Source organism: Podarcis pityusensis, assembly GCF_964106645.2.
Source record: "Podarcis pityusensis genome assembly, chromosome: 11".
Lineage (NCBI taxonomy): Eukaryota > Metazoa > Chordata > Lepidosauria > Squamata > Lacertidae > Podarcis > Podarcis pityusensis.
Genome location: NC_138036.1, coordinates 62,405,033 through 62,465,980, shown reverse-complemented (window position 1 = coordinate 62,465,980; position 60,948 = coordinate 62,405,033). Strand labels below are relative to the sequence as shown.

General features: G+C 43.1%; 1 protein-coding gene and 3 long non-coding RNA genes across 14 annotated transcripts in view; 2 read left to right on the top strand and 2 right to left on the bottom strand.

Annotated features, from left to right (window-relative positions):
• Positions 1–1,103: 1,103 nt before the first annotated feature.
• On the bottom strand, positions 1,104–43,672 carry LOC308458412. The gene is made up of 3 exons (XR_013977377.1): positions 43,537–43,672; positions 30,666–30,890; positions 1,104–2,797 (listed from the first exon to the last, which is right to left on the bottom strand). It is a non-coding gene; the product is annotated as an uncharacterized lncRNA (long non-coding RNA).
• On the top strand, positions 22,034–23,524 carry LOC308458581. The gene is made up of 2 exons (XR_013977580.1): positions 22,034–22,196; positions 22,879–23,524. It is a non-coding gene; the product is annotated as an uncharacterized lncRNA (long non-coding RNA).
• A 144-nt stretch (positions 43,673–43,816) lies between the features above and the next one.
• On the top strand, positions 43,817–44,539 carry LOC308458496. The gene is made up of 2 exons (XR_013977484.1): positions 43,817–43,955; positions 44,258–44,539. It is a non-coding gene; the product is annotated as an uncharacterized lncRNA (long non-coding RNA).
• An 11,589-nt stretch (positions 44,540–56,128) lies between these two features.
• TRPM3 (transient receptor potential cation channel subfamily M member 3) overlaps positions 56,129–60,948 on the bottom strand; it is a gene marked incomplete at its 5' end in the record, with an annotated part of 403,362 nt that continues 398,542 nt past the window's right edge. For all 11 annotated transcript variants that reach the window (XM_080972224.1, XM_080972216.1, XM_080972225.1 and 8 more), the window contains one exon: positions 56,129–60,948. This exon is cut by the window's right edge and continues 4,222 nt beyond it.

Here is a 60,948-nt window from a genome sequence, read left to right as displayed (position 1 = left end):
GGAATCCATTTATAAAACTGTCAACAGCAACAAGGGATATATGATGGAATCAGAATTGGCTTAAAAAGTCATCTAGTCCAAGTTCTTCTCAGTGCAGAATTGGCAATGCAGGAGCAGAATCAGTGACATGTGGCCTTTTAGCCTCTTCTTAAACATCTCCAGTGGGATAAGAACCTACCACCTCCTGAGGCAGTCTGTTCTCATGTCAAACAGCCGGGGCTATTAGAGGTTTCTCTTATGCTTAACTGAAATCTGCTTCCTTTTAACTTTCACGCATTGGTTCTATTCCTGCCTGCTGGAGCAAGAGGGAACATGTCTGCTCCATCTACTCCATAAAGGTCCTTCAGATATTTGAAAACCACCACCATGTCGCCTCTTAATATTCTCTTTTCCAGGCTAAACACATACAGCTCTTTCAATCATTCTTTAAAGGACTTGGTTTCCAAAATCCCTCACCAACCTGATCATCCTCTTTGTTCACACTCCATTTCTTAATGTCCTTCTTAATGTGGTGTCCAGAACTAGACAGTGTACTTTAGACATGGTCTGAACTGTGCAGATCCTATTACAACCCTGTGATTTGGGCACTATGTTTCTGTTACTGTAGCATCACATCACACTGCTGGCTCTTGTTCAGCCTGTGATCTTCTAAGACACTTACATTATTTTCGCTAGTACTGCTGCCAAGCCAGGTCTCCCCCATCTTTTCTTTTCTTTTCTTTTTTGTATCATTGATTCTTTGTACCTAAATGCAAACCTTTGCATTTATCGCTGTTAAATTTTGTCTTGTTGTATTGACAATTCCTAGACAGAGATCCTTAGTTCTATTATGGAACTAAAGTTCCCAGAGTTCCAGACAATCATGTCAAAACATTTTAAAATGAGTAATTTGATTATGTAATGCATTCAGTTGTTCATTATAATAACCATTGTCAAGTCCTAGTAACATTTCCAAACTGGCTAGTGAAGCAGGTAGATTTTCTAGCCCAATGAGCGGATTCACTCCGCTGACTGCTCCCAATTAAATATAGTGGACCTACCTCACAGTACACCAATTACATTTCTACAATTTACCTTAGTGATTCAGAGTCTTAGGCAGAAGCTGAACAAACAAACAAGAAGAGTTTTATTTACAGAGAGAAGTTTGTGAAACAAAGTTGGGCCAGGCAATTCGTTCTTTCAAGTAAAAGGTAACTTATCACTTAAACTAAAAACAAGGATGTCGCAGGCTTAAACACAGTAGTATGTGCACATCTTTTCTTAAACTTCAGTTGCTAAAAATCAGTTGTTACACTTCAGGTAGATGCTCAGGTTTCCAGAATAGGTGGTAAAATGCTTAACTCAGTTTCTTGTTCCTTTACTTAGTTATGAGAGGTGTTAGTTAAATACTTTTGATACTGCACAGCTTCCTTCACAGATTAGCAATTTGGTTCCCGAGTGAGGGCCACTTTTCCTCGGTTCCCCTCTCTCTTAACAATCTCACTCTTGAGGTATCCCAGTTAGTATAACAGACCCAGAGGGTCCCCACAGCCCTTGTTATTGGTTTGAGGGTCGTCTTTTCCCAGGAGATCTCTGGCCTCCTGACTGGAAGGAGACCCAAGAATAAGAGTGTCTTCCCACAGTTTCTTCCTCTCCTGCCTCAGACTCAACCCTCCAGTTTAAATCCTTTTTTACTTTCCCAAGACCCTCAACTGGGTCTTCCTATATAAGCTGAGAGGCTCTTTTCTCTGGCTTTAGATGTTCTCCTCAGAATGGATGTTCCACTCAAAACAGAACCAGTTCTCCCTCAGACAAACCTCTCCTGATCCCTATCTCTCAACCTGAGCCCTATGTCTCATCTCAAATCAAGCCCTATCTAAGTCTGTCCCTCAGAAATGGCTTCTTTTACTTTCCCTCCGAAAGTGCTGGCTCCGCCTCCCTCTGACTGGCTGTCTTGGGAGCAAATCAGAGAGAGGCTCCAGCCCTCTGGTGGAATTCTGAGGGACTGCATCTCCAGACACTGGTCTGGCTTTGCTGTCACAGGTGCTTATTAGCTAATCAGTTAACTAATGGACGGGTGCTCCCATTGTGGCAAAGTCTCTTGTGTAGACACTGAGCACAACCAACAGCTTTTGCTTGAGATGAAGTTCAAGTCATGAAAGGACTTTGAGATGGCTACTTGCGTCCCTGACCAGAATGAAGAAAACAAACCGTAAGCTGCCTCTAGTGGAGGGACAAAAAAGAGGACTATAGTGACCTTAGGGTAAAGGAGTGACAAACAGATCAGCATTCAGGTCAGAGTGCCATTCTTGAATAAAGGCAGGGACACTGTGAGAGTAAATGGGAGGGAAGGGAAATGAACATTCCTTATTCTTATAGAATATAAGCAAGTTCCAGATAAATGTGAACCAAGAGAGAGTTAACAGCTTCCCCCTTCATTCATTTAGATGTACAGAGCAACCTATACCTGAGGTTAGTACAGATGCATTTCCTGTTTTATGTATCTTCCCAGCAACCTTTACAGATGGGGTAGTGGAGCCTGAAATACAATGGACTTGCCCCGTGAATTCACAGGCCCATCTCACAGTGCCTCTCTGACAGTTTGACTTCTTCTTAGTCTTTCAGCAAATATGTTGGGGTTCAGTGAGATAAGAAGGCAATGTGATGTAACGCAAACATTCATTTTCTTCCTGCTTCCTTTACCTTGCACAAAGGATAGAAGAAACTCCTGGACTTTTCAATTCTTGCATCTGTGGTGCTAGGAGCAAAACCTCCTGACTTTTCCATCCCTGTACGCTCTTCTATAGGCTTCAAGAATCTGTAGTTTCAGGAAACAAAGCAAGCAAGCAAGCAAACAATAAATACTAGTTACAAAGAAACTCTGTCCAGATCTCATTGGCCACACAAAATGAAGAGGAAGAAGAAGGAAAGAAGAAAGATATAAGGGAAGACAATCAAAGATAAAAGATATAAGGGAATGTAATCGGGTATATATAAAATAAAAAGGTTTACAGGATTTCTTCAGTGCTGAAAGAAATCCATTCAACCAGTTCTCAGTGGCAAGTATGCTTTGCATCAGAAGGAGTAGGAGGAGGAAGTAAAAGTAAAGGAAAATGTAAATAAAAGTTAGTTACAGACTCCTAAATTGAATAGGAAAAGGATTCATTATTCAATAACAAAAGAGTAACAAAGAAGTAAAGATATATTTCTAAACAGAGAGCATAAGTTGAGCCAATTATTTTAAAAAACAGAAGGGCTGAAATGAGACATGGATAAACTAACATGTCAAGAATTAGAAAAATCCAAATGACATAAAATTAAAGAATGAACTAAAGAATATATGGGTGAGATCCAGTGTTGCACCAGTGTATGAAGCAGGTCCTCTCCTTCTTCTTCCCCTCTGGCCCCCATCAGCTCTTTAGTGTCCCCCCCAACTCTCCAGAGCATATGACCTGGAAGGGGGACTGAAGAGGGAAGGAGAGAAGGGGAAGTCCTGTTGTGCAAGCAGAATGCCATAATTGAATATCATCCAATGGAGAATTGGTTAATGTAAAATTATCTAGGATGAGTGTTGCTTGCCCTATTGCTCAAGACTGTTAAGCCCACTTTCAAGATAAGTTCCAAAGGAGAGTGACTGTGAGAGTATTGTCTTATTTAGGAGATTAAGACATAATATATCCAACAGTTTGGAACTGAAACTAATGTATAAATATTAAATATTGTGTATCAAAGTATTACAGTGCAAATCTATGCATGGCTACTCAGAAGTAACTCCCATTGGATTCAGTGGGACTAACTTCTAGGTAAATGGCATTGGATTGCAGCCTTTATGACACCTTATGATAGCTATGTAGGATGTACTAAACTGAATCCTGAGAACTTATCAGAAGTGATATGATCCTTATCTATTCAGACTGAAAAGTTTGAAAAATTAAATGAACTGTTCTCCTGGTTGATTTTGCTTTCATTACTTATTCAACAAGGGCTGAATCATAAAATAAAAGCAGAATATCTAAAATGTGTTTTTATTTTCTGACAACAGGCTTTTGAAATATTGGATAAAACTGATGTTGAACTGAAATTTCCTTTCATAGTGGATGGTGAAATTTTAATAATCTGATATATTTATGTTCTGAAATTTCACACAGTTTTAACACTGATATTTCAGCAATGCTAAAGAATATGTAAAAACCACATTATCACAAGGGGCTTCTATGGTGTTCTGAGTGTGTGCAAGATCTTTCAGTCTGAACCTTCAGTGACAGTTCAAGATGCTTATTGGTGAAGAGGCATCAAGTTCTTGGTGGGCAGATACGACTACTCCGGCTAGATTTAGCCAGCGACAAGGAAAAGTGTTAAAAAAATTCTAAGTATCAAGAGCTTTGCTACTTTCGGGCCTAGGTTTTTTTTCTTGCTTGACCTTTAAATCATTTAGCTATAACTGCATGTATACTTTGCACTGTATTTATTATTAATCAGAAAAAAGACAGCTTTCTGTTTCAAATGCTTTCTAGGATCCATTGGCTTTAGTGTGATGGAAGGTAGTCTAGGTTTCAGAGCATTCAAAATAGGTCAGAGGAATCTGAGTTCAGAATGCATCCAATTGTGTTTAAATAGCAATGTAGTAAGTGCCTTAGTAATACAGACAGCTCATAGTTTCAGCTAAGAAAATCACATTAAAAATATATATTACAGAACATGTTCCAGCTAACAAAGTTACACCCTGTAGGAAAGAGCACAATTTTAAAATAAAAGCTGTCATAATAAACTTGGACCTTGCTCTGGTAGTTTCTACTCTGACTAAAGGATATTTCCATATTTCACTTCATCAACTCAACATGGGGAGTTTCTAGGCTGATTGTGTGGCCTTTGGAAAGAGCTGGTCTCCATCAGGCTATGTACACATGACATCTTATTCTAGAATCAATGGAGACCGAGTGCTTGTTTTTTTGTTTGTGGTCCTCATGGAGTCTAGAACTATTGCATATTTTTGTGCTTTGTTGTTTAGTTGATTAGTCATGTCCAACTCCTCGTGACCCTGTGGACCAGAGCACGCCAGGCACTCCTGTCTTCCAATGCCTCCCGGAGTTTCATCAAATTCATGTTGGTTGCTTCTATAACACTGTCCAACCATCTCGTCTTCTGTCATTCCCTTCTCCTTGTGCCCTCAATCTTACCCAACATCAGAGGTTTTCTTTCCAGAGAGTCTTCTCTTCTCATGAGGTAGCCAAAGTATTTGAGCCTCAGCTTCACGATCTTTCCTTCCAGTGAGCACTCAGGGCTGATTTGCTTCAGAATGGAGAGGTTTGATCTTTTTGCAGTCCATGGGACTCTCAAGAGTCTCCTCCAGCACCATAATTCAAAAGCATCAATTTTCCGGCGGTCAGCCTTCTTTGTGGTCCAGCTCTCACTTCCATACATCACTACTGGGGAAATCATAGCTTTCAGTATATGGATTTTTTCGACAAGGCTTTTTGATATGCTATCTAGCTTTATCATCGCTTTTCTCCCAAGATGCAGGCGTTTTTTAAATTTTGTGACTGCTGTCACCATCTGCCGTGATCACGGAGCCAAAGAAGGTAAAATCTGTCACTACTTCCATTTCTTCCCCTTCTATTTGCCAGGAGGTGATGGGCCCAGTGGCCTGATCTTCGTTTTTTTGATGTTGAGCTTCAGACCATATTTTGCGCTCTCCTCTTTCACCCTCATTAAGAGGTTCTTTAATTCCTCACTTTCTACCATCAAGGTTGTGTCATCTGCATATCTGAGGTTGTTGATATTTCTTCCGGCACTCTTAATTCTAGCTTGGGATTCATCCAGTCCAGCCTTTCGCATGATGAATTCTGCATATAAGTTGAATAAGCAGGGAGACAATATACAGCCTTGTCATACTCCTTTCCCAATTTTGAACCAATCAGTTGTTCCATACCCAGCTAACTGTTGCTTCTTGTCTCATATAGAGATTTATCAGGAGACAGATGAGGTGATCAAGCACTCCCATTTCTTTAAGAACTTGCCATAGTTTGCTGTGGTCCATGCAGTCAAAGGCTTCTGCATAGTCAATGAAGCAGAAGTACAGTGGTACCTCTGGTTGCAAATGGGATTCGTTCCGGAGCCCCGTTCGCAACATGAGCAGAACGCAACCTGCATCTGTGCGTGCGCAGGTCACGATTTGCCGCTTCTGCGCATGCGCGTGACATCATTTTGTGCGTCTGCACATGCACGAGCAGCGAAACCCGGAAGTAACCCTTTCCGGTACCTCTGGGTCGCCGCGGGACATATCCCGAAAGAACGTAACATGAAGCGGACATAACAAGAGGTATGACTGTAAATGTTTTTCTGGAACATCCAGCGCATGTTTGCAATTTGGTCTCTGGTTCCTCTGCCCGTTTGAAATCCAGCTTGTACTTCTGGGAGTTCTCGGTCCACATACTGCTTTAGCCTGCCTTGTAGAAGTCTGAGCATAACCTTGCTAGCATGTGAAATGAACGCAATTGTGCGGTAGTTGGAGCACTCTTTGGCACTGCCCTTTTTTGGGATTGGGATGTAGACTGATCATCTCCAATCCTCTGGCCACTGCTGATTTTTTCCATATTTGCTGGCATATTGAGTGTAGCTACAATTTGTGTTACAAATGAGTTAATGTGGATGCAGCCTGAGAGAGCCTGAGGATTTAATATGGGCAGCTGAATTTTCTGAAGTGATCATTCACAGCTATCAGTACAGAGTTGGCCCAGACAGCTCCATTTCTTACACTACTGATATGTGAAAGGAGATATTGCAATGTAACAGACAAAACCCCAATACAATTTTAGGTTTAGAGCAACATTCTTTCCACACACAAGACCTGAGGTAAAAGTGCAGGGCTGGCTCAAGACATTTTGGCACCTGAGGCCATCCACAAAATGGCACCCCCCTCCCCACCTGAGCAGGGGTGAGAGTGAAGATCTACTATATGAACACTCCTGTGTTACCCTCCCACATACAAGTCCAAGGCCATCCTCTTCTCACATGGTAGGGCACCCAGCTGTCTGTCCACATATTAGTAAACATGTAATTGACAACCTAAAATAAATGTAAGTATAAAGTAAATAGAATAGTATTAGTACTAGGATGCTGAAAGAGAACTAAAACAAAAAGTGAAACAAGGTGCCCTGGTGCTTGGTAGGTAAAATAGTGAGGTTTATGTCTCAGATGCTATTTCACATTGAAGTATTAGCTCAATCTTACAGTATCCTCATGAATGAGCCTGTTATTCTCCTTTTAGAGTTGGGAATGTGAAGCCAAAGGCCAAGGCCAGTGACAAAGAGAGAGAGTTTGGCCATATTCAGCTATCAGTGTTGGCCCAACACTCAATGGCCCCCTGGGCAAGAACCATCCTTTGTGCACCCTCTTCTAATTTCAAATACCTTATTTTAATTATGCATACACCCCCCATTTAATGAGTTCTGTGATTTGCAGACATGATTTAAGGGAATAAATTTGCATGCTAGGATCATGCCATGTAAACTATTTATACTTGAAGTGATTAACCTTTAGCCCTACGGATTTTGTTGGACTCCAACTCCCATCCTGCCTGACCTTTGGCCATGCTAGCTGTGGCTGATGGAAGTTGGAGCCCTGCAGGTGGGATGGGTAGGGACAGATTCCCCAGGACTGGCCTGAGCCCTTTGTTTCTGCTTTTGGGTGGATAGTTGACTAAATAGCCTGTAGAGAGCAGACACGGTGCTCTCCAGAGGTTGATGCACTCCTGGTCCCATCAGCTTCAGCCAGCATGCCCAATAGTCAGGGATCATGCAAGTTATGGTCCAACAACATGTGGAGGGCAGCGCCTTGACTTTGTTTGATAGAGGATAGCAGGTGTCCCTGCAGACCCCTTGCTCAACATAGCAGGTGGTTCCTGGGGTCACCAGTATTATCCACTGAGTGGTGCTTATTCTAAAAAACCCTTTGACATATTCAACTTTGACGTGTTTACTAGCACAGGAGGACATACAGGAAACACATGAAGAATCGAGCAGCTTTCCCCTATCTGAAGGTCCTAGGAAGGGATATGAATAAAAAGTGGGTGAGGCCTTGGACATAATTATGGGAAGAACATTCCAAGGCGTTGGGTGGGTGGGCAAGAACCGAAGAATGTGAGATGAAGAGACAAAGAGGGAATTGATCCTGTTGTCTGTCTTGAGTGAGGCGAGGCATTATGAAGGGATGCAAGGCTCTTCAGAACTGCCCTAGTACAACTGCTTCTGCTAATGACACATTTTAGGAAATGTACTCTGTACAGGAAATCTGCAGAAAGCGGAGGCGGGGAGGGGCGGCGAAGCGGTGGGAGGGCTGAAACGGTGCTCTGCCTTACAGGAAGAACAATTCTCCACATCGAGGGATGTGAGCAAGTATTCGGCTGCTTGCACGTACAGTATAGGGAACTGGCTACGTGTACCACGTTTCTTACAACACGGAGTTGTTGAGGTCCTCGAACCGTCCCCGAGCCCCTCCACACAACTTTGTTTGCCGAAGTTCAGCAGCCTTCGCCTCTTTAACGCAGAGCGAATGGTGGTGGGGCCGCACCAAGCGACTGCACTGCAGGCTGCAGATGTACGTGCACCGAAGCCACGCGCTGCTCAGGCAAAAGTACAGACATCGCCCTTTTAAAGCCGTTCTGCAGGCAGCAGAAGGGAGGGGGAGGAGGAGGAGGAGAGTTCATCTGAGGACACAGTCCCAGTTCTCAGAAATCCCTTCGCTGCTGGAACATCGAGCTCCCTTTACTGCAGTTGAACAAACTGCCCTAGATTGGGGGCTGGTAAGCCCGCCCCCAGCTCGTGCAGGAAGCGCAGGGAGCCCGGACCCACGTGAGCCGCACTGAAATTAGCACCTCCACCTCGGAGACAGACAGGCAGGCAAGGGGGGGTGGAGGGGGGAGCAAGGGGGGGCTGCGTGACTTCTGGCCCCGGCCGTCATCAGCCTGCGTGTCAGTCGGAGGAAACGCCGGATCACCGCGTCCCTTTTTGCGCCCTGGGGCGCCGGGGAAGCTGCTGCAGACCTTCTTTTCGACCCCCCGCGGGGCTCCCTGTACTTTTTTATTTTTAAGGGCAAATGCAAGATCTGACAGCCTGGCACGTTTGCTCGGCACAAATGAAGTATTGCAATCAGGTGCCTCCCACACCCTCTCCGCCCCCCCCCCCAATATGACAGCTCCTAGGGAGAGCGGATGGCTTGCTTGCGAGGAAGAGGAGGCCGCTCCCCCCTCGCTTTCTCACGCGCGCAGCCACCTACTTGCGGGGGGGGGAGGGGGCTTCAGGATACGCCGCCCACGCGGGCTTAAGAGAGAGAGAGAAATAAATAAACCCGGGCTGGTACATATTTATAAATAGCACGATTAGACATAGCAGTACACGCTGGGGGGCACCACAGGGCCCTCCTCTTAAGAAAAGGCCGCCCCCCCCCGTAGCACGCATGTACGCAAATGACACATTCGCCGAGGTGGGGGCTGTTTTCGCTGCTGCTCCTGCCTGCAGCTTTTCCCTGTGAGTCAGAGGGATGCGCTTCCTGGGGCTGGTTTTTCGAACACTTTGTTCCATCCTCCTCCTCCCCGCCCCCCCCCCCCGCCCCGCATCAGAGACGCTGCCTCGCTTCAGTCACCAGATCCCCACGTTGGTCCCCCGCAGCCCCCTCTGGAGGTGACCTGACACGTGCCCCACGGGCACGACCCCCTTGCCGAGCCCCAGAAGCACCCAGAGAGAGCAGCGCGGGTCCCGCGGCCAAGCGGCGAGGAACGGGGCACACGCCCCCCCCCCCCCCCGCTTCTCTCGGCGCCTCGTCTTCCCTCCCTCCCTCCCTCCCTCCTCCGGCCCCGCCCCCTCGGCGCGACTCCGCCCCGCTTCACCTCGAATAACCCTCTGTTCCCTCCTTGGCCAGCCCCGCCCTTCGCCTCGCAGACTCCGCCGCGCGCGGCCCCCGCCCCTCCCTCTGCGCAGGCGCCCCCGCAGGGCCGCGCGAGGCGGAGGGAGGGAGGGAGCAGATGGGGCTCCTCCTCCTCGCCGCCCCCCCCCGGCCGGGCTCTGCCTCCCGCCTCCTTCCCGGGGGCTTGCGGGGATGGCGGAGGGAGGGAGGGAGGGAGATTCCTCCTGCCGGGCCGCGGAGGGACGGAGCAGCCCCAGAGCCCTTCTCGCGGCCAGGCGGGCCCGAGACGCGCTTCCAGGCGGCGCTGCGGAGCCGAGGAGGAGGAGGCGGCTTGGGGCTCGTTTACCTCCTCCAGGACGGGCGGGAGTTGAAATCTGGGCAGATGCGGAGGAATCGTGGGGGCCGGGAAGGGAAGGATGTGGGCGCCCCGTTTGCACGCTCCGTTCGGGCGGCCTGAGCACACATGCAGGCAGACGGGCGGGGGGCGGAGTGAGTGTTGTTTCTCAGCCAGACGTTTTTGGGGGCGGGGGGCGGGGAGAACGATCAAAAGGGATAGCACTTCTCCAAACAGAACAATATTGCAAAACCTTTCTTGAAAAACGTGATGTAAAAATCTTCCAACACCTCCTTAATTACAGTCCCTAAATGCTCTCCTCCTAAATGAGGAGATAATGCAACATTTTCAGAATTTGCTCCTTTCAGTGCCATCTGTGAGAACAGGCTAGCACATGCACATATCATATGGATTTGACAAATCTATAAAATAGCCACAAGGACATCCACAGAGTAACTTAGATGGAGTAATGGGGAAAAGTGGTCCTCTTACCTATTTGAAGCTTGAACTACAGGATGGAGATAATGGGAAGGCATGAGCTTCACACAGGACTGTTTGCAGCCCAGTTTCTTATACAGCCTGACTGGTTTCATAGGTCTCCAAATTTGCTTCTACCTCTTCAAAGTTTGACATGACAGTTCCTCAAACAATATGCCCAACTTCTGCTAAGTGTCAATAGTGCATTTCTGTGTTTTCTACAGGCCTCTCTTCTCTTTAGGAGATTATAGCTAGGGAGGTCATTGCTAAAAAGCTCTACAGCTGCACATTTCTACATCTCAAGAGTCTCATGTGTTAACAAGTGTGCAGGGCATATTTGCATTGACAGCAGAGCAGGGCTGCACTTTTAGCCTTGCCCCACCACCAGGTCTTCCAGCAATGACTGGATGGGATAGTGGTCTGCAGAGAAGTTCCAGCACATGGACACCTGCTCGTGTAGGAGCACCACACGACTCAGGTTGGGCAGGTGTCCTGATTGTGTGGAGCTCCCAGGCATGAGCAAGTGCTCCCTCACTGGAATGTCTCTGCAGACAACCATACGCAGCATTTGGTTGCACAAAGAAGACTCAGTGGCCAAGGTGGTGCTAAAAGCTCATTGGATGATCTTGGGTACGTCATTATTTCTTATTGTAATTTATTCAGGTGGTTGTGAGGAGGAAATGGAATAACCTTGTGTATGGCACCTTGACCAGTAGTGATGTATGGAAGTGAGAGCTGGACCATAAAGAAGGCTGATCGCCGAAGAATTGATGGTTTTGAATTATGGTGCTGGAGGAGACTCTTGAGAGTCCCATGGACTGCAAGAAGATCAACCCTCTCCATTCTGAAGGAAATCAGCCCTGAGTGCTCACTGGAAGGACATATCCTGAAGCTGAGGCTCCAAGACTTTGGCCACCTCATGAGAAGAGAAGACTCCCTGGAAAAGACCCTGATGTTGGGAAAGAGGGAGGGCGCAAGGAGAAGGGGACGGCAGAGGACGAGATGGTGGGACAGTGTTCTCAAAGCTACCAGCATGAGTTTGACCAAACTGCGGGAGGCAGTGGATGACAGAAGTGCCTGGCGTGCTCTGGTCCATGGGGTCACGAAGAGTCGGACATGACTAAACGACTAAACAACAACATGGCACCTTGAACTCCGCTGAGGGAAGAAGGAAAGGAATACAATGGTGAAAAGGAAGATAATCAGTAAGCAACAGTATCCTATCCTAACTCTGGAAACCATTATTCAGACATGATCACGAACACCATGCCATTGCATCTCTCATGCCACACCTCATATTTGCCTTAGAAGAGTTTGGATTTGATATCCCGCCTTTCACTCCCTTTAAGGAGTCTCAAAGCGGCTAACATTCTCCTTTCCCTCCCCCCCCCCCACAACAAACACTCTGTGAGGTGAGTGGGGCTGAGAGACTTCAAAGAAGTGTGACTGGCGCAAGGTCACCCAGCAGCTGCATGTGAAGGAGCGGAGACGCGAACCCGGTTCCCCAGATTACGAGACTACCGCTCTTAACCACTACACCACACTGGCTCTTACTTGGGATCTTGCAGAGTTTTGATGCTTTAATGCAGTTGCATGGTTGCTACTGTGGTGCAAGGTGGAAGCGAGTGCAAGACCACTTGCAGTGCAATTCTAGGCATGCCTGCTTGGTGGGGAACCTTTTAAAGCCTGAGGGGCACATTCCCTTCTGGAGTGCTGCATGTCAAAGGCAAAGTGGGAGGAGCAACTAAGGTGACTCTTACCTGTTTTTAGTAGGTGACATTCCATCTGCAAAAAATATGTATACACACACACTTCTTACCAGCCTCTAGTCAAGCAAGTAAGAGACATTCCACTGGGGCAAAAGCCCTCCAGGAAGCTGCCAAGCAGAGTCAGTGAAAGGTGCTGGGCGTGGGGAAGAGTCATGAGGGCTTGAGGATCACCTTTTGCCCTAGGGCTGAAGTTTACTACCCCAGATGTATAGGACTGCAGCCTGAGGCGGTATCCTATTCAGCTCACCCACTTTCACATTAGATAGGTTGGGGTTTTAAGAGCAGAGGACCATACGGCCCACTTCAGGTGAACCTAGCTTGACTGAGCAATGAGATGTGAAGGATCACTCTTCCCTTCACAGCTGTCAGTTGGTTTAAGATCCTGGTTTATGCAAACCATAGATTCCCAATTTTGACAAAAGGGGAAACTCTGTTTAATCAGAGACTTCCTGGTTTATTCCTAGTTCATGTAAAGGGCCTACCTGTAAAGTTCATGTAAAGGCTTGCGAAATCAAGAGATGAACTGTAACACCAACAGTTAACAGGGAGATCTACTCTTTACAAGGAGCTGCAAATGACACATCTGGATTTTATACGGTACTACTGGCTTATCAACTCTGTTGCGTCTTATCCTTTTAAAATATTTTTATTAATTAGCTCTTCTAACTGAGTGCTGGCACAAAATCCTGTTTTTGTGCAAATCACCTGTAAATGAAATGTGTGGTCTATTACTCAGTCAACAGTGAAATGGCAGAGCTTAATCTATTCTTGTCTGCTTATTTGGATTCTGGAACCTCATTGCAGTCTAGCAGTCTTAATTAGGTCAGCATTGCATGCCTTTTATTTGACTCCCCTCCCCCCCCCAACCTCTCCCCAAAACACTTCACAAATGCAGCTCCATTTCTACGTTGTATTGCGATGAGGATACTTTTACTGTTTATAAACTGTAGCAAATATCATAAATAATTGTCAGGAAGTGAACTCAATTTACTGTTCTCACCATCTGAGGAAGGTCACCTTAAGGTTTGCAGTCTCTTCCAGACAGTCTTGGAGAAAAGTGATCATTTAGATCCATTTTAATCCAGTTATGGAATGGAAACAGGATTGGTTGGTGCCCTAGTGGATGGTTTGGGCTGGGGAGAGGGAGAGGGCACCTTTTTAGCTCTCCTGGACCTCTCGGGAGCCTGCATATGGCACACAACTCCTTGTTCCAGCTCCGTGTTTTCCTTTGCTTGGCATATCCCATGGCAAAGATGATGAGTACCATCTGTGATCGGAATCTAAGACTTATCCTAACAACAACAACAATTTTATTATTTATACCCCGCGCATCTGGCACATTTATTCCCCAGCCACTTTGTGCGGCTCCCAGCAGAATAGTAAAAACAGGATAAAACAATAAATTAAAAAAACTTCCCTAAACAGGGCTGCCTTCAGATGTCTTCTAAAAGTCAGATAGTTGTTTATTTCCTTGACTTCTGATGGGAGTGTGTTCCACAGGGCAGGCGCCACTACCGAGAAGGTCCTCTGCCTGGTTTCCTGCAGCTTTGCTTCTCACAGGGAGGGAACCACCAGAAGGCCCTCGGCGCTGGACCTCGGTGTCCGGGCAGAACAATGGGGGTGGAGACGCTCCTCCAGGTATACAGAGCCGAGGCTGTTGAGGGCTTTAAAGGTCAGCACCAACTCTTTGAATTGTGCTCGGAAACACACCTGTTGCTCTGCACAGGTCCAGGCACAGGTCCATGCTTTGCAGTGCCATGTCCCATCTTTCCCTGTAAAAACTCTCTCTTTAAAGCTGAAGCGCAAGAAATGGCAATTCAGCTTTTCCACAGATTTGTGTTTGCTCCAATTATACCACTCCCACCCCCTTTCTGCATGCAGAAGCTGCTGAGAGTGGCTGTTAAATTTTACTCCACCAGGCCTGAGGGCAGCAGGCTAGCTCTGGAGGCACAGGCTAGGGCACACAGCTGCGGGTCCTCCTACAGAAGGAAAAAGCCAGAGACTTCCGGGTTGGCGCCTCTGGCAATGGCGGATTTCCTCCGATCGGGAGGAACCCGCTCCGTGAAAAACAGGGTCTGAACCGCCACGGCGAGGCAGAGACCCATTAAAAACCACAGGCAGGAGAAGCCTGTGGACGTGGGATTCGGCTGGCACCTTTGCGCCTCCCCTACTCGTGGGGAAACCCTGTTTTGGGGATCCGGAGCGACGTGGGGTGAGTGGCGCGGTGCTTTGAATCGACTGCTTCTTTCACGGAGTGAAGCTGCATTGCTGTTGCCGGAGAGCGCTGACTTTTTCCTGTGGACAATTGGATTTTAAACAACTACTCGGGAGTAAAACGGAAATTTGGATTTTTAAATACTTCAATTTGGCACTGAAACGGGAAGGTTATAAACAGGAAGTCTGCCTCCCGTTTTTGTAAATAGACTGAAGCAAAGACGTTACAAGTAAAGCCTTTGAAAGCTTTTGGCAAAGGATCAAATTTCCACCGGTTTAAAGTTACAAAACCCCCTTAGGAAGCAGGAGAAGAGGGGGAAATTTTGGATCTAGTGAGCCTGCAGGAGAGAGTGAAAAAATCAAATTACCACTGCTCTGAACCTGGGAACGGGCTGCCAGACGACATTTGGAGAGAGTGCTTTTGACAGAACGGATTTGACAGCTAGCTAAACAAGAGTAAGATACTGTTTCCATTGTCCCTTTCTGTGTTTAAAAAAAAAAGAGGAAAAGTAACTGAAATTTTATCTTTAATGCTTGAGTTGTGCCTGAAAGAACTGATACAAGTGGAGACTGTTTCCCGCTAGAGGGAGCTTTTGAAACTGTTACAGGACTGTAACTGGGGGATTTCCAGCTGCAGATAAGGATTCTGAGAACCAGAGAGCGACCTTGGACCATTTAAAAATGTTGACAGGAGAGGCCATTGTGACTGTTTTATGTAAGATAAGCTGTTCGCTGGGACAGCTTCACAAGAAGATGGATGATATGACTCTCAAAGTTGATAATTTGGAACAGAAAGTGACCAACTTGAGTCAAAAAACGAACACTAACACAGAAATAATTCAGGACTTGGTACAGGAACCCATTTTGGCAGGACAAATGGTGGAGGAGAAGGAGAATGCAGCTGTTGTTCAACATAAAATAATACAAGTGAGATCTGTGGATTTACAGAAGCAAATTGGAGATTATAAGTTGAGGCCTTCTATGATTGAATCCAGGAAAAGCCAGACTCCGAGGAATGGATCCCGGTTTGGATTAAAGAAGGAAAGTTGGAAAGAGCCCTCTATGCAGGGATTAACTGACTTTTGGGACATGGACTCGGGCCTGGAGGACATTGAAGTTTTGGGGGCCTTTGGAATTGGAGGAATTTTGAAATATACCCGGAAATACTTTATGGACTGTAGTTTTAACTATGGAAACTCAGCTGATTTGTTCAGAAGGAAGAAAAGGATTGACAGGTTGGAACTTCCCCGAGATTGGCTCTTTAGCATTAAAGAAAATGAAGAAGACCTGCAGAAGGGACTTGGAAAAGAGTTAAGAGCCTCGGACATAAGATCACTAGGTTGATGGACTTTATGGAATTGACGGAAAGGACTGGCAGAATCCGAAACCTGGGAGAAGAGATGGTGGAAGAAGATTGGGAAAGTTTAAAGTTTTTATATAGACTTATGGTAAAACTAATGAGTGATAGAAAAATGGTGGAATGATTTTTTATTTTTTATGGGCTTAACAGAAATGTTATAAGGAGTTAAGCACATATAAGTAATTTAGTTTTAATGGAAAATAAGGTTAAAATAATACGCTATTTACAATATCACAGAAAATGGAGAAAGATGGAAAGGATTTGCTGAAACAATTAATAGAAGCGGAACACAAAAAGGGAGGTGTGAGGAGGTCGAGGAAACAAGGGAACGAAAGATAGAGTATGGAAAAGAGAGGATGTATGTTTTTAAATTGTTTTTGTTTTGGGGAGTGGGGTTTGTTTAGTTTAGCTTAATGTGTCTAGTTTTGAGTTTAGGTTGTGTTTTGTATTGTTTATATATTGTATTGTATTGTGTGTTTTTTTCTCTCTGTTTTTTTTTGTTTTTTCTTCTGTTTTTTCTCTTTTGCTTTTTTTCCTCTCTTTTTGTAATCTATAAAAGTAATAAATATTATTTAAAAAAAAAACAGAAGGAAAGAGCCAGGGGGCTCAGCAGGAACAACCATATAGCTGCCCCTGCTCCCCACTGCCAGCATTTGTCAACTGAAGTAGTCACCAAATTCTGCCTCGGGGGGGGGGTGAGAAGAGTATAGGGCATCAACTATCTTATGCACCTTGCAGTTCCAGCTGCTTTGTTGTTGAATTATGTTTAATCCAATGACTGCTGCAGCACATTGTTGCTGGCTTTTAATTCCAAAATGCTACTTGTTGAAATTCAGGATATATGTGGAAAAGTCCATCCAGTCCCCTCAGCATAAATGCAAAGAACTATTGTCCTGTGAACTTTAGACCTTCTCGGATAATCCATCACCCTAGTAATCACTTGCTCCTATGCCAGTAGCTGGAAACAGAGCAGAGGCAGTGGCAAGTTTCAGAGCTTGGATATTTCAACAGTTGTATTTGTATCTGTGAGCTGATATTCCTGGCAATGACTTTGTTTCTTCACTTAGTACAAGCTGTGGTATGGAACCAGAAAAATGCCAACTGTTGATTTATCAAAAGAAGCAATATTTTAATATTAGCTCATTGAATCACCCCCTTTCAATAAAAAAATCATTTTGACAGATCAAGTAACTTAGCCCCATAACTGTGCATAGCCATGGGCTGCAAAGGTGATGTAGCTGCAGCAGCTATGGGTAGAAAGCATGTGGGATAAGTCTGTCCTGCAATGTTACTAGTAGATTGGATTTCCATGTCACTACTGTGTACAAGGGCAATTGACATGATCGCCCCCTCTGGTGCTGTGGAATCCATTTTGGTCCTTGGTATAATGAGGAGCTGTGATTGATGAAACAGATTGGGCAGGGGTTGGAGTGTAAGTGGTGTAAATCTCTCTCGGGAGCTGGCTGAGCACATGTTCCAGCTCATAAATGGGCCTACTATGTAGCAGTGAGGGAAGAAAAGAGATCCTCCTTCATTGCCCCTATGGCATCCTTGGGAAACTGTCTGGCAGAGTTGTTTCATGTGGTCTGGAGGTTGGTTGTTCCTGTCCAGCAAGGTGGACCTCTGGAGCACGTGGTGACCAACTGTAACTGGATGACAGTTGAGGTGCTGCAAGTGTGACAGGGCCAACTGAGATGTCCAATGCAATGTCGAGCTCCGTGTTGTGGGATCAGTTTCAGTCAATGCAGCCTGATGATGTGGACAGCATACCTGCTCACTCTGGCTTATTAAAGCTAGCTGGTGTGGGGTGATTGAATGGGTCAGAGGTGTGGTAAGCAGATACTTGCATGATGGAGTCTACTGTCTTTAAAGAGGTGGTGGTGCGTCCACTTCTAAAAAACCCACTCTAGCCCCAGTGTAATAACTATAGACTGGTCACCAACACCCCTTGCTTTGCAAAGTTGGTGGTGGCACTGAATTACGGTGGTTCCATCTGTATCTTCAGACTCGTGTCCAGAGAGTAGCACTGGGTGAGTGTTCCTTTTTTTGTTTTTTTAATGATATTTATTGAAAATTTAAAATTACAGAAAGAGAGAGGAAAAAGCAAGAAAAAAGAAAAGGAAAAAAGGTATACAAAAAAAGAGATTAAACAATATAGGTCAATAAAAACAAAGGTCAAAAAAACACACACAAAAAAACAAAAACAAAACACCCAATACATCAGAATAAAAAAAACAAAAATAAACAAAAAATTTAAAAGCAAATCCAATATTCCCAAATCTTTATCTTTCATTAACTCGTTTCATCGACTTCCTCACACCTCCCTTTTTTGTATTCTAGTTATTAATAATCTCAGCAAATCCTTTCCATCTTTCACAATATTCTGTCATTAAATTACCTTAATCTATGAACTCAGGCTTGCTAGAGAGGTTAAAAGCAACAAAAAAGGCTTTTATGGGTATGTTCGTAGCAAAAGGAAGAACAAAGAAACAGTGGGGTCACTCAGAGGAGAAGAAGGTGAAATGCAAACAGGGGACACAGAAAGGGCTGAACTCCTCAATGCCTTCTTTGCCTCAGTCTTCTCTGATAAAGAAAACAATGCCCGACCTGAAGAATTTGGAGCAAATGATTCAGCAGAGGAAACACAGCCCAGAATAACTAAGGAGATAGTACAAGAATACTTGGCTAGTTTAGATGTATTCAAGTCTCCAGGGCCAGATGAACTGCATCCAAGAGTATTAAAAGAACTGGCAGATGTGATCTCAGAACCACTGGCAGTCATCTTTGAGAATTCCTGGAGAACAGGCGAAGTCCCGGCAGACTGGAGGAGGGCAAATGTTGTCCCTATTTTCAAAAAGGGGAAAAGAGAGGACCCAAATAATTACCGCCCAGTCAGTCTGACATCAATACCAGGGAAGATTCTGGAGCAGATCATTAAGCAAACAGTCTGTGAGCACCTAGAAAGGAATGCTGTGATCACCAATAGTCAGCATGGATTTCTGAAAAATAAGTCATGTCAGACTAACCTGATCTCGTTTTTTGACAGAATTACAAGCCTGGTAGATGAAGGGAACGCAGTGGATGTAGCCTACCTTGATTTCAGCAAGGCATTTGACAAGGTGCCCCATGATATTCTTGTAAAGAAGCTGGTAAAATGCGGTCTTGACTATGCTACCACTCAGTGGATTTGTAACTGGCTGACTGACCGAACCCAAAGGGTGCTCATCAATGGTTCCTCTTCATCCTGGAGAAGAGTGACTAGTGGGGTGCCACAGGGTTCTGTCTTGGGCCCGGTCTTATTCAACATCTTTATCAACGACTTGGATGATGGACTCAAGGGCATCCTGATCAAATTTGCAGATGACACCAAACTGGGAGGGTTGGCTAACACCCCAGAGGACAGGATCACACTTCAAAACGACCTTGACAGATTAGAGAACTGGGCCAAAAGAAACAAGATGAATTTTAACAGGGAGAAATGTAAAGTATTGCACTTGGGCAAAAAAAATGAGAGGCACAAATACAAGATGGGGGACACCTGGCTTGAGAGCAGTACATGTGAAAAGGATCTAGGAGTCTTGGTTGACCACAAACTTGCATGAGCCAACAGTGTGACGCGGCAGCTAAAAAAGCCAATGCAATTCTGGGCTGCATCAATAGGAGTATAGCATCTAGATCAAGGGAAGTAATAGTGCCACTGTATTCTGCTCTGGTCAGACCTCACCTGGAGTACTGTGTCCAGTTCTGGGCACCACAGTTCAAGAAGACACTGACAAACTGGAACGTGTCCAGAGGAGGGCAACCAAAATGGTCAAAGGCCTGGAAACGATGCCTTATGGGGAACGGCTAAGGGAGCTGAGCATGTTTAGCCTGGAGAAGAGGAGGTTAAGGGGTGATATGATAGCCATGTTCAAATATATAAAAGGATGTCCCATAGAGGAGGGAGAAAGGTTGTTTTCTGCTGCTCCAGAGAAGCGGACACGGAGCAATGGATCCAAACTACAAGAAAGAAGATTCCACCTAAACATTAGGAAGAACTTCCTGACAGTAAGAGCTGTTCGACAGTGGAATTTGCTGCCAAGGAGTGTGGTGGAGTCTCCTTCTTTGGAGGTCTTTAAGCAGAGGCTTGACAACCATATGTCAGGAGTGCTCTGATGGTGTTTCCTGCTTGGCAGGGGGTTGGACTCGATGGCCCTTGTGGTCTCTTCCAACTCTATGATTCTATGATTCTATTTTAACCTTATCTTACCATAAAAAACCCTAAAGCTTAAAACTTAAATCTTATTTATACCTAATTCTTTTTCACAAAACATATTTATACATAATTCTTTTTAACATTTCTACTAAAGCCAAATAGTTTCATTCCAACATTTTTCTAGTACTCATTAATTTTACAATGATTTTCTAAATTAATTTTTTAAAACTTTCTTCCAATCTTCATCCGTCGTCTCTTCTTCCTGGTCTCGGGTTTTGTCAGTCCTTTCTGTTCCATCCATTTAGTCCATCAACCTGGTGACCTTTTATCCGAGGCTCTTAAGTCTTTTCCATGTCCCTTCTGCAGGTCTTCTTCATGTTTATACCTGCACTTTACTTTATCTTCTGCTGATCTTATTCTTAATTTCCTTCCTTTCTCTCGGGGAGACTCCAACTTGACAATATCTTTATCCCTTCTCAACAAGTCAGCCCATTCTCCATAGTCAGCACTGACATCCAAAAGATATTTGAAGGCATGTTTCAAAGTCCCTCCAAGGTTAAGGGCCCCCACAACTCCAAACTCCCCCTGACCCAAAACCAAATCCGAGAAGTCAAAACATCCCTGCATAGGGGGGTCTATCCAACTTCCCATCTCCAAACCAAACAGTACTCCATCTCTCCAAATCTGACTTTCTCCAGGTTCAGTCGTCAGAAACAACAACCTATGTTCCTGCAAGGCCGCAGCTCTCTCCACTTCCACCAGCAACAACCTCCTCCTCCATCTTCCTCACAACTTGCCCTGCCAAGGCACATTCCTGGACCAATTCCTGAGTGGTTTTTATATGAGTATTCACTGTTTGTCCAAATTTGCCAACTGCAACAGTCATCAAATCCATCTTCTCATCTACTGTTCCAGTAAAGCACTTGTCTTGGAAAAAGCAAGCACTAAAGCTTCTTCTGGGCACATTCTTGTTCAAGGTCAATGTCTGGTCTCACGAGCTTAATCTCTAGAACTGTAGAAATCCCCAGATCGACTCCAGCAACAGTTTCACAAGCTCCCTCTAGAGGAAACAATTTCTGTTTGTATCCGTCTTTTTTTTAAAAAAGCAGATCCTGCAACAAAATTTCTTCAGATATTTTGTTCCTTTTAAGTGCAAAAGGGAACATTGGAATCAAAATGTTTCTCTTTTTTAACTATCTGTCAAAAAAAAGAATGTTTTATCCACAGTCAATGAACTTCCCCAAAACGTCTGTCTCTGACACCCCGCTCCCAGGTTCAAGACGATGGAAATTTATCTTTCTTTACTCTCTCTTCTGCAGGTTTAAATAGTCTAAGATTTTCCCCCTCTTCTCCTGCTCCCAAGGGGGGTTTAGTAATTTTAACTGATGGAAATTTAGTCCTTTACAAACGACTTTCCAGACTCTAGCTTGCAATGTCTTTGCTTCAATCTATTTACAAAAGCGGAAGGTGGACTTCCTGTTTAGACCTTCCCGCTTCAGTGCCAAATTAAGAAGTTTCATAGTCCGATTTTCCGTTCTACTCACGGGCAGTTGTTTAAAATCCAATTGTTCACAGGAAAAAGTCAGCGCTCTCCAGCAACAGCAATGCGGCTTCACTCTGTGAAAAGAGCAGTCGATTCGAAGCACCGCGCCATTCACCCCACGTCGCTACAGATCCCCGAAACCAGGTTTCCCTGCGAGTAGGGGAGGCGCAGAAGGTGCCAGCCGAATCCCACGTCCACAGGCTTCTCCCGCCTCTGGTTTTTGGTGGGTCTCCGCCTCGCCGTGGCGGTCCAGACCCTAATTCTCACGAAGCGGATTCCTCCCGATCAGAGGAAATCCGCCATTGCCGAAGGCGCTAACCCGGAAGTCGATTGGCTGGGTGAGTGTTCCTCAGCCCCCTGGCACTTTTGCTATGGGGTTCCACATCATCCTGTTTTCTCCCCAGTGCTGTTAAATATGTAAAAAGGTATAGGACCCCTGGATGTTTAAGTCCAAGGCGACTATGGGGTTGCTGCGCTCAGCTCACTTTTCAAGCTGAGGAAGCTGGCATTTGTCCACAGACAGCTTTCCAGGACATGTGGCCAGTAGAACTAAACCGCTTTTGGCACAATGGAACACCATGATGGAAGCCAGAGTGCACGGAAAAACCATTTACCTTCCCACCACAGCGGTATCTGTTTATCTACTTGCACTGGCGTGCTTTCGCACTGCTAGGTTGGCAGGAGCTGGGACAGAGTAGCGGTAGCTCACCCTGTCGCATGGATTCGAACTGCCAACCTTCTGATTCGCAAGCCCAAGAGGCTCAGTGGTTTAGACCACAGCACCACCCATGTTCCTATAATGTGCATATGAAGCCAGTGGGAGTGCTCCTTTAGAGTTTTGGATCAAGATGTCATCGGTACACTGATTATACATAGCTCTTCCGCTCCATGAGTCAGAAGAGGCTGTGTGAAACACATATTAAAAAGTACACATATTAAAAAGTGAAATGAGAATACCGTATTTTTCGCTCTGTAGGGCGCACCGGACCATAGGGCGTACCTAGATTTTAGGGGGGGGGGAATAAAGAAAAGGCTTGTGGATAGCTGTCTGAAGCCCGGGGTGCACAGCGGGAGTTGGCGCTGCGCTCCCCGGGCTTCGGGCTGCAGGGTGCTATCCACAAGCCTTCGGAGCGTGGCGGGAGTGCCCGCCGCGCTCCGAAGGCTTGCGGATAGCTTCCTGAAGCCTGCATTCGCTCCATAGGACGCACACACATTTCCCCTTCATTTTTGGAGGGGAAAAAGTGCGTCCTATAGAGCGAAAAATACGGTAAACCTTTGAAATTAGTACTGTGTTCCTGTGTTCACAATTTGGATTTCAGAACAAGAAGCTAGTAGTACTTGGGCAATAAGGATTTAGGGGAACACCATGTATTCTAGCAAAACAATGGGTGCTACTTTAAAACGACTAAGAAATTTATTGTGGCATAACCTTCATGGTCTAGTCAACTTCTGTGGATTTTGGGTGCTATGAAAAGGTAGAAAATTGTGAGTTATTTTATTTATTGTTGTTGTGTTTTTCTGCCAGGGAGGGGGAGAGGTTCTTGTGGGATGTTCAGACCCAGGTGCCAAAATAACTTGGCTGGCCTTGGAACCTTTACACCATGACTTGATCGGTGGGTGGGTGGTTGCTGGATGCCATTTGGTGCTCTGCCTCAGGCAACGAAATGTCTTGGGCCAGCCCTGCATATGTGTAATGCTTTATGCAATGCCACAACAATACTTGGAATAAATCATCTTTTGCAAGCAGAATAAATTGTTTTAGTGTTGCTAGAATTTAGAACCTGGAAAATTTGTGTGTGTGGGGGGGTAGTATAAATCAAAGTGTCTCTGTGAAGTCAGTTCTCATGTATTGTAGACTTGCAGTTTTTGCCATGTGTGTTGGTTCTGAAAGCTGGCAGCCCCCTGACAAATTCCTTTAGCTTTACACCTACGAAGGAAACACAGAAACCAAGACTGAGGTTGAGTAAATATTGGGGCATGGTGGGGAGAGAGACTAACCAAGGTGGTTTACAAAAGAACATATTCATTATGGGGACGGTCCATTCAAAGGAAAGCAATTCTAAGTGCCACTGATCCGCGCACTCTCACTGAGTTTAGTCGGGCTTAATGCTTAACTTGGCTGGATCGTGCCGTGTTTCTCCTAGTGCACTGATGTTAGGGGAAAGCCCTTCGTTTCATAAGAGCATCTCTAGAACTCAGGCTGTAGATCATTTGGGTATGATAAAAGCAGCAAAGAAAACTGCTTTGAAATAATCCCTTTGAAGCAGAAATCAAAACATGGATACTTCCAGAAATTAATTATGAATATTTGGGTACTAATGTGGCAACAGTATTCATACAGAAGATAATCCATTCACATGAAGAAGGGTGAACAGAATACGGTTCTTTCCCTCCTCCCCCGTCTGAACATGATCAAAGCCTTCCTGTGGGTTTGCCAAGTCAGTGGAAGCAGATGACAGTCAATAATGGAAAGAGGAGGTGGCATTTTTAAATACAGTGGCTGCACATGAAAAGTGTGATGAACAGACAAAAGTGGTTTGCATTTATATCACATGAGCTGCAAAAACTTGATGCAACCCTGTGAATAACTTCAATAATATAAAGTTTCTAGAATGAACTCTAATGTATACAGTGGGGTCCTACCTATGTTCACTCATCCCCCATTAAAATGCGAGGAGGCTGCATTGTCACTCAGCCACCAGGTACGCTTCCCAAGGCAATCTCTAGTTTCCTAGACAAAGGGGCTGAAGGAAGCAAAGTGAAAGGCTCACTCTTTCAGGCTCCACTCCCTCTGATCACCTCCATCGTTCCTGTAATAACACTGGGGTGGTGGTGGAGTCCCCTATTTCCTAATGAGAGCAGCACCCAGTGTCAGAAGAGGAAACAAATGTCATGTATTTCTTTTGGTTTTGCTACCGCTTAACTTATTGTGATATTAACACTTTGAAATATGGAGTTGGATGCTGGAAGGGCCCAAAGGAGTGCAAAAGTGTCAGACTTTCCAAGTGTCGCTATTTTCCTTAGATGTCCCTGATTTATAGAAGCTCTCCCAGTTTCTGATTTGATCCCAGAATATCCTGCTTTTCCTTTGGATGTCCCTATTTTCATTGGAGAAATGTTGGAGGGTATGGAGTTATCCAACCCCCCCAAGCTGTCTGAAGGCAATCCTGTATAGGGAAGGATTTTTTTTAATGTTTAATGTTTTTATATATGTTGGAAGCTGCCCAGAGTGGCTAGGGTATACAGTAAAATGGTCATCATGGAATGGGACGTCCCTATTTTCATCGGAGAAATGTTGGTGGGTATGAAGTGTCATCCTCTGCTGTTGCTAGGTGCTTCTCTAATAAGGAAATGGGAGATCAACCCAGTAGTTTCTGCTTCATCTTAGGGGCCTCTGGGACCATTTCCCATTTTTCAACAAGAGCAATGTCCCACTGTCCTAGTCCCACTGCCTTTTCCAGACATTTGGGGGCTGTGCAGAGCTGGCTGGTTTCTGTGGGGGAGCAGAAACAGGCTAACTCCTTTCACTCTATTCAGCGATGGACATTGACAGATACCTAGAAATGCCAAACACTAATGCCAGGCCCAAGGTACACAGGCATGACATGAATCAAAAGAGTGATAATGACCATGCTCAGATCAAACTCTGACCTGGTAGGGTGAAATGACGGGCAGAGCCAAAGGACAGACATTTTAATGGCTCATTTACCTATGCCGGAGTCACCGGAGTGGTGCCTGCGTTCTGAGCTGTTCCCACCGGTGCCTCCTATAGCACCCATGAAAGGGCTCAGTAAATGCTCCCTCCAAAATCCATAGCACATGAATGACTGTTTGCTCTTCCTGATCAGCTCCTGCTAGCACTGACTCCGTCTGTCTGATATCAGACACATACCCTTAAACATACCCACCACCTTTTACTGGATGCCAGGATGGGCATTTTCATCCCTAGAATGTTTGTGCCATGTGAAGAAGCCTAGAGCTTTAATTCTTCACTGCACCAGGGCTCTGCAGTGGAAGAGCCAAGGGGAGTGAAGTGGAAAGGTGGACATCTAGCAGGCAGGTGGCTCTCAATTTGCATTGAAGCCAACCAATTGCACGAGAGATCTTAAAAAGCTTTTCCACAGCACTGACAGTAATGTAAGAATGTCTTCGTTGCCATTGCAATGGGGAAGTGTCATCTGTCAGAACTGTTCTGTGTGGTGAATACCCAGCAAATTCTGGCTGCTTTCTCCTTCTAGCGAAGTTGTCATCTGCCTACTTTAACAATTTTCCGTGTGTACTGATCTTGCAGACAGAATTGCTTGTATATTTTTCTTGACACTTGAGCTGCGATTTGATTAGAGAATTAACAGTAACTCCAACCCAGCACCAGGAGGATGCTGTCCTCCGACTTTCCTCTAATGGAGAGGAAAGGAGAAGCAGACTTGCTGCAGGGAATAGCTGACTCACTTAAAAAAACAAAAAAGCAAGGAAAGATGTATGATCTAGTGCTGCAGAGGGGAAATATGCAGCCTTCAAAAAATTAACAGAAATAATAATGAATGTTACAACAGCAAAATGTTCGCAAAATGGCAGGAGGAATGGGAAAAGCTTAGCTTAGTTTAAAATTACTTTAACAAAGCTTACAATGTGGTAGGAATCAGGAATGTCCAGAACTAAGGGATGTCCAGAACTATTGTGCATCCATATTTTAAGCCACATTCACTATCACAAATATACAAGTGTTGTAAAAGTGTAGTCTCTAAAAAATGGAAGAACCTCCCTGAGAAAAGGAACATGAATTCTGTGCAACGGGTGAGTCAGAACTGCACATTTAATGTGTAAAACACAGCCTTCTAGTCTGGGCTTAGTTTCAAGAAGTATCGCCCACAAATTTGGTGTGTGTGGATGGATTGGTAGTAGCGCAGGAATGAGTATGTTACAAGTTTGACTGCATTTTGCCAGGTCAAAGCCACTTGGTTCTTCCTCTGTTTAAGCACTGATATTTCCTCGATGGGATGTACTCAAGCATGGCGCTTGTCAACTATCTTGATATATTTTGCAAGTTCTTTTCTTAATCTCCTCTATTATTCATAAATTTCATTTCATTTATGAATTGCTTCCCATGTGGCATCCTGAAGCGATTTACAATATAAGCACATATATAAAAGTGTTGCATACATAAAAAAAAACAGTTAACACAATTGTATATATGCAAACAATTAAAATTATAAATAAAAAACAGTTTAAAACAACAATAACACATGTATAAAATCATGCAAATCCATGACAGATACCAACTGGGATTAAGATTTTAGAAGGCTTGTTGAAAGAGTAATTTCCTTAGCAGGTGCTAAAAAAATAATAGAGAAGGTGCTTGTCTGTTGTGCAAAGGGAAGGCGCTCCAAAGGAAAGAGCCCAATTCTGACATCATGCAGAACAGACCTTTCGGTAGGATGGTCTATGCAGGATGCCCTTTCCTGCAGAATGCCATGTTTGACTGTCTATAGGGGACGCGGCCCCTTAGGTATCCCGGTCCCAAGCTGTATAGGGCTTTGTATACCAAAACTAGCCCCTTGAACCTTGCCCAGTAGCTAATTGACAGCCAATACAAATCTTGGAGCAGTGGGGTCAGAGGATGCTGATATTCTGCTCCAGTGAGCAATGGAGCTCCCCACTTTACCCTAGTTGCAGCTTCCAAGTCAACCTCAAACGGCAGCCCCACACAAAGCACATTGCAGCAATCCAACCTAGAGCTCAAGTTGCCTGCGGGTGGAGCTTAACAGGATCCCAGCAGCCTTTGCTTCCCACCCCCTTTCCTTTTCTCTCTGCTTCCTAGAACAAGCTGCAGCAAGACTCTCATCTGCAGGAAAAGCCAAATGAACTGGATCTCTCCAAAAATAGATTTTCATAGCCTGATTTTGCTAACCCAAAGATTGCATGATCTTTTTTGCAAGGAAACCAAGTCCTTTCTTTTGAAGCATTTGGAATCATTTTATCTTTGTTTTACTGCCAACAGATGGAGACTTGTCTGCTGTAACTCCTGAAACTCTATGAGTAAAATCTTCACTTATTTGCAATACTAGGTGCTGGCGATTTATTCTAGCCTAAGTATTTTTGTGGAGAATGTTTGTTTAAAGGTGGATGAGGGCAGATGTAAATCTAACCAAGTTTTAATGTGCTTGGTAGCACTTGTCATTGTGCTTAATTCTGCTATAAGAGAGTAAAGAATCTCTCTTCCAAACCTCTCTCTCCAACAGCATCAGGGACAGGATGCTACCCCAGAGACCCCACAGCACAACTGCCAGGGGGCCAAGAGATAACCACCCAACACTATTATTTGAAACCAACTCTGGAGACAGGACTTTAGTCACTACAAAACAGTGTCCCCAATACCCGTCTTACACTGTTGGTTTGGGAGGCTACCCTAGTCCACTGGCGAAGCGCATCTTCCCAGTGTCTGAGGTGGGCTTGTCCAGTTGTGTTGGGGGCGGGGCGGGGCACAGAGGGCAATGTGAGGAGGGTCAGCAGGGTAGGCAAGCACCCTTCCAATCCGCCCAATCCAACTGATGGGAAGGGCACATGCCTATTGCATCCTCCTGATGCCCTGGCAGCCCCACGCTGGCAAAGCAGCGCGGGGCTGGCAGGGGTGGTGTGAGGAGCAAAACGTGCCCTGGGAAAAACTGTGCCTGGGGCAATGGTCCCCTTCGCCCCTCCCATGCTGTGCCTTTGCCTTGGTCAATGGTATCAAAAACCTCTGAAAGACCAAGTAAGAATTGCAGGGTCATATTCTTCCTGTCCTCTCTACGAAGGCCATCTATCTGGGTGACCAAGGCCAATTCATTTCCATGACCAGGCTTGAATCCCTGTTGGAACGGGTCCAGAGAACTGGTTTCATTGCAGCTGTTGCACCACAACCCTTCCAATCCCATGTCCTGGAAATGGGGTATTTGCGAGCCGGCAGTAACAGTCACAAAGCCCTGGGTCCAGGGTTGGTTTTTTCAGGAGTGGTCAGATCACCACCTCTTACATATCATCTCTGTGTATATGATGCCGTTGGACAAGATCAGGAGGAACCTGGAATTTGGGGCTGTTGTTATACTGATGGCACCTATCTCTGTGCTCCATTTCCTGTAGCCCCTGTCATGCACTCTATTTGTTCAGTGCCTGCTATTGTTGAGGGATGTGAGGCTAGAAAGCACAGGCAGCCTGGAATAAGAGGAAGAGAAAATGCATAAGCCTTTCCTTAGCCTCCTGCTGGGTTAGGTGTTCTGAGGGCTCCTTGCGGGGAGCACTGTTGTCCAAATTGGTCCTGACTGTGATTGACAGGATTCCGAGCTTTCGTGATAACAACCACAGTGACATCCTCAAGTTGCAGTTTTGGAAAAAAAGGCATGCCGCTTCCAATTCTTGTTACACAGGATTTCTTCCCTCACTCCTCTTCATAGCTTGGAATGTTTGCCTTCTATAGCCCTTGCACCCAGATTTGCAAGGCATGCAAAGACAGAAAAGATTGGTTAGTTTGTGAGGAAGAAGGCTGTCAGAGCTTCATGCTAAATCTGGTGCCTGCTGGGGTAGAGATTTGTTACAATTTGCATGGAAAGGTCACAAGGGAGGATGACAACTTCCCTTGTTTCACCTAACTTCCAACACTCCCATTTTATTTTTTAAAGGAAACACATTGTAAGAGCTGCCTCACGAATTCCTGGCAGGAAATGTCAATGCATTCTGTAAATTTTCAAAAATGATTATTACACACTAGTGGTTTTTGAACATCTAAAATACCTACTTTATACTGTGGCCAGGCCAGTCACAGGATACGATGTGCCTATGCAGCCAATCGCCTCTCCCAGCCCAAGCCCTGGTCTTTGATTATCTCTCTGCTTGCTATATGGAACTGACTAGGATGCAGTTACAGTATTGTGTAACAGAAGCAGCAGCTTTTAGAACTGCCTCTGTTCAAGGCCAGCCCTACCATTCAGGCAGAGCGAGGCAGCTTCAGGTGGTGGATGCTGAGTGGCAGGGAGTGGCAAGAGGGGCCACCTGGGCTATCCTATGCTCCCTATGCTAGTCTGCTGCTCTCAGGTGCAGTGGAGGACCCTAGTAGAGGACCCTGTCGTGTCAACAGCATTGAAGTAAGATTCATCTGTCAGTGCACTCAGTTTCTGTATGTGGAATTTGGGGAGGGTTTTTTTCTATCTTGCCCCTTGCTGCAAGCAGCATAGTGTCTTGGAGCAGCCCTAGGCCTTTTAAGAATAAATACATAGGATGGATTATGTGCACACCACCTTCGAGAGACCATTCTTCCAACTGCTTTGCAAAGCTGTGCTGAATGTGCAACATCAGTGTGGGATAAGCTCATGCATGGCATCTGAATGCATCTGCAAATACGGATTTTAAGATGCAAGACATATAATAAGGTTCATATTGCTTCTGACCTTTGGCAAGGTCTTGGAAGTGTGTGAACAGTTAATCACTGACCATTCTGAATAATAAAGGTTAAGATGCGGTAGCTAATAGGTTTAATTGCACAGATGAGGGCTTGGAAGGGACAGTAGAATATTTATCTCCATTTGTAAAGGAAACAGATTCTTGTCCATTTTAATCCAAAACACTAACCCGGTGAATTCTGTGTTGAATTATTTTGTGCAATCCCACTGAAATCAATGAGATTAAGATAGGGCAGTGAAAAATCTTGGTGGAATCCAGCACTCAGAGACGTGTGACACAAAAAATACTGACGCACTTTAACTGCCTTCTGCACAAAGCACATGTGAGCGTATTGTGACTGGGCAGAGAATTGTTTCCTTGGGCTTGCCTTAGCTATAATTAAATTGAGGGAGGAGGGGAGAAGCCCTTTCAAGTGGAGAACAACAATACAGCTCCTAGGGCAGAAAGTCAGCTAATTCACTGACCTTGATCTCACATCCATGTGCACTCCTGTCTCTGTGTGTTTCCAATGTAGATGGAGCAATCCTCTGACTAATTCTCCGTCTCTATTGTGGGGCTTCTGCTGCTGCTGAGCTCATGTTGTTGATCTTGTTTTACAGCAGTCCTGCCTGTTGTGCAGAGAACAGAATGTTCTCTTCTGTGAACTGAGGTTGAACTTATCCAGCCCACTTTGTCTCAGGAACCACACACTTATAGGGGAAAGAGAGGAGAGAGATTGATTTTGTTTTTAATTTTAAAAAGTCATAGGATTTGGTTTCATTTGAGCTATTTAGGATTTTGTTTCCTGTTTATATGAAAACACAAACACTTAAAAATCTGAGCAAACATGCTTTTAAAGGACAAACTGTTAATGTAACCCTAGTTGCTTCACAGAATGGAATAAGGATTCTTGGATTGTTTCTTTTTGGTATCAAGGCAGAGCTGAGCATTGCAAATTTGTTTTCCTTTCCTACATTTCTCCTGTTAGATGGCATGCTTCCCTTCCAAAGCTGGGATTTCAAACTAAACTCACATTCAGGAGTAAACGGGTAGAGCGGGGAGCCTAGCCTCTGTTTAAGCCCTATTGAGTGCAGTGACAGCAAAACTGGGATACAGAGATTCAGAACATCATCCTGCTTATTTTGGGTTCATCAAAACAATGTATGACTTTAAGAAGTGGTTTGCAGTGCAGGCGATTTCTTTGGCTGGCTTATCCATATTATGAAAAAACAGTGTGCACTGCAGAAGAGCAATGATATCATCCGTTTGCTGCTCTAGCAAGTTGCTAGGGAAGCATCAGAATTTCACAGGAGCACTGGAGTCCGAAAGATGCACCTCCAAAAGCTGGCATATTTTGCATTATATTGTGACCAAAAGGATACTTCAGTATCACATATTAAAGAGTTTTTCATTTTGAATAAGAAACTTTATTATTATGGTCATTTTTCATAAAGAATGGTTATTGATATGTGCATATGAAATGCAGTAAGAATAATGAATGTAAAAAATAAAAACAAAAATAAAATGAGAGGGGAAAACCAGGTTAAAACTGAGAATGCAGTGCCACGTACATTTATCACATACAAGAAGAAAAAGGTGAGTCAAATTAGTTCTGGATAAAGCCTCTCAACATATTTATATATGGAGCAAGGGGTTTATTGGGCTGTGCAAACTAGTTAGCACAAGAGAAAAACTTATACCAAGTCAAATAAAAGTAGTCTATTTTTGATGAACTATTAAGGACTCTCCGTTTGTGCGCCAGGTGTTTTGGCAGTGCAATATCCCATACTTTCGCAGGCCACTCCTCTCAGGAAGGTGGTGAATTGGATTTCCAATGGGAAGCCACTGGCATTCTGGCTGCAGTAAGTAGCATAAACGCAAGAGATTTGCGCATGATGGGTGAGTTGGTACCAGGCTCCAAGGACAGGAGCGCCAGGGCTGGGTCTGGAGACAGTACCTGAGAGGTGATGGTGGAAATAGTGTCAAAAATTTGGGTCCAGAATCTCTGAACTGAAGCAATCCCACCACATATGAAGCAATGTTCTAGTGTGACCACAACCCCAACAACATAAATTAAAGCAACCGTTGCCATTTCTGGATAAGCGCAGTGTAATCCTTTTTTTTTTTTTTTAAATATTTTTATTAGTTTTCCATTTAACAATCCAATCATATCACATTAATTACTCCAAATTAAACCAATACATATCATAAAAATCCAAATATTTTGCCGAATTTTAAATTTTTGTTGGGGGTACCCATGCTTCAAGTTCAGAAAGGGTCCAGTCATCTCATATTTCTGCTGCTTTAATATTTCACAAGTCCCAGCTTCCACTCTTCTTGTTGTTATCATTGTTTCTTCTTGTTTCTTCTAAATAACCTCTGAGTTGTTTCTACAAGCGAGATGAAGCAAACAATATTATGTTTCTGTGTGGGCTTACACGTTGATCCAAAAGTCTTATTCGCGCGGCAGGCGCCATTTCGACAGTTCCGATGAAATAAAGTCTAAGCGTCTGCTCATTAATTTTCCCAGACCAGTTGCTCCATAAATCAGTCTTTCCAGGGGGGATATTGCCAAATAGACATATAATCCAAACAAGATAGCAGAACAGTGGCTCACCTCCCCCTTTGACTGTAAATCTCGCAACAAAGTCTGTCTCATAATGGCGGATCCCGATTTATGACTGCGTCACCAAAAAAGCCTTTTGTTTCCTTTCCAAATCTTCCACAAAGCAAAGCCTTTAATTAATCTTTGTTTCCACACAGTTTATTTTCCAGTCTCACTTGCTATAAATCATTGTGACGGTTCTTCTAGGGGAGGGGTTGTTAGGTAAAACATATTGAAAAAGAAGAAGTTTTCCCCCTCCCTTCCGTTCCGTTTCAACATACCGACATAGCTGTGATTCTTTGCCGTAGTCTTCTGTTCAATCCATCCCATCACTCTTAACTTCTCAGCGGTAGATTTGATTAGCAGATAAAGCACCCTTTCCTTTGCTCAAAACATGTGCATTTACTTTTTACATCCAATTATTTTATCTTAAGCAATGCAACTAGGTCGCACTCAGAAGCAGCGTCCGGGAGATCCAGAATCTAACTCGAGGACTTTCCGTCCAGTGCCCCCACCCCTCCTTCTTTCGAACTCGGGGGTGATTTATTGGCAACCTTGGACGAGGCTGTGTCTCCCCATCCCCTGGAGAGACCCTGGGAGGCTGATTTACTCCCATCATCAGCCCCTTAATTACCTCGTGTGAGCCGGAGAGATGGTATTGTCGGCCATCTTCCAAGGCGCCCCTAGCGGCGCCCTCGATAAGCGGAGTGTAATCCAATGTCATCTTAACACTGTTTTCAGCATGCGTTCCTGTATTCTTACAGAAATCGTTTCAAGTGGGGGTTTAGACCACATTGCTTCCTGTACTTATTTCCTCATCCGGAGATCCAGATCATTCTCCCACACTAATTGTAGCCCCTAAGAAGAGGCTGATTCTATGCTAAGTAGAATTCTATATATATTGGAAGCCAGTTCCCAACTTTGCTGCCACATACACCAGGACAACACCATTACTGGCCCCAACAAATCAAACATACCATCTCAGGCCTATTTAATTGCTCATCTTCTAACATTGTGTATGCCATCAAATGCCAACAGTGCCCTTCAGCTCTCTATATTGGACAAACAGGCTAAACCCTATGCCAAAGAATGTTGTTGTTTAGTCGTTTAGTCGTGTCCGACTCTTCGTGACCCCATGGACCAGAGCACGCCAGGCACTTCTGTCCTCCACTGCCTCCCGCAGTTTGATCAAACTCATGCTGGTAGCTTCAAGAACACCATCCAACCATCTCATCCTCTGTCGTCCCCTTCTCCTTGTGCCTTCCATCTTTCCCAACATCAGGGTCTTCCAGGGAGTCTTCTCTTCTCATGAGGTGGCCAAAGTATTGGAGCCTCAGCTTCACGATCTGTCCTTCCAGTGAGCACTCAGGGCTGATTTCCTTAAGAATGGATACGTTTGATCTTCTTGCAGTCCATGGGACTCTCAAGAGTCTCCTCCAGCACCATAATTCAAAAGCATCAATTCTTTGGCGATCAGCCTTTTTTATGGTCCAGCTCTCACTTCCATACATCACTACTGGGAAAACCATGGCTTTAACTATACAGACTTTTGTTGGCAAGGTGATGTCTCTGCTTTTTAAGATGCTGTCTAGGTTTGTCATTGCTCTTCTCCCAAGAAGCAGGCGTCTTTTAATTTCGTGACTGCTGTCACCATCTGCAGTGATCATGGAGCCCAAGAAAGCAAAATCTCTCACTGCCTCCATTTCTTCCCCTTCTATTTGCCAGGAGGTGATGGGACCAGTGGCCATGATCTTCGTTTTTTTGATGTTGAGCTTCAGACCATATTTTGCGCTCTCCTCTTTCACCCTCAATAAAAGGTTCTTTAATTCCTCCACACTTTCTGCCATCAAGGTTGTGTCATCTGCATATCTGAGGTTGTTGATATTTCTTCCGGCAATCTTAATTCCGGCCTTGGATTCATCCAGCCCAGCCTTTCGCATGATGAATTCTGCATATACGTTAAATAAGCAGGGAGACAATATACAGCCTTGTCATACTCCTTTCCCAATTTTGAACCGATCAGTTATTCCATATCCAGTTCTAACTGTAGCTTCTTGTCCCACATAGAGATTTCTCAGGAGACAGATGAGGTGATCAGGCACTCCCATTTCTTTAAGAACTTGCCATAGTTTGCTGTGGTCGACACAGTCAGTGGCTTTTGCATAGTCAATGAAGCAGAAGTAGATGTCTTTCTGGAACTCTCTAGCTTTCTCACCGGCAAGCCACTCCAGTATCCCTGCCAAGAAAACTCCATGGACAAAGACAACAGACCAACCAACACGGCTACCTACCTGTAACTAGAACTATGTATCTCCTTGTACATGAGAATTATTCACATAATTATACTGTTATTGACATAATTATACTGTTATTATGAGAATTATTGCTAAAAATATGTATTGTTGGGCCTACAATAATCTATATTTTTAGGATCTGGAGTTCTTTGTTCTTTTTTGCTTCCCTGTTTTATAATGTATTTCAAGAAAAGCATAAAATATCTTTAGGACATGAGTCTGACTTGAATCACTCCTCCCCCAAGACTGCTGCTAACATTTAGAAAAACAAACCTGTAGGAGATCCTGTGCATGGACTTCCGGGTTGGCGCCTCCAGGCAATGGCGGAGTTCCTCCGATTGGGAGGAATTTGCTCCGCGGAAATTAGGGTCTGACCGCCATGGCGAAGGCGGAGACCCACTGAAATCACAGGCGGGAGAAGCCTGTGAACTTGGGATTCGGCTGGCACCCTTTGCGCCTCCCCTACTCGCGGGGAAACCCTGATTTGGGGATCCGGAGCGAAGTGGGGTGAGTGGTGCGGTGCTTCGAATTGACTGCTTCTTTCACAGAGTGAAGCCGCATTGCTGTTGCTGGAGAGCGCTGACTTTTTTCTGTGGACAATTGGATTTTAAACAACTACCCGTGAGTAGAACGGAAAATTAGATCCTTAAATTCATTAATTTGGCATAGAAACGGGAAGGTTCTAAACAGGAAGTCTGCCTTCCTTTTTTGTAAACAGATTGAAGCAAAGAAGTTGCAAGTTAAAGCCTTGGAAAGTTTATTTTTGTAAAGGATTAAATCTCCATCGGTTAAAACTATTAAACACCCCTTGGAAGCAGGAGAAGAGGGGGGAAATTTTTGACCTAGTGAGCCTGCAGGAGAGAGTGAAAAACCAAATTACCACTGCTCCGAACCTGGGAACGGGCTGCCAGAAAGAGTGATGTTTTTTGACAGCTAGCAATAAGAGAAATATATTGTTTCCATTGTACTCATCTGCGTTTAAAAAGTAGGAAAAGAAACTATCTTTATAGTTTAAACTGTGTTTGAAAGGATCGATACAAGTGGAGACTGTTTCTCTCTAGAGGGAGCTTTTGAAACAGTTACAAGAATGGAGCTGGGGTTTTTCTAGTTGCAAGATAAGAACTGTGTGAAATAGAGATCGACCTTGGACTTTAAGAATGTTGACAGAAGGAGCCTTAGTGACTGTATTATGTAAGATAAGCTATTCGTTGGAACAGCTCCACAAGAAGACGGACGCTATGAATACCAAACTTGAGAACTTGGAACAAAAAGTGACTAATTTGGAACAAAAAGTGACCATAAATACAGAAATTGTTCAGGATTTGACACAGGAACCTACTTTGACAGGACAAACTGGGGAGAAGACGAAGGAGAATGTTGGTGTTGTTAAACCTAAAATAATACAAGTGGAAGCCCCAGTTTTATAGAGGCAAACTGAGGACTATAAGTGGAGGCCTTTTATGAATCAATATAGAAAAAGTCAGAATTTGAAGATTGGAGCCCTGTTTGGATTGAAGAAGGAAGGTTGGATAGACTCTTTCATGCAGAGATTTGCTGACCTTTGGGTCCTGAATCTGGGTCAGGAGGTGATTGGAGTGGTGGGGGCCTTTGGATCTGGGGGAGCCTTGAAACATGATTTGAGATATTGTATGGACACTGGTTTTAGCTGTGGAGAGTTGGTTGGTCTGTCGAGAGGGCATGGTTGGGTCGGGGCCCCCCCAAGACCTGCGCTTCAGCACCCTCAGCATCAAAGAATATGAAGAAAAACTGCAGAAGGGACTTGGAAAAGATTTAAGAGCCTCGGACAGAAGATCTCCAGGTTGATGAACTATATGGAATGGACGGAAATGACTGGCAGAATCCGAGACCAGGGAGAAGAGATGGTGGTAGAAGATTGGGAAAGTTTAAAGTTTATATATAGAAATATTGTAAATTTAATGAGTGTTAGAAAATTGTTGGAATGAAATTTTATGGCTTTAGCAGAAATGTTATAAGGAGTTAGGTATAAATAAGTATTTCAGTATTAATGGAAAATAAGGTACAAAATATGTTAAGATATTTATAATGATAAAAATAGAGAAAGATGGAAAGGAATTGCTGAAACAAGTAATAGAAGTGGAATACAAAAAGGGAGGTGAGAGGAGGTCGATGAAATAAGGGAATGAAAGATAGAGTAATGAAATGGTATGATATATGTTTTTAAATTGTTGTTCTTTTGCTTTGTTTAGTTTAGTGTGTTAAGGTTGTGTTTTGTATTGTTTACTGTATTGTCTTGTATTGTTTTTTCTTTTCTTTCTCTCTCTTTTTTCTTCTTCTCTGCTCTATTTTGTCTTTTTCTTTCGCCTATTTTCTTCTTTCTTCTTTTCTTGTAAGTTTTAAAAGCAATAAAGATTATTTTTTTTAAAAAAAAAGGAGATCCTGTGCACGGTCTGCCATGTCATGTCTAGTTTGGCCCTTGTCCTCTATTTTTAGCTGCTGCGTCATGCTTGTGCAAACCATGTCCTCAAAGAGTTTCCTCTTCAGCTATTGCAAACTAGCAAGTGGTGTCATCTTTAAGCTCTAGCATCAATACTTTTCCCCGGCATGAATTCTTATTTGTGGGTGAACACATACATATTTCTGTAATTTTCAATTATTCATTTTAACGGTCATTTGTCATTTCCTTTTAAATATACAGCTTATGGTTATAATGTTCACAACTCTGCATGCACCTGGACCTTAAATTTTGGACCATGTATTTTCATGGTTACAAACTTGTTGTGTGGTAGAATTCTTAGGAAATTAATGCAAGGAAAACACCGTTTTAACTGGATCAACAATGTCAAGAACTTTGCCTTTCAGCCATAGATCACTAACTCTGATTTAGTTTTATATTTAGTTGTGATTTCCTGCCATAAAAACATTGCTGTTTTGTTGTGGGTTTTAAGTTCCCTTATCCTTATACGAATGTTATGTTGCTTTCATGGAAAAATTCTGCCTTCAAGAAACTATAGACTGTGTCCAGCTAACTTGTTCCATTAGCACAAGGATTTCTGTTTGTGCTATGGACCTTCTCTCCTTTCTTACACCTTTGCCACTCCAAAACTTGCTCTGGTTCACCCCTACCCTCCAGAGCATATTAGGCGAAGGTGTGGGGCACACATAGGGAGTGTGCTGGGAAGTTCTTTTGCACAAGCAAAAAATCATTGCGCTGATTTAATGAATTAGTTGGATACCAACCTATGTGGGCTTTTTTTAATGTGTTAAAATAAAGTGTGTGTTTTAAAGAGCTGTAAAATAATAGATAACTAAGTCTTATGGCAAAGTCTTTTGACTTGCAGAATGGGTACTTTTTATATGACACCTACATGCTTGTCATAACCACCTCTTGCCATATGTCTATTTTTGTTTATGCCACATTTCGGCCTTTCTGTTCTCTCCTTTCTTGGCATCTATTGACACATGCACTCAGTGAGGGTGTTTATGCACTGGCAGGTTATCAGGGATTTAGCACATGTCCATGATCTGTCTACAGGATGCTTCTCTTGACTAATTCCTAACTAAGATTTACTGGATCAGGCCCAGGAAGTTGTCTCAGAAACACATGCTGTTGCTTGGGATGTTCTTTGACTTACCAATGCCAGATGTTTGCATTTTCACCCACTCTGCTTTGTTAATGGGGCTTCGGGGCATTTATGTAATTGTCAAATTCTGTATTTTTTGCTTTTCATTTCCATCTGGCGTTACTCTCTGGGAGTGCGCTGCTGTACTCAGGTCCTCCTGGTGACTTCTCATAGGCATTTGGTTGGCTGCTGTGAGACCACAAGGCTGGATTAGATAAGTCTTTGGCAGGATGTAGCAGGCTCTTCTTGTTTTCTGTGGTCACTCCTCACCATTCTCCCCCTTACAGCCCCATGTAGATATATGCCTGACAACTTCAGATAACACTTCATGAAGCGTCAAAGTGCATTTTAATTTATGAAAGCTTATGCTGCAATAATCCACTTGTTAGTGTTGAAGGTGCCGCACAATTGTCATTTTTGTTGCAACAGGCCACCCCAGCTACCCCTCAGGACCCTCCGGCTTGAATCTCTCAAACCTGCACTGGCCCCTTCTCCATCTGCTTGATGGGTACAGTGTGCGGCTTTGAGTCTGAATAGACTCAACATATTTCTCAGAGCACACTGAACATCTGGATAGCACACAAATAAATCTTCACAAGCTAGCTGAATGTTTACTCAGAAGTAAATCTCATTGTGTTCAATGGAGTTTACTCTCCAGGGATTGTTTAGGGACAGCAGCCTAAATAACAGGAACAATACATTCAGACAATCTGAACTCAAAATCTACCTGAGATTAGAAGCCACATACCCCTGAACAAACTAAGCAATCTACATTCTTTCCAGCCCCAGTCTTTACTTCTTAGAAGCTACACACAGAGAAATGTAGATCTATGCTGATAATGGATCTGAGGAATTACACTCAAAGTGGTGCTGTTTATACTATCTACTCACAATCAGTAAATATGACAACAATGAACACTATTTACTCAGATACATAAACTATATTTTAATGGATGAAGGCAGGAGCAAGGGTGTCCAGGCCAGCTGGCATGAGAGGACTCTGTCAGTCTTCGTTTAATATAATATATTCATTTAAGTGCTTAAATTGTAAACCATCTTGGCAGAAAGGCGGTACTGTATATAAATCCCATCAGTAAAATGCCCTTAGTTGGTGCATTTCATGTTTCCCACAGTAGGAAACACAACACGTAGGCTAATAGTTAGTGGAGAACAGTCTTCATCAGCTGGAAATAAGATACAAGGCATACAACCAATGAATGATAACAAAATGGTTGTATGCCTTGTATCTTTTTTCCAGCTGGTGAAGACTATTACAAAACAGTAGTATCATTCCAGAGACACTGTACTTTTGAGGCTTTTGAGATGTCTTCTGTTGAAACTTTTGAAAGACTATTGAGAGACTTTACAGTGGAACCTCGTGTTATGGACAGGATCCGTTCTGGAGGCCCGTCCATAACATGGAACCGACGCAAGCCAAAGTGCCATGTCTGCGCATGCGTGAGCGGTGAAACCTGGAAGTAACCCGTTTCGGTACTTCCGGGTTGCCGTAGGACACAACACGAAAACACGTAACCTGAAGCGGACGCAACATGAGGTATGACTGTGCTTTTGAAACTTTTGAGACGTCTTCTGTTGAAACTTTTGAGAGACTATTGTGAGACTGTCCTTAGACATCTGTTTTGAACACACGGCTTGACGGTCCACTCTACTACTCTGTTATATTGCACATATGAACTTTGATTGGCTTATTCCTATAATTTGAATGATATCATTATTCTATTATATATTCTCCACTAACTTTTAACCTACGTGTTGTGTTTCTATTGTTGTGATTGGTTCTTATTGAAACACAGGGGTTTGTTTTTGGTTCCCACAGTAGAAAAGTTAAACTGTACAAATTTCTATAAAACTCTATAAACTGTACAAATTTCTATAAAACCCATTTAACAATACCAGTTTCATTTGCAGCAGTGACTTGGTTGTAACTTGTCAGCTCCCTCATAATATAATTGCTGAGTATCCATGTGTAGCTGGTTGAGATTCTTATGGCTTAATTTCCAAAGCTGGTTGAGTTCACAGATGCTTCCAACAGGCAACTTTTACAAGCTGTTTTTGTGCATATATTTCTGTGGTTCTTTCATTGGGAAATATATCTCAAGTCCATCAAAGTAGATTTTTGACATTTGTGTTTTAAAAACATCTTCGTAATCCACCAGATAATTGACCGTTTTCAAGTTGGTGCTAATATATGAAGCACTTCATGCTATCTAATACTGAGGAAAGGACTCTGCCCCCTGATTTCAGCTAATTTGACCAATGTTTGACAGTGAAACCAAATTTCTTGAACTTTTACCAATAATGCAATATAGTTATGATGCCCCCCAGCCACAGAATGCCATACATGACTCCAATGGTACTGGCTTTGAAATGGTGCTGTCTGTCGTACCCCTGCTGACCCCCCGTGGTGTTCTGCTGCTTCCTCTCAAATGCAGCCTTTTATATCCATAGGAAATGGACCCAACGGACACTTAAGGTGACCTGTACTTATAACACCCAGTCACATTCCCCTCAGCATATATATATATATATATTTTCCTTTTACTCCTCCCACCTCTCCGTGCAACTACAGAGTCCTGCCCAGGACAAACTTCTTAAGCACAGACTGAGTTAACAAAATTTTTACCTTACAGAATTTTTACTTTACAATAAAGTTGTTAAGAAGGAAGTGGGTTGCTGTGTGCTTTGCAGGAGCCCTTCCTTAATTACAAGTTGAGTCATATCAAAAATACACATGTAGTTTGATTGTTGCTATGGTGATAATAAGCTGATGTCACAGAACAACTTTTAACAATTGATTATGTGTGTTGTCTCTTGCCAAAATGAATCATTGCAAAGAAGTTGTATCTGATTAGCGAATGATGGAAATTTTAATAGTTCATGCTCCTAATGTTGACCCTCTGCTTTTTGCTTTCTTTTAAAATGTGGGCTTGCATTTGATCTCTCTGCCCTCTCCTGTTTTTAAACACAGCTCTGCAGGGAAGGAACAGGGATTGCAGCTGTTGGTGAGGGGTCTTCCTGCCCCTGGTCCTGTCAGGGGTGGGCCCAGATGTTTTGCTGTCTGGTGTGGAGGGGCAAATGACACCCTCAGGTACGTGCTGGTGCCCAAGGCTGGTCAAATTACTTTGCTCAGAAGTATTTCCCTGGCAAGCCCATGCAGAGCTTGCTTGAGGTCTGCAATGGGAGTCTTCTTAGAATAAAGTTATAAACTCAAACAAAAAAGCAGCCGGTCCCTGGTGGGCCTCTGGTGGGGCAACTTCGTTGTCTGAGTATAGCCAGCTGTCCCCTGCCCCAGCCTGCTGACTGGGTGGGGCAGATCCACTTCACAAGCTTTATGGCAGACAGCACGAGTATTTGCTGCTTTTCCTCAGGCCACAAAATGTATTGAGCTTCTTGCATGTTCTGTGGGAGGTGCATCTAGTCAGCCATAGCTGTGCATGATTGCCAGTAAGAGCAGACTCAGACTGGTCATGACCTCTCACCTTTGGGGAGGGAGGAAATAAGGGTTGTTTCCTGCTCCTCACTCTCCCCTTTGAACCATGTAGAATCATAGATTTGGAAGGGACCCTAAGGATCATCTAGTCCAACCCCCTGCAATGCAGGAACATGCAGCTGTCCCTTACGGGAATCAAACCTGCAACCGCTAACCAGCTGAGCTATCCAGCTGCTAAACTGAGCTGGGGCTCCAGACTCAGACCACGTGTTTGAGGCTAACTTTTGTCCCTTGCCTGTGTTGCTGCTGCTGTGGTGTTGAATGATGAGTGAGACCTGTGATTATTGTAAGTAAAGCATTTAAACTTACTAAAGTTGTGGTCTATTCAGTCTGAGGGTTAAAGGCAGGGGAGAACTATAAATGCTTAATACTGGCACAATTCATATTTCTCATTCTTTGCAAACATGTCATAAATATGTTTTAAACTCTGCTTGGGGGTTGTTTTGGCTAAAGAGCGAGTCAAGCCCTGCATACTTTTTTTTTTAAATTCAGGCAGTCAGCCATTTTTCCTTTGTAGTGGGACTTCAGGATTAATTGGTATTCCCCAGTTATTTCCCAACATATTTTGCATTCCTGTGGGCTCTTTTTATGTTACACATGGCAGCTGTGAATGGCTTCAGACAGAGTGAAGGTAGTTTGGGGATAGGGAAGAGATGGCTTGACGCTTTCCTTTCCAGTCATTTTGTCCCCTCAAAATCACCCCCAGTGGCTTTTTTCCTTGAGAGACAAAGCATCTGGAGAGGTGAAGCTTCACCCACACTGGTACCCAAAACTCAAGCCAACTTCCCCAAAGCTTAGTTTGAGGAAATTGTAAATAGCTATTGTGTACTGAATCATGCCATCAGTCCATCTAGCCCAGTTTTGTCTACTGTGATGCAAAATTGTGAAACTCAAAAAAGTTGAGAAAGTAGTTCTCAGAAACACAACTGTTAACTACTAATTGCAAAACTGTCTCTATCCAAAGCAAGAACAGAAAACAGTTCTGCAAAACATTTTCAGAACTTGCAACTTGCAACTATATCTGTAGCTATAGCTGCACACACACCAATTTCTGAGCGGTGAGAGATTTCAGGATTTCCAACGCTTACTCAGGGTTCAGCTGCCTTGGAGTTAAGGTCAGCAGAGACTGTGGTGTCTTTGGGATACATATATGGTTTTACTTATACAGACATACATTCGGAGCATATGATGTAAGAGCTCAAAGCATTAACACCCCAACGGATCTTGATTCCCCATTAGGTTTTGAGAGAAGGCGCCATCGCAGACCATAGCTTGGGGATTCAGCTCACAGAGAAGGTTCAGTGCCTCTGTATCCTTTTAGCTCTTGGCATAACCAAAACTCACCCACAAACTAGCCTCCCTGGCCTGCTGATCTCCTTCTAGGTTCATATGGCATCCAGCTGAGCAGTGGCGAAGAGCAGTGGGGGTGGAGAGCAGGTGGGGGCGTGGCTGGCGCGCGTCCCAGGGGTGTGACACGTGTCCTGGGGATGTGATATGTGTCCTGGGGAATGGCGAGGATAGGGTGACAAGGACTTTTAAAACTTTCCCACCATATCCCAGAATACAGTTCGTACAGCATCATTGCTACATCATTGCTACATCACTGACATGTCACAAAAGGGGAGGAGAGACAGGGGTTACACTAGTTTAACCCTGGCAGACATGTCCAGACAAGTCCTTGGTACAAGATTAGCATAAGCAGACATGGCAGGGCAAGACCCAGGTATGTTTGGATCCCTTGGCAAATCTGGTGATGGGATTAGGTTGTTTTCTGCTGCTCCAGAGAAGCGGACACGGAGCAATGGATCCAAACTACAAGAAAGAAGATTCCACCTAAACATTAGGAAGAACTTCCTGACAGTAAGAGCTGTTCGACAGTGGAATTTGCTGCCAAGGAGTGTGGTGGAGTCTCCTTCTTTGGAGGTCTTTAAGCAGAGGCTTGACAACCATATGTCAGGAGTGCTCTGATGGTGTTTCCTGCTTGGCAGGGGGTTGGACTCGATGGCCCTTGTGGTCTCTTCCAACTCTATGATTCTATGATTCTATGATTCTATTCTATGATTAGGCTTTCCTTGGCCAACAATCAGCTCAGCAATTGTCACCTCTGGGAACTTCCTGGAGTCCTTTTTCAAGAGGAAAATAGCTTTGGAATGGAGGAAACTGGCAAAGGAGTTGATTTTATATGATTGTTAAAGCTAGGTAACTTCACTGAGCTGTCAAGTCAAAAGGATACATTTATGCATAATATTTGTAACATTTAACAACTTTAAAGATGTGCCCCCCCCCGTAATTTCCATAACATTTTTCCAACTTTGTTCTGTAAAATAAAACTTTATTGTTTGCTCAACTTCTGCCTGAGTCTCCAAGTTTACCCTCTCACACACAAAAATATATAAAATAACCCATGGTGTTTGAGTGTAGACGTATACAGAGGAGGTGATTCACCATAATTGGTGCGCAGCCGTGGGATCTGCTGTGCTCCCTGCTCCAGCTCTGGTCAAACTATGAATCCCCCTTTCTCAGCAGATAGAAGCATTCACATAGGGGAGATCTAGTCAGGGATCTCTTTTGTTTTGTCTAGTTGGGCCTGTAATTGGATCTTCCTTTTTAAAAAATGCAGCTGCAACACGCCCCCCCCCTACAGATCAGGATGCTGGTGGTGGTCCAGGGGAGGGGGTTTAATTATATAACCTGAATGCTCCCCACCCATATTGTTATTTGCCCACTGAAGTAATCAGTTCTTGTACAGATCTTTTTTTTCTTCAAATTTTTTTATTGCTTTTCTGATTTTATAAGAAAACAAGACATTATAAAACACAACAAATGAAAAAACATTACAGTACAAAAGGAAAACAAAAAAGAGTTATTTCTTCCAAAATCCAAATTACCTTAAATTGTTTATTGACTTCCTTGAGTCCCCCTTAACTGAATTTCATTGTATCACCTTGTAACAGTTCTCCAAAATCATATTTCTATTGAAATCGACTCCTACCATTTACTCCTCTCTTTTAATAGTATTATAATCCTTAATGTTATACAACACATTCTTAATCTAGTCCTAAGCCTATTTATTACTTTCAAGTGACTTCTAATTATCTTATATTACAATATTTAGCTAGATATTCTTTAAATTTCTTCCAATCTTCTTGTGCCTCCTCTTCTTTCTGGTCCTGGATTCTTCCAGTCAGGTCAGCCAGCTCCAAAAAGTCCAACATCTTCATTTGCCATTCATCTATTGTTGGTATTTCTTGCGATTTCCAATTTTGGGCCAATAAAAGTCTTGCCCCTGTGGTGGCATACAAAAACAGCCTAACATCTTTTTCGGGCAGTTCTAATCCTATTATTCCAAGGAGAAAGGCTTCTGGTTTCTTAATAAATGTATTTTTCAACATTTTTCTCAGTTCATTATAATTTCCCCCCCAGAAGTCTTTCTCCTTAGGACACGTCCACCACATATGGTAAAAGGTACCTTATTTTTCTTTACATTTCCAACATTTGTTATCATTAGTATGGTACATCTTTGCTAGTTTCACTGGGGTTAAATACCATCTATACAGCAATTTCATGATATTTTCTTTTAGTACAGTACATGCAGTAAACTTAACCCCTTTCTTCCAAAGCCTTTCCCAATCTTCCAACATTATATTGTGTCCAACATCTCTTGCCCAGTCAATCATCACAGATTTAACTTGTTCATTCTTTGTATGCCATTCCAACAATAAGTTATACATTTTAGAAAGATTTTTTTACATTGGTATCTAACAACTCCGTTTCCAATTTGGATTTTTCTGTTGCAAAACCATTTTTCTTATCAATCTCATACACTTCATTAATTTGATAATGTTGTAACCAACCATTTAATTTATCTTTAATTTGGTCAAATGATCTTAATTTAAATCCTTCGTTATCTTCCAACAATAAATCAGCATATTTCAACCATTTACTCTCCATATTTAACTTTTTCTGGGCCTTTGCTTCCATTGGTGAAAGCCACCTGGGTGTTTTTCTTTCTAAGAGATCTTGATATCTTATCCAAACATTATATAAAGATTTTCTAATTACATGATTTTTAAAACCTTTATGGGCCGTTATCTTGTCATACCATAAATATGTGTGCCAACCAAATAAATTGTCAAATCCTTCCAAATCTAACAAATCAGCATTATCTGGTTGAATCCATTCCTTAATTCAGCAGAAAGCCTCGGCTTCAAAATATATCTTCAAGTCTGGCAGGGAAAATCCCCCTCTTTCTTGTATAGATCTTGCATAGTTTGCTTCAGAGGGAAAACAGCTTTGAGGGAGTGGGAAAGTCAAGTAAAAAAACCAACACTGTGAGTGATGGGGAAAGGTATCATAACCCTGTTCTGAATGATGGTAGTGCCTGCATTTATCTTTTTTTTTTTTTAATTGGAAAATCTGTTCACAGTTCTTCCCTCTAGTCCTGTCCCACCTAGTTTGGAGTGTGTTTATTCATTGCTGTAGGACTGGATTAGGGAATTTAATTTCCTTGCAAACTACTAGAAAGTGAAGTGTAAGTTCTGCTCTGCAGGTCAGGAGACCTGCTTCCTGCAGTGGCTGAGGCACATTCTGTAGCAGAACTCCACTGAATTTCACATTAAAGTGTGAGTTCTCTGGGGGAGCAGAAATGTGGGAAATAAATTATACTTTACCCTAAGTTTGGTTCTGGCTCATTTCCCCCCACTCCCTTTGCAAAAGAAAACCATGGACAATTTCTGTATTCTATGATGCTAAGTAGGCTCTTACTGCCTTTTTTCATATGGGTATGAACAGGCTCGTTCTATTGCAAACTCCAGATTTCTTTTGAAGGGGCTCTGAAGAACATGCAGCCCCGGTACTATTTTATGCTTACAGTCTCCAAAAGGTTGCATGTGCAAGCCCAGGAATCCATACTGTCCTGGTTCTGCCATCCTAGTGAAACTCGTCCTTAAAAATGCTGGGAATCAAAGGACACTACATTATATATGGATTATATCTACTATATACAGATGGACACTGAGGTGTCATCTACATAGCCTTGGGCTCGCTTTCATTTCTGTATGAGATCCCAGGGCATGGACTAAAGGCACAGGGTGCAGTATCCTTTGCTGGAGTTAAGGAGGCAAGTAGGAGCGTAGCAGGGGTGGACTTGGGTCTTTCACATTTCAGCAGTACCCGGGGTGAGGCCAACATTTGGGGCCTCGCCCCCCCCGCCTTCTGTTCTGCTCAATTCCCTATGTCACAGTTGCAATGCCCCTGGGCTTGGCACCCAGTGCAGCAGAACTGATCGTGCTGCCCTAAATCCGCCTCTGGGCGCAGCAAGAGATTTTTCACTGCTGGAGCAGAGGCAAACTCTGGGGAGGCAGGAGGGTTGGGTGCCATAATAGAGGCGTGCAGGAACGTTTTGGTATGTGGTCATGACAAAAATAAACCCCAAGCACCCTCTTGCCCGCCCCCCACTTCTGCCAGCTGTCCGACATCAGCCACAATAACTGGTGTGGCAGAAGCAATATTCGGACTCTGCAGTTTACAAATGTGCTGGAATTCCTCTGACATTTAAGACTGTTCACATCTTTATCTCTTGTATTTCTTGCCTGTGTTTACCATTTCTTTGGTGTGACCTATTTGGTGGGACCCTTGCTTGTCTTTTGCCTAAGATGCAAATGTTAGCAATTTGAGAAATAAAATAAAATTTCCCATGGGAAAAGAGCTGCCTCCTACTGAACGAGTCCATTTAGCACAGTACTAATCTGCATGGACTCCACAGGATTTTAGGCAGGACTATCCCAGTTCTGTCTGGAGTCCTTCTGCATGTAAGCAGATGTTCTGCCAGGGAACCACAGCCCTCGCTGGGAAGGCCCACTGGTTTTCTGCTGTTGCCACAGCTCTGGGGCCATAAGGGAAGGCTGCTTTGGAATCCCACCTGCACCTCTTGAGCCTGGGAGAAGGAGGGGGAATATAATTATAAATTAGCTTTTTGCCCCCTTGGGCTGGGTGTCTCATTGGCATGAGTGGATTACCATACAAGGAGAGAGAGGTGGGGGCGGGACCATCCTGTGGAGGAAATTTTGTCCTCTCTTCAAGGCCTGGAGATTGCAGCCTGACTGGGACAAAGGGGTTTATCTGGAGAGCGCAGCTGAAGCAGCTGGGCCTGAGGCCTACTTGATAAGCTTGTCGCTTGCGGTGTTCCAGGCAGGAGGGAGGCTCAGCCTGAGGGATGCTGAAGGAAAGATCCCAGCTGGAAGAAGACAGAGGCTGCCTCCAGGCAGATCTTTTACCCACTGATGTGCATTTGTAGTGGCTTGGGACTGGACTGTCTGCACCTCCTCCCGCTTCATCAAGAGTTCTGTGCACCATTGCCTTTGCACTTGCATTGTCCCCCCAACACTCCCGCCCTTGCAACTGTCAGCACTCTTGCCAGCGCTAGCCTTCTCGCCAGCTGAAGTTGGGCAATGAAGAGGGTGGAGGGTTGGAGAAAAAGGCTCTGCATTCCTACTGCTGCCAGACCAGAGTCTCTGACTGTCAGGGAAGGATGTCTCCACCACGCCCAGCTAGGAGGAGGCACATGGGAGCAGCGACCTAAAGCAGGTAAACATGTCCGCTGCTGAATTTCACAGAGGAAAGAGTGACACCCTGTGGTGAGATTTATAGACTGACTCTGGATACAGAAAGGAGCTTTTCAAGGGAATTTGAACCAGATCTAACCTAAACAAATTTACAGTATCTCTTCACTAACCATTAACAAAAGCATATCTGGAAGATTCAGAGATCAAAGCTGAAATAAAAACTAAAATCATGAAGTATAAAAATAGAACACAGACATAAAATCTTAAAACATTTTAAACAGCATCAGAATAAAACTTGCAACAGTAAAAAAGTGCAAATAACTTAGAAAGCATTAAAATGGAGGAAATAAAAAGGCATCCATCTCATTGCATGTGCCTGGCAAGCCTTTCTGGGGAGGGCATCCAGCAACCAGAAATTGTTGGCATCTGCTTGCCTTGGGAGACAATGGAGTGTTCCTCTGGGGGTGAAGTCACACTGCTCCATTAGCAGCACTGAAGTGGCCTTCCTGGGACACAAGCCTGGGCAGTGTGTCTGGAGGTCCTGGGCTGCCCAGATGCCAAGACCCCTCTCAGCCTCACTGATGCAGTCCAAAGGAAAGCAGAGCAAGGCATTGGACACCAGCTTGGCTGCAGGAGCCGCTGGTGTGGGAATGTTGAGGGTGGCAGGATATATGGTTTCCACCAAGTAAAGTACTCAAGTCTCATTATATTCTGTGGCTGGAATTAAATAAACAGAATGGGGTTGACTTAATGTGCCTTGTGCAAGGACTTCTGATAAAGAAGCACCTTTGAGTTTGCTGGCCTGGCCATTTGTCACTTGGTAGGATTCTTCCAGTCCTGAAAAAAGTAAATTTCAAATTTATGACAAGAGGATAATTTTCAGTAAGAATAACTGAGTTCATCTTCTGGAATCCACAGCAGACAGCTCTTGAAGCATGAAGCCCAAGAAAATTTGTGCTGACTGTTACAAACAATAATGGTATTACATAGAAATGAAATTCAGAGCTAATCTGAAAAGAAAAGGAATAAACTCATCATGCAGATGCATTACAATAGATTCCATTGTACAAACTCAGTTAAACAATTGTTTTGCATTACGTTACTCATTTTACCACTGGCAGCTCACTAGAAGCACTAACCACAATAAAATGAACTATGTATTGTTTGTGAGGTTGAGTGCCTCAGCTTCTAAATGACATTTGAGGGGATTAGACAAATTAATGCAATAAATGTCAGGTAGTCATGTTGGACATACCCTACCTTTTTTCCTTTTCTTATTTATTTATTTATTTATTTATTTATTTATTTAGGGTTTTATTAACAAGAATAACGTTATACAAATATGTATACCAAGTTATCTCATGTCATTTGTATATTACAAAAATAGCATAATAAATGTGTAAAAATATCTACAAAATTTGTTTCATTATTAGTGATCAGTGTATAAGTTCTTGGTTCATGAATTGGTTTAAGCAATTAGGAAGAAGAAGAAAAGGGGCGAGGAAGAGGGGGAGGGGAATGGTGAGTGGGGTGGGGTCAGGTGGTAATACTTCTATTCTTCTACTTAGGGGGGGTTGTGTCAGCGTCACTTGTATTCACTTGTTGTATTTCCTTTTGTTAATTTTTTTTAATTCAAATTTATAACAAGACATATTATCCAAAAACATATCCTTATCCCCCCCCCCATTTTTCCTCCCTCCCCCTCCTCCCCACAGAACCCACCCCGCCCCCCGACTTCCCTCAGTTCCAGTCTTTGGTTTCTCCAATAATGCTGTTTTCTGCATGTTACAAAGTTGTATAGATCCTCAAACAGTTTAGCTGATTATTATCAGTAAAAAAATTGTGAATGTTTATTCAAAACCTGCCAGGGAGTCCAGTTCGCTTTGTTGTGTCTTCAGATACTTTGTGAAAGGTTCCCATTCATCCTTAAAGTCACAGTTATCCTTGTCCCATAGCTTATATGTCAATTTTGCCAGTTCTGCATAGTCCATCAATTTTTCTTGCCATGATTCTTTAGTTGGGGTTTCTTCAGTCTTCCATCCTTGCGCAACCAGAACTCTCGCGGCCGTTGTCGCATACATGAAAATGTTTTTCAATTTTTTTGTCAGGTCTTTCCCTACAATCCCCAACAAAAATGCCTCGGGTTTTTTAACAAGTGTTAAATGGAACATTTTCTTCAATTCATTGTATATCATTTCCCAAAATTTTTTAATTACCTTACAATCCCACCACATATGATAAAATGTTCCCTCCTTTTCCTTACACTTCCAACATATATTTGAACTAGTTTTGTACATTTCCCCTAACTGCACTGGTGTTGTGTACCATCTGTACATCATCTTCATGTAATTCTCCTTCAATAGGGAACAATCTGTAAATTTTAAGTCAGTTTTCCATAATTTAACCCAATCTTCCATCATAATGTTGTGACCTACATCTTGTGCCCATTTAATCATAACTGATTTTACCTCTTCATCTTTCGTCTCCCATTCTAATAGTATGCTGTATGCGGCCTTCAGTAGTTTCACTTTCCCTTCAATCACTTCCGTTTGAAACCTAGCTCTAGTATAACTAAACCCTTTCCTACTGTCTTCTTTATGTGTTTCCACTTGTTGTATTTCCTTCGTGGTGAGAGAGGTTGGGGGTGGCCTAGGGTGTGGTTGGTTGTCTTTGGTTGGCTGTAGTGAGGTTTGTTTTTGTGTGTGAGCATTTTTGAATCAGGCTAGCCAGATTGATTCATATGTTGTCGGCGGATTCTTGTTGTTGTTGTTGTCTTGTTGGACTGTGTATGTGATAAAGGGGAACCATACCAGGGTGAAGGCATCTTCTTCTATTTGTCAGTTTGTTTATTGGTTAGTTTTTCTAATAAGGCTGTTTCCCATACTATTTGATACCTTTGGTCCATGCTTCCTCCTGACAGGTCTCTCCAGTGTCTGGCTATGATGTTTCTGGCTGCTGAGAGTAGGTGGGTTATGAGCTCTTTGTGGTGTGAGTGGGCATTATTATCTTGGAAGATGTTTAGGAGGGCCAGTTCTGGGGTGACTTCTAATACTTGCTTAATTATTTTGCATATTTCTTGTATGATTGTTGTCCAAAAGAGTTGGATTTTAGGACATTCCCACCACATGTGGAGGTATGTGCCTGTGGAGGTGCATCCTCTCCAGCATTTTGGTGAGGTTCCTAGACATATTAGCATTATTTTCTGTGGTGTTAGGTACCACCTGTGAGTTTCAGAGTGAGTTCTTTTCTCTGATATGGATTTAAAGGGAGGTTTGGACCACATTCTGGTCTACTAGGTGGGGTTAATCTCATAGTCTATGTTGTCCTTCCATTGTTTTTTGATTATGTCAAGAGGGTTTGTGGGGTTTTGGAGCAGTATTTGGATATTATGGATACCATCCTTTTGTTGTGTCCCTTCATTGTTAGGAGGAGGTTTTCAAAGATTGTCAAGGGCCTAGTTGCTGCTGATTTTACTACTGGGTTGTTTAAGAGGGCATGTAATTGGTACAGTCATACCTCAGGTTACGAACGCTGCGGGTTGCGCGTTTTCGGGTTGCGGACCGTGCCGAACCCAGAAGTACTGGAACGGATTATTTCTTGGTTTCAGCACTCGCATATGTGCAGAAGCACAAAATGACGTCATGTGCATGCACAGAAGTGCCAAATTGCGTCACGTGCGTGTGCAGATGCGGCGCTTCAGGCTGCGAATGCTGCGGGTTGCGAACGTGCCTCCCACATGGATCACGTTCGCAACCCGAGGTATGACTGTAGTGTGTTAGCCAGGGCATTTGAGTGTTCCCTAGTTTGTCTTGTATTCTTGTGTTGATATGGGTTTGTTATTTTTGTAGAAGTGTGCTAGGCGGTATAAGCCTTTGGCTTGCCAGGTTTTTATCTGGAGGTTTTGTGCTGCGTGGTAGAATAGTGGGTGGTGTGGGGATTTTCCTTACTTTGTTTGGGAGGAATGGGTATGTTGTGGTGGGGGTATTTTCAATTGTGTCTCTTTCTAGATGTACCCATTGTTTCGTCTCATTTTCTAAAATATTCTGTGGTGTACTTGGTTGGCAAAGTAATATGATTCTATGTTGGGGATTCCACATCCTCCTCCTGAGGAGGGGAGGTGCAGGTATTTGGGGCTTATTCTTGTTTTTTTGTGAGAGAATATAAATGAATGAATTTTTTCTGCCATTTGCAAAGTTGGGCTGGGGCAATCCAGACTGGGAGAGTTTGGAATAGGTAGGTTAATTTTGGGAGGGTGATCATTTTGATCATGGCTATTTTGTCTGAGAGAGTGAAATTCATGTTGTTCCATCTTTTTAGGTCTTTGTTGATTTGTCGCCACAAGGGTTGTGGAGGTATAATTTGTTGAGGTTTCTGGTTATTTGTATCTGAACTTGGTGTAACAAAATTTTATCTTGGTGATGTTGGCGAATTGTTTTTGGGTATGGGGGTGGGTGTTGAAGCACATAACCTCAGACTTTGTGAAGTTTACCTGTAGGCCCGACACCATTGCAAATGTGTTGAGTTCTCTGATTAGGGATGTTGCTGTGTTTATGGGGTCTGGTGTTGTGACCATTAGATTGTTTGCAAAGAGCCCTAATTTATAGGTTCTGCCTTTTATTTCCACTCCCTTGATGTCTGTGGCTGCTCGGATCTGGATTGGTAGAGGTTCCAGAGAAAGGATGAATAGGAAGGGAGACAGTGGGCAGCCTTGTTTTGTTCCTCTTTAGATATTAGAGTCCATACTGTTGGTCCTACATTTTTCTGAGCCTTGGGAGTACAGTGGTACCTTGGGTTTCAAACTTAATTAGTTCCGGAGGTCCGTTCTTAACCCAAAACCGTTCTTAACCTGAGGCGTGCTTTCGCTAATGGGGCCTCCTGCTGCCGCTGCGCAGCCGGCACGTGATTTTCGTTCTCCCTGGGGCAAAGTTCTCAACCCGAGGTACTACTTCTGGGTTAGCAGAGTTTGTAACCCGAGGTGTTTGTAACCCGAGGTACCACTGTATATTTGTTTGAGGATTTGTAAGATGTTGGGACCAAATTTCATGTTAGTTAGTACTGTACTGCTAAGAGGTATTTCCACTCTAAGCAATCAAAAGCTTTGAGGATGTCTAGGGACATAATTGTCAGTGGGAGTTTAGTTGCCTTGCTGTGTTCAATTAGATTCAGTAATTTCTTGATGGGGTATGTTATATTGTGACCTGAGACGGAGCCAGTCTGGTCTGGGGCTATTAACTTGTGCAGGAAAAATTTTAGGCGGTTGGCCAAGATTGATGTGAATATCTTGTAGTCTTGGTTTATTAATGAGATTAGGCGGTATGATTCTACTTTGAGGTTCTACTTCAGTGGTTTTGGGATTGAGACTATGTCGGAGGAGGTCCAGGTTTTGGGGATAGACAACCCAGCATGGACTGGATGAGAGCTAACAAACTGAAACTCAATCCAGATAAGGCTGAGACACTGTTAATGCTTCCCTAGACCGGATGGCTGGGAGGTTGCCTGCTCTTGATGGGGTTACATTTCTTCTGAAGGAGCAGGTTTGTAGCTTGGGGGTATTCCTGGATCCTTTGCTGTCACTTGAGGCTAGGTGACCTCAGTGCTGGGGAGTGCTTTCTATCAGCTTCAGCTGGTGGTCCAGCTGCACCCTTATCTGGACAGGGATAGCCTATTGCTGTCTATGCTCTGGAAACCTCAAGGTTAGATTACTGCAACACATTATATGTAGGGCTGCCTCTGAAGATGGTTCAGAAACTTCAGCTAGTGCAGAATTCAGTGGCCAGGTTGCTCACTGGGGCAAGACGGTTTGAACATATTACACCGATCCTGCTCTGACTGCATTGGCTAACATTTAGTTTCCAGGCCCAATTCAAAGTGCTTCCTTTGACCTTTAAAGCCTTAAATGGTTCAGGACTGCAATACCTCAAGGGCCGTCTCTCTCCCTACCTAGACCCTTCTTCAAGAGAGGTCCAGAGGATGGCAACATGAGAACGAGCCTTTTCTGCAGTGGCTCCCTGTTTGTAGAATGTTTTCCCTAGGAAGGTTTGCCTGATGCCTTCATTAGACACCTTTAGGCACCAGGAAAAAAATGTTCCTCTTTAACCAGGCCTTGGCTGATTGACATCCAATGAACTTTTAAAATGTGTTGGGAAGGGGGGAATTATTGGGATGTCTTTGCTTTTATTTTTATTATTTATTACATGTTTTTAGATTGTGCTTTTATGTTGTGATCCGCCCTGATACCTGCGTGAATAGGGCTGTATACTACTACTATCCTTTGGAAGCGCCCCCCCCCCCCCCCGTAACTCCACAAACCTGCTGTTCCTGGAACTGGGTGTGAAGAGTGCAGCTGAATGGGACACAGCTGTGGGCATTTTTTCAGCCGGAACTCACTGGAACTCAGGTGAGCACCATTACCATTCTAATAGAATGAGGGAGGTGCTCATGGATTTCTCTTTTTCCAGAAAAATCACACTGTGAAGTACGATATATTGCCCATAAAAAGCAAGTCTAGAGTGAGAGACTAGGCTGATGTCCGCGGTTTCCAGGAGCTATTCTTGTTGTGAGATTTTTGTAGGTGATCTGAGAGCTTGTTTGAACCCTGGGTTGAGAGGGATGGTGTGTCAGAAGGGAAATGAACCAATATGGATTTATATATATTAGTAACTTTGTATTAATGAAACATTTTTATATAATAATAATAATTATTATTATTATTTACTGTAGTTTTGTAAAAAAAAATTATTTACTGTAGTTTTGTAAAAAAAAAAAAATGTTGTCTGACGTTGCATCAGTTTTCTGTACACAGCTTAGAGATATTAATAATTAAGTGGTATAGAAATTAAATTGTCAATAATCAATCTATAATATCCACTCTCACTGAAAAACCAGGGAACTAACTGCCTTAGACAGAGTCAGACCGCTGGTTCATCTAGTTAGTATCTCTGCATGGATTCAGACAGGAGACCTTTCTGGAGATGCCGGGGACTGAGCAACACATCCTCCTTCTCAATTAGGCAGTTGTTTGATACATGATAAGACACAACTATGTGAAGCTAATAGAACGGTTTCATGTAGAAAAAAAACAGTATTTTCGTTAAATGTTTTCTTTGAACAAGTAAAAGGAAGAGTTGCTACAGGCTCAACACTGCTTCGTGAATGTTAGAAGCAACTAGTTTACTCTGTTAATCAAAAGAGATAAACTCAAGGCAACGATTCTGCAAATACATGTCATGTACATATATATGTGAAATCAGACATGCTGGGACCAGCCAGAAATAACTTAAGAGTGCTGGTGTTGGGATGTGGGAAATAGAAACTTCTGTGGTTTGAGCTGGGTGTTGAAACTGACCACAAATAAAGTACCAAGGAGCTGTAGATGTGTTTTGGACTACATCCCTTTTTATTGCAAAACATTTGTTACAGAAATTTCAAAAGTCCTGCTGCATCAATTGCCAACTTCTGCTTTTTATTACATATCTAAATAGACAACCTAAAAGTGCATTGTGAATCCAGTAGAACTTTAAAAGGAATGTGTGTATATGTGTGTGTGTGTGTGTGTGTATACATGCCCATACACAGAGGGCGAGAGAGTTGGAGTGGGGAGAGAAACCACTCACACTTTCTTTCTTTTACACACAAACAACAACAACAACACTTTCTAGGAAATAATTATAAAATTATATTTTCATTGATTGTTTTAAATAAACTGTTTTTTGTGTAATATATACAAATAATAATCCTGCTAATAATCTGTTAGGTTTTAGGCTAAAACACTGTTCCAAGCAATAGCAGCAAAGAAACTCTGCTCATACAGTGGCTAAAGAAAACTATTCCTTGAATACACCTCACTAAATACATCCGCAATATGTCAATCATAATAAAATATTGTGTACCCATTTTGCAAAATCTAATGGATGGTTTCCAGTTTCCATACACAGTTCATTTAAAGGAGCAAGAATTATTTCATTTGTGGCGACTGGAAGAAGGGAATGCCTTCCATGTAAACTGAAGGATGAAGATAAGCAGGGCTCCCATGCCAATCTCATTTGATAAATCTAATACTGAATTCCACAGAGGGCGTTTGCAGATTCCCAGTGCAATCCTATGCATGTTTACTGTGAAGTTTATAAATGCAGGATTACACTCAGTTCACCTACTTTATAAACTGCCATTGTCAAACCAGGAAGGCTGAGTACAAGGGTGAACGATCAGGTACCCAAATTGTTGAAGCTACATTGAGGCCCTTGCAAATTAATGCCCTTAATCTTGCACATGATCTTCAAGTGCAGGAGCTCTGGATGAAGCATATAGAGCAGCAGCAGCAGCAGCAATAATAAAATTAAAATTAAAATTAAAAATAATAAAAATCATATGCTGCCCCCACCTGACTGGGTTTTCACAGGCACTCTGGGTGGCTTCCAACAAATTATAAAATGACAGTCAAACATTTTAAAACCTCGCTATAGATCTTCCAAAAGTCTGATATTTATTTATTTCCTTGACATCTGATGGGAGGGTGTCCCACAGGGTGGGCGTGACTACTGAGAAGGGCAGGGGAACCTTTTTCAACCCAATGGCAGCACATGCCGGGGGGGGGGGGGACATTCAAGCCATGCAGACGCCTGAGGTTTCTACACCCCCCATCTCTCTAGGCAAGGAAGTGACAGGTTCCAGCCAGGCAAAAGCACTTTTGTGTGTGTGGGGGGGTGGGATTTGGAGCAGGGCTGGCAAGGAGTGTTTCCTGGAGACGAAGAATAGTGTGGGTAGATTTCTGAGAGTAGGGCAGAGAGACATGGTGGGCTGCAAATGCCTCCGGGGACTGTGGTTTCCCATGCTTGACACAGAGCTCCTCAGTTCTGAATACTTGCCGGTACTTTTAATTTCACAGGTGGTGGCTGATCCAGAAATACACCTAGAATTCAGGATCAGGGCACATGTCCATTGAAGACTTACACTTAAAAGTAACCATTATGTCCAGAGAAGGGAAAGTATGGGCATAGGCTGATTTATTAAATACTTTAATGAATAAGTAAAAACAATGTCACATAGCAGTCCTCAATATGATCATGCTTTCAAGGTATATAAATCATTTGTGTTTAGAGAAGACATCATGATTTCTGATGCAGAAGAGAGAATGGGTAGATTAAACTTACACACACATTGCTATTCCCTGTCTTCCACACTACCCTTTCTGACCATAGAATCAGGCCTGGCAGAAAAAAAATGTGTATTAAAAGAAAACTAAGGGCCACTTTGAAGCTTTAGATCATTTCTTTGGAGTGTTCTATGTTCTGCAATGCTTTGGGATTTTACAGTCTTTTGAAATGATATATGAATCTGCTAAAAATATCACCCTGAGACTATGGAGCAAAACTAGTTTGTTTAAAAGCTTAACTTAAAAGCTTCCAGTAACAACATTATTTCCCCTCCCTGGGCTTAGTCTATTTGTCAAGCTGCTAATATTTGATTTGGATCAACAAATGAGGCATGGGTGTGACTGGGCATCTTTTCCCAAGTTCTTTATTTTCAAACCCTCTTCCAGAAAAGTTTCCCTGACATCAATTAGCTTGAAGACCTCATCCTTGTCCCAGCCCTAAACTTTTGCACTGGTACATCTCCCTGCCCAGTTCTGGTACCCTCAATTCAAAGTACGGTACCCTCAGTGCAAAGTCAGGCTTTGTTGACGCAGCAGATGTTACGACTGGGTTGTAAGGCTTTGTGCTATGCAAGTACTCGTGTTCCTTTGTGGGTATTGAATTGCAAAGCTGAACATTTTTCATAGCTACATTTATCAAGAGCTGGGCAGCTGCAGAGTCTAAGATATTCACCTGCCAACAACAAATGTTGTATTCTAAGGCTGCAATCCTATACCCACCTACTTGGAAGTAAGCCTCATTGAACTCAATGAGACTTACTTTTGTGTAGACTGTTACAGGATTGCAATGAAAGCCATCTAACCTAAGAAACATAGACTCTACAAGACTATACCAAAACACACAAACACCTTCCCCCAAACTTTAGAAATTATATGAAAGGTTACTTTCCAGAGTCTTCAGCAATTTTACTATGTTGTATTAATGGGTTTTATTTTCTTACTGACAATTGTTACAATTTTAGGAATTTGCAGCTTGCTGCTACTTGGTGACAGACATATGATAAAACTAGTAATGAAATACCTTATTTGAAAATATATAATTATTTCAACCAGAAATGCTATAGGTTCATCGTTCAATACTTCATTTCATATAATATTAAAGTGCTATTAAATGAACATATTGGAAAATAATATAAAATACCAAAATTGTTAATTCATTCTAACTGGATTCATTGTTACAGGCAGGCAATATTGAAATGTTAAACTCCATAATAGTCCAAAGAAATTAATGGAACTATGCATGCATTTTCATCGGCACAAAATAAGACTGAAATTTAAGGTAGAAGAACTATTTCAGTCAGCATACTATTATTGTGAAAGAATAATGTTATATAATTCAATATCTAAGACAAGTGTATATCCAACTATAGAATAGTATCATATACGTAAACTGGAAACAACAGAATGGATCACTATATGAAAATATTTTAAAAATACTGTACACAGCTTCCTTAATTGTCCAGCATATGTAAACAAACAGCTAACTCAACTGAGTTTTAAAATATTACTTTAACATTAATTATCTTATCTTTTGCATAACATGCCAGTTTGTTCTTTCACACTATCACAGCTCACAGTGGCTCATTAGATAATTATACATCAGCTCAAAGACAGTGGAGCTCTACGGAAGAAACTGAAACATACAGTAGCTACAGATGGTGACTCCTTGCCCAACAAATGCATTTTCCTTTATATGTATCATAGCAATCTGGCTAGCAGAGCCCGTTGTTCAGTGTAACATGTGCTGTATTATTGAACGTCACTGACAAATAAGCATATGACTATATAAGTGCAAAGTCCAATGCTCTTCTGTAACGTTCATTAATTCAATCCCATACCACCACTTATTTTGTACATAAAGTAGTGACACACACCCCTTACCTGAACATCTGAGGATTATCTAAACCAATTTGTGTGCTCCCATCTAATCTCATATCATTGTGGTCCTCCTGCTCACCTGATACTTGATTATTCAGACATTTATGATCTAACCCAGCCTGCAAGCATTTGGATAAATGAGGCTGAACTTTATAATGTACATACAACAAGCTGTGGTTATAAGATAAAAGATAAAAGTTTATTTCCACTTTAGAAATTAACATGATCGATAGTACTGAATACTCAAAAGAGGATATTGATAGCTCACAAAACTTGGAAAAACAGGAGCCATTCACAGTGGACCTCAGAAGGGGTATCAGTTTAGAGATAATGGAAACAATTCCAGGAAAACTATATTTTGTAATCATACTGCCTGTTTCAATGCATATTTTGTGTGCCCATCTACAGAAAGACATCTTTTTGAAAAAAAGAAAAGCTCCACCTTTGCTCTCTGCAAATACGCTACCCCTATGGAATTGGCAACATAGGCAATATATACTGTAAGTGAGAATTTTACTGCTGAATTACTGCTTGAGTGAAGTGCTGCAGTTTGTTAGCATAGATATGAACATAGCCAAAATTCCTAGTTCCAGATCCCTGGAGTTCAAGTTCTTGCTTAATAAAGTGCTATAGGCTAATTTTCACAAGACTCTGGTCCAGGAATCTCTTAATTCAGGAGTCTAACAAAGAAGCTATGGGGTGAAATGACAGAGTGTTCACTGGCAGTCTTGCTGATCATAGTGGGCATGTAGGCTTGTAGAGTTAAAATGTGTTTTCACAAGTGACACAAAGATTGCAATTTTGTCCCTAAGACTTGTAAAACCGATAAATGTGGTGATACTGTATGCAAAAAGGGAGACACTTTTAAATTTGACTGATTCCTAGAAAGGAATTCAAATTATCTGGTGGGTGCCTGCTTTCTTGTCCTTGTGAACAGAAATACTTTTAAGGCCACTTAAAACAGAATTCATTTTTGTTGTCACATTCATGTAAAAACTCACACTAGCTTTTGAAAAGAGCACATAAAGATGGTTCACATGTATTTTGTTAACAAAACCTACAATTTTTGCGCATGCTGGCCATTAAGAAAAAATGTGGTCCATATTTTTGTATTTCAGAATTCAGTGAGAATCCTGGTGTAGCCTTTAAAGTACCACTGCTGAT